Source organism: Cricetulus griseus, chromosome 2 (genome assembly GCF_003668045.3).
Source record: "Cricetulus griseus strain 17A/GY chromosome 2, alternate assembly CriGri-PICRH-1.0, whole genome shotgun sequence".
Taxonomy (NCBI): Eukaryota; Metazoa; Chordata; class Mammalia; order Rodentia; family Cricetidae; genus Cricetulus; species Cricetulus griseus.
This window is the reverse complement of record NC_048595.1, coordinates 245,154,358-245,215,305: the sequence shown is the minus strand read 5'-3', so window position 1 is coordinate 245,215,305 and position 60,948 is coordinate 245,154,358. Positions and strand designations below refer to the sequence as shown.

Genomic DNA, 60,948 nt, shown 5'->3' with positions numbered 1-60,948 from the left:
GAGGACAACTTGCATGAGTCAATTCTTCCTTGCACCATGTGAGGCCTGAGGACCAAACTCAGGTCATAAACAGTGTAGACAATTGACCTTCTTAAGATGGTAGTTGACCCTCATTCCTCGGGCTCATGGTTTATGTTATAGTTTGACAAAGAACTTAAAAGTGGGCCATCTGTCAGTTACAGAGCCATGCTGACTTCCAGGCAGTATCTTGGTGGTAGATTTGTAATATCATGCAGCATTTTTCATCAAGTCTTTGTTATAATCTCAGAAGGTTGTAGTTTATTTCCCTGCATCTGAGCATGTCAGCATTATTTCAAAGCAATTTGTTGATCAGTGATTTTATTAATACTCCAGTGATTTTACCACTTCAAGCTCTCACTGATTTTTTTCCTCTCAAAATTACTTGATCAACTGTGGGTTTTCCTTTGGGCACATAATTGCACATTTAATAAGTTCCCAACCATTAGCATAATTGCATGGGGGAGAATCTTTGGGTTCTTAGTGTCTACACATTAGATCTCTTTAGATAAGAATTAATTTGGCTTAAAAAATGAAAGTATGAATGAAAAAGAGGAATTCAAAATTATAAAGGTTAAGTGATCTATATCATTAAAGCTAATCTAATGCTTGCCTATTTTCAAGACAAAATTTGAACACGAGTTTGCTAAATCATGAATAAGAGGCCAGTGTCATTTGTATTAATACAGGTAAGATGATTGCTTACTGGGGAGGCTCACAGTGAGTAGACTCTGACTTGGGATGAGGGTCCCATTTCACATTTAGAAACTTAATTCTGTTGGCTATTCCTATGATTTAGTTTTGAAGCAGAACTTTTTTTTTATCAAACTCAGAAATGATTGAAGAACATCTTAGAATATCCACTCATTAATTTTCTCTGGAGTTTCTTTCTATTAAAAGATTAATCTAAGTTCCAACTTTTCTGCCACCAAGAAGCCTTGGAAGAATTGGGAGGTATTTAAAATGTTTTGAAGGCCCACAGTTTGGATAAAGGGAACAAAAGTAATGTATTAACTTTTCAGTCAGAGGTTCATATTTTTAAAGTAATTGCTTGCTTTGAACAATTCTTTTTCTTCTTTAATTTCAATTTGGATTACCCAAAGGATGGAATAAATTTGCATACTGGTCTGTAAAGGGCTTTAAGTATTCTTTGAAACTGAAAAATCTCTTCAGAGTCTTGATGAAGCCTTTTAAAGAGTATTTAGATGACTGTAAATCTATCTTTTAACAGTCACTTCATTTGTATTTTTAAATCTACTCTACTTCTAGTTAATAATGTTTATCTTTATAAAGCTGTTTAGACTCTTCAAAAAGGAGAATTAACATTTGAGTATCAAGGTAATACCTTGTTATCCCTTCTTTAATATTGCTTGGTATTCAACTGAAGATGATAGTAATCATTACCATCACAAAATTATTAACATTTCTAATTTTAAAGATTGATTTTGGTGTTTGCAATGAGTTATTTGACTTTTTGTGATAAGAGTGCTCAAAATTATCCTACACCCTGATTCTGGTTATGTAGAAAACTGTATAAAGTACCCTGAATGTCGCTAACTTCTCCCCTCTAGAGTAAATTTCCCTTCCAATAGCCAACAACCACAGTCCAACCACCCATCTGGAGCATCTGCAGGCAGGTAATCCTTTGTTATAGACTGTCCTACATTTATTGTTTTCATGCATGAAGAATGTTTAATTTTACACAAATTGTTCTGATGATTGCAAATCAAAACTGTGCCATCAAATTTTTTGGCATCAATTAACAAAACACCTTTTGCAAGCTGAACTATTAAAAAGCAGCCTGACTCACATCAAGAAGCTGCAGAAGTAAACCACACTCTGGTGACAAAATAGCATTGCTGGGTATCCTTAAAAAGAAAGAAAATTAGTTCTCAATGCTTTGAGAGCTAAGAAGTCCAAGATGGAGATGCCCCAGACCAAGTATCTGGATGCCTTCTCATTGGTTCTGGGGGTGGGGCTAGAAGGTTGGGGAGACTCTCTGGGATCTCAGATCTCTCTTACAAGGGCAATAATGCCATCACAAGACTCTGCCCTCTTTTCCTAATCATCTTCTCAAGGATCACTTTCCAGTGCAAGCACATATAGGCTGAGCTTTCAACTTACAAAATGGAGAATGTCACGCAGAGAAGGAACATGACCAATCCCGTGTATCAGGATGTGTGTTAACACCTACACTGTAAGCCAGAGAACATTCTTTTTTCCATTTTTTTATTTGTTCAAATTAGGAACAAGCTTGCTTCACAGGTCAATCCCTTCTCCCTCTCCCTCCTCTTCCACCAACCCTCCTCCCTCTCCCCCCTTTGCTCCCCAGGGAGGGTAGGGCTCTCCCTGGGGGCTCCCCAAAGTCCACCACATCATCTTCACCCATGTGTCCTGGCCGAGAGAACATCTCTTCATGTGGGATGGGCTCTTAAAGTCCCTTATTACACCAGGAAAAAATATTGACCCACTACCAGGGGCCCCATAGAGTGCTGAGGCCTCCTCATTGACATCCACATTCAGGGGTCTGGATCAGTTCCGAGATGGCCTCCCAGACAGCAGTCTGGGGTCCATGTGCTCCCCCTTGTTCAGGCCAGCTGTTCCTGTGGGATTCACCAGATGGTCCCGATCCCTTTGATCTTCATTCCTCCATCTCTGCAACTGGGTTCCAGAGATCAGTTCAGTGTACAGCTGTAGTTGTCTGCCTCTGCTTCCATCAGCCGCTGGATGAGGGCTCTAGGATGGCATAAAAAGTAGTCATCAGTCTCATTATAGGGGAAGGACATTTAGGGTAGCCTCTCTACCATTGCCTAGATTGTCAGTTGGTGTCATCATTGTAGATGTCTGGAAATCTCCCTAGTGCCAGATCTCTCCTCAGACCTATAATAGCTCCCTCTAATATGGTATCTCTCATCCTGCTCTCCTCTATTCTTCCCCAGACTCAACCTTTATGCTCCTCCATTTCCTCCTCTCCCCTCCTCTTCTCCTCCTCTCCTTCTGCCAGCTCCCTCTCCCCTACCCTCATGCTCCCAACTAGCTCAGGAGATCCTTCCCCTTCCCATTCTCCAGGGTCCATGCATTTTTCTCTTAGAGTCCTTCTTGTTTCCTAGTTTCTTTGGTGAAGAGGATTGTAGGCTGGTAATCCATTACTTTATGTCTAAAATTCATATATGAGTGAGTACATACCATGTTTGTCTTTTTGTGACTGGGTTACCTCACTCAGGATGGTTTCTTCTAGTTTCATCCATTTGCCTGAGAATTTCAAGACTCCATTGCTTTATTCTGCTTAGTAGTATAGTGGGAAATTACTAATATGAAGCCAAGTGGAAATATAAGGGTATTTAATAGGGAAAAGCCTTACTTACAGAGCGTCCTAGCCAGCTGGCATGGCAGCGGTCTGTACGCAAGCCCAAAGGTGAAACCGAAAGAGAGACCGCAGTCACTCTACATCACCCTGACCATGCCCTCGCAAGCGTGGTCAGGCACACCTGTAGCCAGCCCCTAAGTAGGCGTGGCTACAGCTTCCCCTACAATTCCCCTTTTAGTCTAAAAGAGGATTAAAACTTAACAGTATAAAGTATCCAAAATTAACAATCATAAAGGTAAAATATAAGAAGATACAACAATCTGCTTATGTCACATCCTAACTATCTATTTTAACTAAACCCTAAAGTCATCTGAAAGAGGTATCCAAGCCTGAACACCTCCTTCCAATCCCAACCATAAACAATAGGAAGCTATCCATAACTAGGTATATACACTATCCTAAGTGACAACAATGGGGGAAGGGGAGCGTAGCATCCTCCAAGTTACTTCCTGATGAAATGGGATGACGATAGACTTGTGGGGTCCTGTAGGAAGAAAATGTTAGTATAGAGAAAGTCTTGAATGGATTGTATCCAGTCCATACTAGATGGGATTCGCTTGATTGAAGATATCGCTTGAAATCCTCAACTTGATTGAAGTCAGTTACCCGAAGCTCTGGCCTGAGTGTCAGTTGAAATGGAGCAAGTTGTATCCAGTGCAGTCAAGGAGGTGTGGCCCATTTTCTTTCCAGGGTGTCCAGGGATTGCTGTCAGGCAGGTCTTCATTGGCTGTGTGGGACTCAAACATAAACAGCAGAGAAATGTTTGCTTGTGTAGGTACACATGCTGGGGAATGCAACCATGAGAGCATAACAATTATGAGAGGGTGTACACCTTGAGAGAAAGATGCAAGAAAAGACAAAGACAGTCCCTAAATTCTTCTTTTATTCTGTATTACATCAATTGGCTTCTTGATACAACACAGAAACACTAAAGTTTAGTTAAATAACATGCGTGGATTTTAGAGGAGGAAAGCCAAATCCACCTCTAAATCCAGCATTGGTTTAATTGAATAGGGACTAGGAAATGAAGAGAAATAGAGTTCTCTGAAAGACAGCTGTAAAGTTTACTGTATGGCACATTCCTTTTATTTAATGGTTATAGTTACATTCTCTTCTTAAGTATCTACCCATGCAGTATCCTTTGCCTTCTGGAGATGAGTTTTCCTGTGAAGATAAAAGCAAAACACTTCTCTTTCCTTTGGGGGGTTTCTATTTAGTTTATAAGATATACCTTAGTAGAATACCTGTCATTTGTCCTCGTCGAGAGGTTTTTCCTTTTCCACTCGAATCTTGATCAACTTTGATGGTATCCAAAGTTTTTCTTCTGTAGAAACCAATGCAAAACCCCTAGCCCAACATAACACATGTCCTGGTTTCCATACAGAGGTTAGTACATCTTTGAAGTATACCGGGTGATTGAGTTCAGCAGTTTTCTCCGTAGTCCAGTGTCTTTCTGCAGCTGTTTGTCCTTTTCCATTGGCATTAAGAAAGTTTAGTGTTAATAAAGCATTATGCAACCTATGCTTGGGTAGTTTAGTCTTCCAAGCTTGTTTGTTGAGCCGCTCCTTAAGTGTTCTATTAGATCTCTCAACCACTGCTTGTCCTGTAGGATTGTGTGGTATACCGGTAACATGCTTTATGTTATAATATTTGAAAAATTGTTCCAATTTTGTAGAGGCATATGCTGGAGCATTGTCAGTTTTTATTTGTGCAGGTATTCCCATAACTGCCATCACCTCTAGCAGGTGTGTAATAACAGAATCAGCTTTTTCAGAGTAAAGAGCAGTAGCCCATTGGAACCCTGAGAATGTGTCTATAGTATGATGCACATATTTCAAATTTCCAAACTCTGCAAAGTGAAAGACATCCATCTGCCAAACCTCATTTCCGAATGCCCTTAGGATTACAACCTGCTGGCAATGGAGTTTGATTATAAAAGGAACAAGTAGGACAGTTTCTCACTATCTCCTTGGCTTGTTGCCAGGTGATGGAGAAGTCCTTTTTCAAACCTTTGCTATTTACATGATGTTTCTTATAAAATTCTGAGGCTTCTAGCAAACTTCCAATTAATAAACGATCAATCTCATCATTGCCTTGTGCTAGTGGGCCTGGCAGACCCGTATGGGATCTGATATGTGTAATATACATAGGATTACTTCTGTTTCTGATTGTTTCCTATAATTGTAAAAACAGAGAAGTTAATTCTGTATTATCAGGAACAAATTCTGCAGTCTCAATGTGTAACACAACTCTCTCTGCATATTGAGAATCAGTAACTATATTAAGAGGTTCTGTAAAATCCATAAGCACCATGAGAATTGCATATAATTCTGCCTTCTGTACAGATCTATATGGACTTTGAACTACTTTCCTTACCTCATCTGCTTTATAACCTGCCTTACCTGATTTGTTGGCATCAATGTAGAAGGTAAGAACTCCAGAAATGGGAGTTTGTCTTACAATACGTGGAAGAATCCAGACTGTCTTTTTTATGAATTTAATTCTGTCAGTTTTGGGATAGTTGTTGCTAATTGTTCCCAAAAAGTCAGTAAGAGCTATTTGCCAATATTCATTATCCTTCCATAAGGAGGAAATTTCTTCATTAGTTAAAGGTACTATAATTTCTGCTGGATCTTTTCCAGTTGGCTGACAAAGTCTTAATTTACCTTTTAAAATCAAATCAGAAATCTTTTCTATATATGTCTTTAACTTTTTATTCTGTTTATGTGGCAGAAATATCCATTCCAATATAGTGTCTTCCCTCTGCATCAGAATTCCAGAAGGGTATTCTCTGGATGGCAAGATAACCAGAATACAGTCTAAATCAAGGTTTATCCAATCTACGTGTGCATCCAATATTCTGTTTTCTACCCATTGTAACTCTTTTTCTGCCTCAGCAGATAATATTCTCGGACTGTTTAGGTCCTTATCACCTTTAAGGGCCATTTTTAAATGCTTTAAGTCATGTCCTTCTACACCAATAATCGTCTGTAATTGAGAAATTTCCCCTAATAATTTCTGAAGAGAATTAAGAGTTTGATATCGATCTCTCCTAATTTGTACCTTTTGAGGTCTGATTCTTTGTAAGTCTATCTTGTAACCTAAATAGTTAATAGAATCTCCTCTTTGTATCTTTTCTGGGGCAATCTGTAACCCCCAACGAGGCAGAACTTCCTTCACCATTTCAAACATACGTTCCAAAGTTTCCTTATTAGAATCTGATAAAAGATTGTCATCCATGTAATGATAAACAAGAGATTGTGAAAATTTCTTACGGATTATTTCCAAAGGTTGCTGTACAAAGTGCTGACACAAAGTAGGACTATTTAGCATTCCTTGTGGCAAAACTCTCCACTGATATCTCCTAACTGGCTGTGAATTATTAAGAGTTGGTACAGTAAATGCAAATTTTTCTCTATCATTTTCCTGTAACGGTATTGTGAAAAAACATTCTTTTAGATCAATGACTATGATAGGCCATCCTTTAGGTATTAAGGAAGGTAATGGCATTCCAGGTTGCAGAGAGCTCATTGGTTGAATTACCTTATTTATGGTTCTCAGGTCTGTCAGTATTTTCCACTTAACTCACTTCTTTTTGATAACAAATACAGGAGAATTCCAAGGACTGGTAGATTCCTCTATATGTCCAGCATCTAGCTGTTCCTTTACTAATTTTTCTAAAGCCTCTAGCTTCTCAGAGGTATAGGCCATTGTCCTACCTAAACTGGTTCATCTGTAAGCCACTTCAATGGCAGGGCCTTTGGCTCCTCTGAAGGTCCATCATTTGTACCTAGTTTCTGTACAGCATGGATGGTTGGTAAACATTTTCCATAGCGTCTTACCAGATCTTTTCTACTATCTAAAGATTGTACATAATTTGTATCTGACATTGGAGGAATATTAATCTGAGTATTCCATTGCTGTAAGAGATCACGACCCCAGAGATTTATAGCTATATCTGCCACGTATGGTTTCAGTATCCCTTTCTGTCCTTCCGGTCCAATGCAGAACACCGAGTTACCACTCTGTCGAACTCTAGATAGAGTTCCAATTCCTAAAAATTGTACATTTGCCTCTCTAAGAGGCCATTTCTGAGGCCAAGATTTTTGGGTAATAATAGTTACATCTACCCCAGTGTCTACGAAGCCAGAAATAACTTTATTATTAATTTTCATTTTCAACTGAGGCCTTTTATCATTAATAGAAGCTTGCCAAAATATGCATTTTTTCATTTTGTCTATTCACATTTGATTCTTCATCACTATTCAAACTACCATCTGGAGCAGTATCATTTTTCACAATAGGCAAAGAACTATCTATTGGTCCTGTGAGAGACTGTCTCCCATTGCTACTGGGAATGACCCAACCTTTCTCGAAATGGGGGCCTTCTTGAGGTCCCCCTCAGGGTTTCCCCACCTTAACGGGTTTCCTTGTATATCCTTGGTCGATCTACATTCATTGTCCAGTGTCTGCCCTTACCACATCTTCTACACAATCCAGAAGGCAGTGGCCTTCCGTATGAGGCATTGTTAGAATTCGTTTGTCTACAATTTCTCTTAGTATGTCCCATTTTACCACAGTTGAAACATCTAGGTTCCTGGTGCCTTCGTGGTCTCCAGGGGAAGGCTCTTCCTACCCAAGGTTCTGGTTCATAGTAGTAGTAACCTCTAGCCTCTTGGTACCTATGTTGACCTCTGTAAGGTGCTTCTCATTGCAAAGCCCTTACATCCTCACCTCTAGAACTTTTAATTTCCTGTTGCCATTTTAAACCTTTGGATATGGCTTCTCCCACCCAAGCTCCAGTATCTTGCACATTATAGTCAATGTTGGCTGCATACAAAACCCATTCTTCTAGTGGAGCTGATCTTATCTTTAAAGGCAAAAGTATTCTTTTGCATATTGCGTTTGCATTTTCATAAGCTATTGTATATATAATTGATTGTCTTGTTTCTGGATCTGTTACCTGTAATTCTACTGCCCTAGTTAATCTTTGTAAGAAGTCCTGGAACTGTTCTGTAGGTCCCTGTTCTATTCTGGTATAAACTTTTAGGCGTTCTCCTGGCTCACGAACCTTATCCCAGGCATTTAATGCTGTTTTCCTGCATAGAGACAGTATATCGTCATCATATTCAGCCTGAACCTGTGGGTCAGCATAAATACCCTGACCAAGAAGCTTATCTGGAGGGCTTCAAAACCTTCCTTTATGCCCTGACGCTCAAGGAGCTATGCCTCTTCCCTTACTAATGCCTTCCACTGGATTTGGTATGAATTCTCAAGTACAGCTGCTACTAATCGTTCCCAATCTGTGGGTGTCACCCTGTTAAAGGTTGCCCGTGAATGTATTAGCCGTTTTATGTATGGACTATGGAGACCATATGAGACAACTGATTCTTTAATATTCTTAAGATCCTTCAGCTGTATAGGTTGCCAATCATAAGCCATCTGTCCATAAGGTTGTTTCTTAGAAGCTGGCTTTTCTACCATGGTAGCTGGGTACACTAATGGTGTACGAGTAACAACCTTAGAAGAATAGTCACGATACCTGGGTGGAGTAGGTGCCTGGGATTGGAGTGATTCTGCTTCTGAGGCATCCCAATGATCTTTAAGCCTAGTAATGATATCCTTTTGAAAAGTTTCAATCTCCTTAATCATAAAAGATTCCAAGCATGTTAGTGAATCTGTAAATTGCTCTAACTGCTCCTCTACATGTTTTTCTAGGTCTTTAATATGATCATCCTTAGGCAGCATCTGGATGGCATGGAAACTGCCTTCTAGGTATTGGAGTCTGGATTCGAGGTCATGACTTGCTGATTTTGAGTCCTCAGCAATCGACCGTATGGACCTATGTAATCTGTCAGCCCTGTACTGTAAATTATCTTCCAAACATTCAAATATAGACTCAAATTTCTGGTCTGCTACCTTGGATGCTTCAATAATTGATTGAATGGCATTGTCCAATTCTTCAACCCTATCCTGGGTATTTTGCACCATTGCATCTAGTGCTGGTTAACATTGCCTATCTGAATTTCTAGCTGGCTACAGATATTCTTTAGCTCGTCATGGTCTTCTGACAGCCTAGCCTCTAAGGCCTCAGACATGGAGGATCTCTCTGTGTTTATCTTATCATAAATACGCTGCATCTCATCAGATAGCTCTATCTTTAGCGTATTGGACACAGAGCCAAGCTTATCATCCAATTTCTGTTCCACTTGCTGCACAATTGTGGTCTGACCTAATCTGTTCTCCAAAACCTCACTGCGTAAACCTGTTATTTCCTGTAAGTAGGTGGTGAGGTTATCCATATCCCTATTCCTGAGTCCTCTGGCTAGTAATATTATTTGTACCAGCAGGCTAACTGGCATTACGGCATATAGGACAGTAATTGGCAAATTAGCATCCTCCTCAAACACTGAATTCACATAATAAGCAAAAATATTACCAATTTTAGCAAATGATAAATATTCTGTCATAATTTTACCTGATTTCTACTCCAGATGCAGTAAATATATTTGACCAGCAGGTAGCACAGGCGTTCAGTTAGTCCGCGGTGTTTGGCAGCAGTTGGTCAGTGGTGGAGAGAGGTCACAAAAGCAGCTGCGCTTATCTTAGAGAGTATACGGCCTTGTGTCTACAACCATTGAAACAGATGCTGCTTTACCGCAGCTGCGGCCAGGGGAAGCCTCTGCTGAAAGGCAAGGCCTACCTCGACTCTAGGAAGCTAGAAACTGTCACCAAGCTGGGTGGATGGTTCTGAGCAGCTCAGCTGCAGCGGGTTGGCTACTAGCCAGGAGCACCTGTGGAGAGAGGGTGCTTTTCAGGCCTAGGCCGCAGGCCCGGTGGAACCCACGGGTGTAGGTTTCCAATACCCCGATCCTGACACCAGATATAGTGGGAAATTACCAATACAGAGCCAAGTGGAAATATAAGGTTATTTAGTAGTGAAAAGCCTTACTTGCAGAGCGACCTAGCCAGCTGGTGTGGCAGCGGTCTGTACGCAAGCCCAAAAGTGAAACCAAAAGAGAGGCCGCAGTCACTCTACGTCACCCTGACCACGCCCTCGCAAGCATGGTCAGGCACACCTGTAGCCAGCCCCTAAGTAGGCATGGCTACAGCTTCCCCTACAGAGTAGTACTCCATTGTGTAACAGAGAACATTCTTTATCTTTGCATTCATAGGACAGATTGGTGAATATGGCACTAATGGTTCATAGACTTTTGGGTAGAAATACATATAAGCCATCTGGAAATGGTGCTTTCCTTTTCTAAGATCTCAGACCTGTGATTCAAGCTCTGGCACACTGCTATGGTTCCACTTCCTTGGTGTGACAACAGCTGTGGCTCTTGTAAGCTGCTGAGTCTGCTTCATTCTCTCCTCTAATGGCTATTGTAATTTTTTATTTTATTTTTTTCTGTAACTTCTGTGTTTTTGGACACACACTAATGTATCTGAAATAGCCCATGGTGGTTATGAATTCACAAAGATTAAATTTTGTAAACATGGTCAAAATAACAGAGAAGGAAGCATTTGGGAAGTTCAAGAAATCATTTATGAGGTGATGGGAGCTATACATAGGGCAAGCTTCAGTAGAGCCCAAGATCTGCATAGGGCCACACTGAGAAGTCCCCATTCTTGGTTTAAAACTCTGCTATACTGACATCCTGAAAATCCCCCCTCTCTCTATCTGTCTTTCTGTATTTCTCTGTGTCACCATCCCTCTGTCTGTCTGTCTGTCTGTCTGTCTGTCTGTCTGTCTCTCTCTCTCTCTCTCTCTCTCTCTCTCTCTCTCTATGTGTGTGTGTGTGTTCTCTCTCTGTGTGTGTATACACATCCACAACATGTTTGTGTCACTTCTACTGAATAGAGGAAGGTGTAGATGCTTGGATGCACTGCTTCCTCATGCTGACCCTCACTTTCTTGAAGGTCTTCATACTTTTAATTTGTTCTTACCTGTATAAATTAAGTAGTTGGTTTCATTTTGAGCATGGGGGTAGATTTGGAGTTTTCTTTTTTATTTCCCATATTTTCTTTCTTTGGTTTTAATTACTAGAAGGTATTCATTAACTGGAAAGTTAAATACCCTCCTAAGACTTTATTAAAATATCAGTCAAATATTCTTTTAAGAGAGGAATTAATATGTCAACCAAGGAGATCCAGGTTTGCAATTTAATAAAGGTGAAGAGGATTTAATATTTCTAGGTAGATTGCTCTGCATAATGTGAGAAATATAGAGAATTTACTTTTGAAAGTTGAGTAACTATGATCCTCAGTTCATTTTATAGGATTTTACTACAAAATTAATTTGTAGATAGTATCTTAATGATTATGTCAGAAAGTTAGGTTTTTTTAAAGCTTTGGTTACAATAGGTAGTGAGACAATGCTTATTTAATTTAATCATCTAAGTCAATGTTCTATATAAATATATTGATTTTGGCCTGAAAGCACTTAACATCTTTCATGTTGAAGACAGTTATTACAGAATGAAGACCTGAAAGAAGTCAGTTGTTGAGTTACCAGTTCAGACACATATTTTTCATCTTTCAACATAAATGTATGCAGCCAAAGGGTACTTGAAAATAAAGCTTCTAAAGGTGAAATTACCTATGATGTATTACCAATAGGTTTCTCCCATTCTCCATTCTACATTTGGTCTCTGATCAAACACAGTTTTGTTTGGATTTCCTTTGTTCAGTTGGGTTTCTTTACTTCAGGTCTGTGTTAATCCTGGTACTTGAGAAACTGGAGGGAATGCAACACAGTTCCCAGAGGATTAAAATATCTCTTCTAAGGAAAAGAAGATAACCTCAGGATTTTTGAGTCTACTGAATCCCTGGGAGGTTCAAGAGGCCCTAGTCAATATAACTTAATTTCCTTGATCTGGCAAGTTCACAAACCATTCCAAGTTTATTATTGTGTGTCATATGTGGGAAGTGTCCTGGGAAAAAACCTGATTTTTGAGCTAACCTATGGAGACTCATCCACTTTGGCAAAATTCTAAGACCCAATTTTGATAATGCCCCATTGGACCTCATAGAGGTTACAGGTGAAATAAACTGGGAGGCTCACAGGTAGCTTCTAGATAACTAGTTTAGACTCTGAAACAAGGGACTTCCAAAGTTTCCTTAACACAAAGATGTCCTTGATATAGAAGGAAATCAAAATTTTCAAATGACGTTTTCACATAACTACTGGTAAATAGGTCTCAACTACTTGGGCAAGCAGGTTAGGCACCTACCTACTTTTCATGTGAGAAATAACATTAGTATTAGAATAGCAGACATTTACTGAAACAATGAGCTTGCACTTTTTAACTTTTAAAAGTTAAAATTTATTTGCATGGATGTATTGCCTGTGTGTATGGCTGTGTACCATTTGTGTGGCTGGTGCCTGTAGAGAACAGAAGGCCTGAGATTCCATGTAACCAGAATTATAGACTGTTGTGAGTTAGCAAGTATGTGCTGGAAAAGAACCCAGGTCTTCTGGAAGAGTCTACAGTGTTCTTAATCTCTGAGCCATCCATCCAGCCCCAAGTTTTTATTATTATTCTTTGTGTGATAGTCCTTAATCCTCACAAAACACATTCAGTTATTATTCATGTTTTAATGATAAAACTCAGAGACTTAGAATAACTTTACAATGTTAATAACTAGCAAATGAGTACTCTTACTTGATCCTTTATGCTAAGACTTGGCTTCTACTTCAGTGCCTCTGCTATAATTTTCACCCTACTGCAGTGGTTCTCAACCTGTGGGTCACAAGCCCTTAAGGAAACCTCTGCATCCAAAAATATTTATGACTCAACAGCAGCAAAATAAAGTTATGAAGTAGTAGCAAAAAGTAGCACCACAACATGAAGAACTGTATTAAAGGGTCATAGCTTTAGGAAGGTTGAGAACCACAGCCTTCTCCAAGTTCCCTGAGTGGGGACTGGAGGATCTAGGAAATTAAATAAAAATGGAAGAATTCATATTTTACATGCTCTGGAAAGGCAGATTTCTTGTGGTGTGAGAATCTAGAATATAAGAGATATGAGCTTAAGTGTTAAACTTTAGATTCAGCATCTGAACCCGCCTTCACTCCATAGGCTTGTTAGGCTTTTACCAGGTCAGATAGTGCTGTAGTTAGTGCCATGCTTGTCAGGAAAGAAAGAAGAAAGGAAGAAAGAAGAAAGAAAGGAAGGAAGGAAGGAAGGAAGGAAGGAAGGAAGGAAGGAAAGAAGGAAAGGTGGAAAGAAGAGCAAGAGGGAGGGAGGGAGGAGGGAGGGAGGAGGGAGGGAGGGAGGGAGGGAGAAAAACTCAAAATTGTAACTATTGATGTTGAATCTATTTTTGTTGTTTTGTACATATTGGATAACTAATAACTCAAAATTAGTTATTAAGAAGCCACAGGCTAACCAAATCAGGCCAACAGGCATAGGGAAGTACCTTAGTCACAGCCTCCAAGGAGAGGAGTTGAAGAGTGGCAAGAAACCTGAACATCATCAAGAAGGAAAAGCCTCCTGGCACTCAGCCCATGGCAAGCAAGTGACAGGAGAGATTTGGTACCTATCTCCCCTGATGCTGTGTTTGTCCTTGACAATTCATTGCCAAGTCTGAGCCAGCAGGAGAAAAAGGACCCTATTGAACACTCTCTTAATTGGATATTTCAACTCTCCTATTTTTCTCCTTCTGGTTCAGGAAGCAATCATATAATAATATCTGAGGAAAGAAAGAAAATTTTGTCCAATTTACAAAGGAGCAGGTAATTCTCTTATTCAATTAGTGCAATGCCTGTTGTTCAGTATAGTCTCTTGTCCTAAATTCAGTCTTCAAATGGGCCTTAGATACATAGACAAATAAGAGTGGTGTCCTCAAGGTTTCTCTATTCTTGTATTAGGGATGATCTCAAAACTATCTGATAAGGCCTTCCATTTCATCAGTTTTAATTGTCTCAAAGAATGTTAAATCATCACCATGACAACTGCCTCCGTGTCTGATGGGTACCATAGCACCTGTAACATGAGTGTAATATCAACAATACCCACATCACCTTCTGAGAACATTTAATTTCTAGTGCATTTCAGGCTCCTTATGGGAAGAATTATTATTCACAGAAATATTTTATATGTTTTATTTCATCATTAACCAAAGGAATGATTTTCTTTCCAATGTTATTTTCTCTGTCTTCTAACAATGCCTTTTGGGTAATCACAATATTTCAATCCTTTTTACTAAAAAGGGCAAAGTACAGCACACCACATCATTACAAAAATTGCAATATTTTGTGCACATATAAGGTCCTAGTTAGGAGCTAGGAAGCACAATTTCCTGGCCTCTGTAGGTTTTATATTCTATTTTGGTGCTGTAATTTTTTTCCTGGCAATATGTAATGTACTTCTATTGAATCAAAAAAACCCATAAATGTGCTCTATGTAGATAATGTAGCACCTGAGAATTGCTATGCCCCACAATTGTGGATTGTATATATCAGATGCTTAAGGATCTGAGTTATTCCACAAGAATAACAAATGGAAGACTAGTTGAACATGCATGTTTATTCATGTTGATGTCATTTTCTCTACTTCCTTGGCTAGTTTGGTACTCCAACATAAGACATCCAGTAGCCAAAGATATATATTGGATTCATCAGGCTTAGATATACACAAAACAAGCTAAAATTCTCTGGAAATTAAGAAGCACTGTGTTGGTGTTAACGCCCCTCTGAGGCACTATCTAGGTGGGCCTTGGCTATGTAATTGCATGCAGAGTGGTGCTGTGAAGGTGTGAATAAAAAAGTTGACCCAGGAACATTCTGTGCACCCCTTTTCCGCTTCCTTTATGTGGCATCTTTAATATGGCCAGAACTGTAACATATTAGGACTAAGAAGTTATTTGACAACCATTTAAATTTTACAGAAAATACATTGTAGGAGAAGTGAGGGTCCGGGATCATGGCAAGGATATGTGCCCTTCTAAAAGGCCAGGAGATGGCACATGTCCAAAGTCCTTGATGCTGCTGTGCCCAGTCTATATTGTGTTTCCACAAAGCAATGTTCCAAAACTTCCCAAAGGAAAATGGGGAAGGCTCTTTTATAGGAGCTAGACAGTCTACAGATGCTTTTCCAGATGATGGAAATGTAGAGAAAAGAGAACATTTGAAGTGTTGAAAAGAAAACTTATGGGACTGCTTTTTGTTTTTACAGCCTCTGTCTTGCTCCATCTTTCATCACAGTAGGGTAAAACATGCATAAGAGGCAATGTTTTGATGAATACACCTTTCCTATTTGAGGTCTAGGTGGGGTCACAGATTGGCTCACCTGACCCAGTTCGCAATGCATCTAAGCCTAGGTTTTTTTCTTCCCTAGTGAAGATTCAATTTTAATAAGCAAATAATTCAATCTTTGGTCAAGGAAAATGATGAGTGGATATATCAGACATGGAAGAAGCCATGTCATTTACTTTTTCTTGGTTAGCTTATTATTCATTTCCTTATTTAAGATTCCCACTTTTCTGTCATCTGTATATTTGAATAAGGTATTTAGTATAGGGGCCTGGAGAAGCAGCTCAGTGCATATGGAAGTTTCTGTACTGCCCAGCCCCACGGCCATTTAGTCCCAAATAAACACACAGAGGCTTATATTAATTATAAGCTTCTTGGCTCAGGCTTCCTATTGGCTAGCTCTCTCTTAATTATTAACCCACTTCTATTAATCTGTGTATCTCTATATGGTCTTACTGGTGATGCCCAAGCCTCTTGCTGTCTTGGCAGCTACATGGCATCTCTCTCTTGCTATTCCCTGAGTTTTTCTTCCCAGCATTCTCCAGCTTATATTTCTTGCCAGGGTAGATTCTGCTTGTCTATAGGCTGAAACAGCTTTATTCATCAACCAATAAGAGAAACATATATTTACAGCATACAGAAGTACATCCCCCATCAGTTCAGAGGGTAAGAACACTGACTGCTCTTCCAGAGGACTCTGGTTCAAGTCACAACACCCACATGGCAGCTCACAACTGTCTGTAACTCCAGTTCCAGGTGATTTGACATCCTCACACAGACACACATGTAAGAAAAACACCAATGCACATAAAAAATAAAAAGGATTATCAAAAAATAAAGAATAGGAAACAACTTGCCTTAATTAAGTGAAGCCTCATAACAATAGGTATCAGATCCTGAAATGAAAATGGAATAAACTTCATACAGAAAACTTGCTGAGAAAATATTTGAGAATTGAGTGAACACTAAACAAAAAAGAAAAATATTGATTGCTTTTATTTTATGGATGTATGTGTGTGCGCTTGTATATATGTATGTGTATAAATGCATGTAGGTGCCCACAAAGCCCAAAGGGGGGGGTGTTGGATCCCTATGAGCTGGAGTCACAGGTGGTTGTGAACTACTTGATGTGGAAGCTGAGAACTAAATCCAGGTTTTCTGCAAGAGCAGCAAGTGCTCTTTACTTCTGATTCCATCTCTTCAGTCCCCCAAGTTCACAGTTTTGAACTTACTCCATCTTCCAACATAAGGGTCAAGGGCAACAAGTTCTTTCTTTAAGGAGGGAGAAGTGACAACTGGCTTCCAGCCCAGCTTAGTAAAAAAAGGGGGGCGGTCAGAGAGAGGAAGGCTGGGTGCTTGAGTCAAGGCTACAGACACTGGAGTGTCCTGTGCAGAACAGAGATGACTGCACCAAGATACTTCTGTGAGCTCAAAGTTTGTCAAGAAAAGGATACGTAAGATCTTTCCATGGCCAGAGGACAACCATGTTGACAAATGAGAAAGAAGAGCCAAAATGGAGTGTACTGGGCCAGTTTTGTTGTATCCTTTCAGAACATAGGATGGGTCACATATCCTCTTGGATGAACCACCAGAGCATTAGGTACCACAGGAATCATGGTAATTAGAACTGGTTTCATTTACCACTGCACAAGTAAATCCTCACTGAGAAGAGAAACTTGCCAGAAACATCCATCACACCCAGAGAGCATGCTGCCTCTCCCACACTCCAAACCTGGGGGGATGAAACATAGTTAACAAAGATGGGAGAAATAGTGTTTTCTTCATGGGGGTTGTAACAGAAGGGGAGAATATATCTTTCTACAAATAAACATAGCACTTTTGATTGATACGTTGTCAGACACATTCAGTATACAAGTTGAGACTTCATATTGTCTTAACATGAAGGCATGACACTGTCAAACATTTATCAAAGGCAGAAAACAGTATCCATTAAAGAAATTGTATAGCAACATTGGGGAAAGGATTGAGAGAAAGTAGTTCTTATCTTTTACAGCTTCTTCCAATCAGAGATGGAATCTTGCCTTGTTCTATCTACCTGTGTCCAGAAACAATACTGCCCTGAAAAGGAGATTGTGAGGGGATTCTATACCATTTACATGGAACTCAGCACCAAGCTATTCTTTTGCAATGTTGGCCAGATTTTGAGATTTCTACTCTGGATCTGTGTCCTATTTTTGAAACCCAACTTATTTTGTCAAACACTTTAATTTTAAGAATATAAAAGAAGGGAGGGGGGATACCATGAGACTGAGGTTTACTTTGGCAAAAAAAACCTTTTAGGTAGAAGGTAGCATTGCAGACTAAAGATTATTCAGAATGTCCACTCACCACATGCACAAAGAGAAGGGATTGACATACAGAAACTGCCTTGGCTGTAGACAGTGTTGGTTTTAATGAGAATGCAATTTAACCAGTCAACAGCTGTGTTTGGCTGGGGCATGAATGCTGTGATTGTTTGAGACTCACTTGTATTATTAGGCCAGGTCACAATGTGTTTACATGTCAAGACTGGATACAATTTAATATGCAGTGAGATTGGTTTTATCGAAGGAGGGACAGGTTTGGGAGCAAATTTTGGGGTGAGATATTTTGTTGAGGGAGACTGTTCCTTTTTAAAGAGTAAGGCATGAGCAGATGACAGGAAACTCAAGGAGAGGTTTTAGCGTATGAAGAGGGCATGAAGCAAGGTCAGCTTCACATGGCACCAACAACTCCCAGCAGCTGCAAATGTGTGATCCTCCTTCCTCTGCCTCCAAATCAGTGGGATTGGAGGTAAGCGCCACTCCAGCAGGTTAGCACAGGAACTCTTCACCTTGGTGCTGCCAGCATTATATGAAAGGCAGTTCTCGGTTGTGTGGGACTGGCCCAAGCATTTGTAGAATTCTTAGCCTCATCACTTTTTTTATCTGTTAGACACCAATAACAACTATTCCTTGGTGTGGACATATTTTCCTGGACTGAGAACCACTGACTGCCTTGGACTTCTGTCTCTTTCTAGAAAGTAAAAAAATACAGCTGTGAGTAATCTGGCAGGGGGAGGGGGTTGGCAGTCTTATCTTTCACTTGGTACACTCTATTTAATTGCTTCATTTTCTGTATTGCCTTTCACCAGTGCCATCTGGCTCTCCGCTTCCAGCTGTAAATCACTCTTCAGAGTTTCCTGGGGGAGATCTTCAGGTCTAACAGACCATCTCTCAGACTTCCAGTGTATACTCCAGTCTGCAGTCCTGCCATGGGTACTTTCAGGGGTACCCATCATCTTTAAGGGTTCTTTCTGAGCATTAGAAGGGCTGAAGCAGTTTCCTCTCGGCCTGCTCACAGTCCTCTCTCATTTGCTAAATCAATGACTATGCTCCCATCAGCTTTCCAAAGTCCAGAGGCTTGCTGACATCTCCCATCCACTGTTATCTACCCTCTCATTCTCTTTGTGTTTGAAGATTTAGGTCTCTTACACAGTCATTTTCATTTTGGAATGGCACAAAAGCACAACAGCAAACACATGTGTTTAGTCTGCTGTGGGTAGCCAGAATTCCCAGATGCTCCTTTGAAACTGGGTTCTGGTATGAGGAAAGACACAAAAGGCAAAAGTGGATGAGTTGGGGAGACGCTTATAATGGTCTTGATTAAAGATAAAGGCTTGAGAAACAAAGGGACAGAGCACATTCTTTTCATATTTCTTTCTTTCTAAAGCCCCAAACTGTTATCATCTGTTCAGTAAAGCAACACTTGGAGCTGAAAACAGAGCCCAGGAGAGATTTTGAAATAAAAGACTCACCCCCAAAACAGATATGCTTGAACGAGTGAGACAGGATGCGTTAAAAACCTTTGCAAATTTCAGTGGTTACCTATGCTGATTCTTCCCTTAAGAGCATGAAGATTATAGGTCTTAGCTTGACTTAGAAAACCAAAGGTATATATTCTTACAGTTGAACTTGCTCAAAAATAACACCAACATTAGTCCAAATAGCTTAAAAATGAGATAACCCCTCAGAATATTTGGGTATTTTTATTGTTATTAATATTCCCACCAACAGAACCTTCTGGCTGCTTCTCTCAAATATTACCCCTTTGCCCTAAGACCCACCCCCCCCACCCTGGACATATTCTTGAGGTACCAAACTCACTTAGGTCTGTTGTTGATAAAGCCCGGCTCCTGACTTGAGGAGATCAGGTAGGACTGAGACATAAGAAAGACTGAGAGAGGCTATTGGATTTGGATTCTATAATTAATGGAGTGACAGGTAGAAATTCTTCACAGATTTGGCTCCAGGAAAATTGCCATGTCTCTTGGGGGGGGTGCGGATTTAACCCTCTCCCAAAAAGGGGAACTTAGAATAAAAATATCCCAGCTGAAATGAATTAAATGTCATATGAATGAAATTTTGCCCAAATATTTGATTTTTTTTTCTTTTTCTTTCTTTTTGCTTTCTAGGAGTGTTGTCAGATGTAACTTAAAAATATACCCCAGGAAATTCTAAGAACAATCAGTGCTTTTAAAATACTATTGCATTCAATACCATTGCTTATCATACCCTCACTAAATAAACATTGGAGTCCCCAAGATCATTTGCTTTCAGGCTTATAGGCATTGAGAATAGTGTGGTGCTTGTCCTTGATTTTGCACCATGTAACTGTTGACTCATAATGTTATTTTGAACTAACGTAAGTGAACTAAAAGCAAAACAAATAGAACATGTGAGATAGAAATAGAAAGTCAGAGGCACCACCTCAGGATGTCAGAAATGTAGAATGTGAATTTACATACAATACACCAGATTCCTCTGTGGGGTGGAGTGTCCATGAAAATTTGGATGGAGGATGGATTTGTGGGAATAATTTTCCATCAAAGACCATTGGATATAGTGACCAACCCACTGGATCAGACCTTCAGAAACCAAATTATGTGACGCCAGAGAAAAGTAACTTGGCCTTTTTGAAATTATAATTTCAGATCTGTAAAATGATGTTAATATGTCCTTTTTGACTCTCAAGAGATACAGGAGAATTTGCAGAGATAATGTGTAAAAATGTAAATTTGGCTTGTTACAGGAATTTAAGTTGTTGGGAAGAATCGCATCAGTGAAAACCAGAGCTGGTAATGCCCTTAGAGGGTACTTAATTGTTAGAGTCATTTATGAAGAATTTGTGGTTATTCTGATTATATTTGTCTATACATTTTAAAATTTTGCAGTTTAAAAAATGCAAAATAATTGGGGTGATTTTAAATTATTGCTAAACAGCGATTTACCATGCAATGGGAGTTTTCTTAGATATAGGATACAATTTTATTCCTTAATGATTAACTCCCTAAGGCAGGATCCCATGCAGACCCTGGGGAGTTTGGGAATTGCCCATGGCATTTGTGAAAGTGTGTGTTATGCTATGGGGCTACTCTTGGGGAGAGGATTTGTATCTTTCATTGTGTTTTCAAGAGATTAAAACAGTGGGACTTGAGGAGGAGAGGAAGAAAGCACAAAACCTAAAGAAAAGGAAGAGAAGGGAAGGTACATGTAGAGGAAAGTGTCCTTTAGGTGACATGTTCTTCCAGAAGGGCTGAGAATGTGTCTTTATATGGGGTACAAAGGGATCATGACTGAAAGCTTTAATAACTTAAGTTCTCCAGAGCTGAACTGTGTCTGTGCACTGAGGTAACAGCTCCAGTCTCAATGTCACAACACCTCACACAAACAAAAAGGTGACAACAGCCATAAAAGAAAAAAAAAGGCATCGAAGAAGAGAAAGCTACAGCCCCACTCAAGATCTTTATTGAGTCTTTAAGTCTTTACCTGAGAAAAGTGCAGCACATATATGTCAGGAAACTACCCAAAGTAGGGGAAGCACTCAAAGGATTAGATGGGGAAATCCTTGGAACTCCTCAGATGAAGCCTGTTCCTACCAGCCAAGAGGAAGACCTCCTAGCTCATTGTGCTTTTTTATAAAGCACCTACAGGAATTTTGCCTCAATAGTAAGACCCAAATTAGGTCTAGACTAACCACTGCTCTGTAAGGGCCCAAGAACGCCTAACAGCAAAACCTGAAAGGATCATGGGTCGTCACTTAAGCATCCTGTGTCTTCACTTAACTGTGTCCTAGAGCAAAGTTCAAGACAGAGTTATAAGAAGGCATGTAGCACCAACAATAGTAAAATGTAAAATCCTTAAGATTTATTTTCTTCTATTTTTGAGATTATAATATAACCAAAAGTACAAATTTTGCAATGTCTTGTATCGAAAAATTAGTAGACTTGGTAAGACACAGCCCAATAGGACTCACAAATAAATGAGAAACAGAGAACTGAAATGAGCTCAGAAATGACACAGGAAATTCACAATCAAGGATGGTTAAAATTATTAATATTATTGACAATTCTGTGATTATAATAAAGTCTATATATTCTAGTTTAAGAAACTAGACTGAGCTGGGCGCTGGTGGCATACGCCTTTAATCTCAGCACTTGGGAGCCAGAGGCAGGTACATCTCTGTGAATTCAAGACCAGCCTGGTCTACAGAACGAGTTCCAGGACAAGCTCCAAAACAATACAGAGAAACCCTGTCTCAAAAACACCAAAAAACACCAAACAGAAACAAAACAAAACAACCCGAAAAACTAGACTGAGGGGGCTGGAGAGATAGCTCTGTGGTTCAGAGTCCTAGCTGCTCTTGCAGAGGATCCGTATTCAATTCCCAGCACTTATATGACAACTGGCAACTGTCTATAACTCTAGTTCCAAGGGATCTGACATCCTCACACAGACATACATGTAGGCAAAAACACCAATGACCATATAATAAAAATAAATTATATATTTAAAAAATAAAAAGGAAATTACACTGAAACATGTTGGTTGGCTATAGCTATGGAGATATAGCTTTTAAAAAGACTTAATTTAATCCCTAGAGACAAAAAATATAACATATAAGATTTTTATAAAAAGATGAAAACAGGTGAAATTAGAGTCCACAGATAAAATATCACTGAACCCAAAAAGATAGTAAACAAAACCACCCAAAGTGAAGCTATTCATAAGATAAAATTCTGAAAAATATTAATAAAGCATCACTCGGCAGTGGGAAATTTTGAGCAATCTAATAAATGAGGGTTGAATCCCATGATGAAATGAGAAATATACAAAAATATTTTTTAAAACTATTGAAAAATTAATATTTAATGAAATACTAGGTCTCAAGTCTAATAATTTAAAAAGACCCAAGAACAAGAAATAGTGAAAACCATACAAGAAACAGTGAAAACCATACAACATCATTCCACAACTAAGCTACTTTAAAACAACCAAAAACAAAACCATACTACATTCAGAGGAACAAAGGCTGAGGGCATGATTTTCTAATTGAATTAATGCAAAAGGGAAGATGGTAGAATAACACGTTGAAAGCACTAAAATAAAATAAAATAAAATTTCACCCTGAAATTCTTCCACATGGTAAACATCTTCATTGAAGTTGAAGTCAACAAATACCAACAGCCCTGCTGTCTAAAGTTAGAAACTGGAAACTCCCCTATACAAAGAAATGAAGATACCTAGTATCTAATTATATATGCAGATAAGTAGAAACTTTTTTTCTTGTAACTTAAATCTCTTTAAAACAGTCTTGTGTTTAAAGCCAAGTTGTGGAACATTGCAGAGCTTCCACCGCTGCACAAGTGAAGTGTGTTTAAAGAATACAAAAATGAACCAACACAAAGAATCAACAAAGCTAAGAGCTGGTTCTCTGAGAAAGTAAGAAAGACTGACAGATCCTTAGCTCAACTAACCAAGAGAGCAAGAGCAGTGGGGGTGGGATGGGGGTGCAAATCAACAAAATCAGAAATAAAATAAACAGAGAAACATTACAACAGGCAATAAGGAAATTCAGAATTTATTGTAAGAGATTACTTTAAAAACCTGTACTCCATTAAGTTGGAAAACCTAAAAGAAATGGAAGAATTTCTAGATTCAGCCAAACCATTAAATAGACCCATAGCAAAAGAGGAAATTGAAATGGTAACAAAGTCTTCCTATTAAAAAAGTCCAGGTCCAAAAAATACAAATGGAAAGGGCACTCCTGGACTCCTTCTGTGAAGCCAGTATCATTCTAACACTCAAACCAGGTAAAGACACAAGAAGAACACTGCAGGCCAGTATTCCTGGTGAACATAGATTCACAAATGCTCTATAAAATACTTGTAAACCAAATACAGATATACAACGGGTTATCTACTGTGACCAAGTTAACTTTATCCAGGAGATGCAAGGGTAGTTCAAAATACACAACTTAATAAATGTAATAAACCACATAAGTGGATTTAAAGAAAAAAAATCACATGATCATCTCACTGCAGCACAAAAGGCTTTAACAAGATCCAATCTGCTTCATGGTAAAAGTCCTAGAAAGAATGGATGTTCCCCTAGAGGGAACATACCTCAGCATAGTAAAAGCTATGTATGACAAGCCCACAGCAAACGTCACCCTCAATGGAGGAAAACCTGAAGCAATACCACTGAAATAAAAAACCAGATAGGGATCTTCACTATCCCACTCCTTTTCAATATTCAATTTCAATACTGATGCACTAGCTGGAGCAATAAGGCAAGAGAATGAAATTAAAGGGATATAAAGATGAACAAACAAACAAAAAACCTTAGTAAGGGAGCCAAAAGTATTTATAGAGTTGAAATGGCAATGAAAAGAAAATCAGCGAACTTCAAATAGATGAACAGAAATGTTCCCAACAGAAAGGGAAAAAATAAAAATTAAAAATAAAACATCTATACGCCCAGAAGCTACAGAACAGTATCAAAGAGAATAGGGTTAAATTTAACCAATCTATGGGAAGACATCAAAAAAGGAAAAAGATAATAAAGAACAAAGGATAAAGTATCAAGGTATGTCTCACAAAGAAATTAAATCATTTACTCAGATAACTAAAAAGACTGACTATAGCAAGAGGTGGAGGAGACTGTGGAGAGACTGAAACTCAGTGTTGAAAGGGAACGGTGAATGGTCTTGCTACTATGGAAAACAGTTTATCAATTTTTAAAAAGATAATATATCTGATGTATGATGAGGTGACTTCCGAGTAACTGGATTAAATGAGAACATATCGACACATACAATTTGTAAATGAATGCTTACAATAACCTGAGCCTCTTACTCAAGAATCGAAACAGCTGGAACATACATATGAATGGATGAATAGGCTGTGAGACAACGATATGAAGAGCAAGGAGTTCTCGACAAACTCAACAACAAAGATAAATCTTGAACTAATTATGTTAATTGTCATCTATATGCAAGTATGTTTCCATTTATAGAAAATTCACACTGGTCTAATTAATAGAAATCAGATCAGTATCTGACCTACGGTATCTCAGCTTCAGCCTCTGCACCCCGCTCCTTGCTCCCTGGACTCCAGGCAAGCTGGCCTCCTCACTTTTCGTCACACCCAGAAAGAATGCTCCTGTCTCACGGTATGCATGTTTGCACATCCTCCACACAGATAGCCTTCTTCAGGCCCCTGCTCCTTACTGCACCGTGGGCCGTCATCCAACATCATCTGTCTTACGTTAACCCCAGTGAGCTCTCCACCTTGTGTATTGTGTTTCTCGAGAGTCTGAACTGGGATGAGTGACTTATGATGAGTGACAGGATAGGACTTGGTGAGAGGGTGGCATGGCCATGATGGGTTTCCATCTTGCAAACTCTCTTAGCCGTCTGCAATCATCTTTCTTGAACCCCACAGGGCTGATCTTGGGTTGGTATACAAGGCAAGGAAATGATGTCTCCAATCATGAATGAGCTCAAGCAAAGCCTCTCCGCACTGGTCCTGAAGATGACTGCAAACCTAACAAGGCATCTTAATGGTCATCTGCAAAAGACCACTGGCGACAATAAAATAATAGATTGCTGTCTTAAACAGGGAAATTCAAAAGTAAAATCCCCCACCCCCTTCAACAATAGATACGAATACACGGAAGGTGTGGGTTCCATGGCTTGACTTCGTGAACCGACTAGAAACTTCATCGTCACCCACGATATCATCTCTGCGGTAAAATGAGCTGTGGATTGCAAGTAACCAAACCAGAACCAGTTAAGAGATGTGTAAGCTTGGAGTGTTTGAAAAGAATTTCTGTCCCTTGCAGAAGCCGCTGCTAAGGACCACTAGGTGGCAGTGTGGTCGCGATTTGCTGGCGAACCGAAGACGGAAGTGTTGAATCTCCAGCTACTGATTTTCCGTTTGACATTTAGAAGTTTACAATAGAAAATGTTCGTGAAATAATAGATGGGAAGTCAAACAGCGAGAGTCACGAGAACAGCTATTGACATAAAATAGACCTGTTTTACAAGCAGTTACAATGGAGCATTTTATGAAAAGTCAAAACATCAAATAATGTCTGCTGTTCATCATAAATGTAGTAATGTGTTCAAATGATTATCCCTACAAGCGTACGCTAGGCATTGTGAAACACGGGCCGGGGAGAGAATACGGCTTCCGCACCTCTTCCTCAAACCTTACCAGAGCCAGGCTTCCTGGGGCCTCCGTTGGCGTTTTTTAGACACCGAACCCCACTTCTTATTGACCGATATGCATTCTTTTTGGGTGCGTGGTGTTTTCCTGTTAAATGCTATTAATGTTTTATTTTTCTTTCTGAGAAACATCTCTTCGAACTATATTACTTATTTGCATTTGTCTGAACTTCTATACAAGGACAGACATACTGACATTTGCCTTGTGTGTTTTTCTTTCTTTCTTTCTTTCTTTCTTTCTTTTTTTTTTTTTTTTCTGGAATGATTACTCAGCAGCTGGGTAATACAAACCTGGCTAAGGTTACTGAACCTCTCTCGACTTCATTTTCGTTATCAGTAAAATAGGATAATAAAGTCAATCTTACAGAGTATTGCAGTTTTTAAAGGAGACCTTGACTGTTGTCGTAAGTGCCAGGTATCATACTAAGAGTTAGTTTTCCAACCAGATTGTAAGAGGAAGGGAAGAAAGTGTGTGTTCTGGTCCCCTTCATGTATGCCTGTAAGTGCTAGATAGGCAGCTTACATTCAATGAATATTTAAATCAATGCATGAATAAGTGAAGGGTTAAAACATGAGGATATACATGACACGCACAAGGGCTATGTTAATTAATGTACCCTGGCATTTAATGTCCTGGAACATTATTATGAACATATCAATTTGCATGATTTAAAATAGAAACATTATAATAGTAATAAATAAATTCTTATAAATAGATAAAAATTCAAAATATGTCAACATGTTGATACAACAAATATTGTTAAAAATTAGGATAATCGTTTAGAATAATTAGTTGAATCTTTAAATACCCATGGGGGGTAGACTTGTTTAACTACAAGTACATTTGAGACAAATAGGCAACCCTCTTATTTTCAGACTAGAACTCCAGACCTTTAAGTCAGAGCTCCTGGAACTCCCCCAAATAGAGTTCCGTCTCTATTTGGCAAAAATCTGTAAATACGAGGCTTTTGTTAATTCTGCTTTGGATTCCTGTTAAGAAATGTGTGCAGAAATTAAGCCTGGGTGACTTTGTAGAAGCAGAATGGAGGACAGTGGCCACTCTAGGCCAGGAAGCAAAAGGATCAGGATGAAGAAAAGGAAACCAGATAACCAGTGCAGAAATATAGCCAGGAGAAGTAAGTTCCAGTGTTCTGGGGCTTGCTGGAGTGGACATGGTTAACAACAATTTATCTTATATAAGAGAGATGCTCGGAGTTTTTCATTGAAGAAATGGTAGGTGTAAGTAGATAAAAACACTAAATGTCTGGATATAATCATAACACGTCTCTACCAAATTATCGCAGTGTACTACAAAAATGCACAATAAAAATAGTTGAAGATAGCTGGGCATTGGTGGTGCATGTCTTTAATCCCAGCACTCGGGAGGCAGAGGCAGGCAGATCTCTGTGAGTTCGAAGTCAAAATCTGGTCTACAGAATGAGTGCCAGGATAGGCTTCAAAGCTACAGAGACACCCTGTCTCAAACAACAACAACAACAACAACAAAACAACAAAACACTGAAGATTAATTAATTATTAACTAACTTTATATTTTGTGTGTGTGCATCGCATGCTTGCAGGTGCCTGAGTGGGCCCAAAGAGGGTCATCAGGTCCCTTGGAAATAGTGTTGTAGATGGTTATTAGCCACCTGACGTGGGTGCTTGGAATCAAAGATCTGTTCTCTGCAAGAGCAACAAGTGCTCTTAACCATTGATCTATCTCTTCCACTCCTAAAAGATTAAGAAAAAAATATTTACTTTTTTTTCCATTTGGGAGGAATTTTGAACATAAGGATCATATTTACAAAATTTCCTCTTCTCCCTCCAACTGCTCCTGTGTCCTCCCCCTCAAGTTCATGACATATTTTCTATAATTATTATTGTTACATTCATACTCATAAACATACATAACCTATTGAATCCATTTAGTGTTGCTCAAATGTGCATGTTAAGGTCTGACCACTTGGCACTGTTTAGCCTAGCAGGGAATAAGAGGTCATTCATGCCTGGTACCTAGCCAACTGCCTGTGGCCAGGCAGGTCACAGATCCTAGGGGAGAACCCTACTACCATTATTTTCCTGAGCCAGTGTAATTCCTGACTGTGTGCTCAATACTCAACCTATTGCCAACAATAAGGGAAGCTCTCACCGGCCCCCTGTCCCCTACCCCCACCAAAGAAGCTTCTTGTTGCAACAGATGGAGAGTATTCCAGAGGCCCATAACTGGTCAAAACCCAGAGAACAAGTGACTGTGGGGTGCCCAGCGCCAGGCTGATTTTCTACAACACAAGATAGGTGCTTGAGGTTCAGGGAACATCATGAAGAAAGAGTGGAAGATTGTAAGATCCAGCGGTCCAGGATGTCTGCGGCAAGATAGTGTCACCTGGACATGACAGGGAAGCTGCATCCGTGAAACTTCAATAATATGATTGCCTAAACAAGACCTGAATATTGTCATCACCAGTGGATACTCCAGTGCATATGGGAGGGATTTCACATGGTGCCACCTCTAGACGAATGGCCGAAGAGACAGAGAGAATGTTTTCCCTAGAGCAGGCCCCTAAAGATAACTCTGAGTTTAAAAATATATGTGATGAAAATTTGCAAGTCTAGATTGCTGCGTGGTTCTATCAATTTCTATAAAGTGTAATTATTTTTTGAACAACCTGTTTTATTGCTGATTGTAAGATTTTTGTCCTTAGCCTCCTCCCAAACTGTGTAGCATTTCCTGGACCATTAACATCAATACGCTGTGCACTTTCTTCTCTCTTTGAAATTGTTTCTGGCTTTTTTTAGGAAAGTTGGTTAATAGTCTGATTGCCCAGAAAATTAGGCTCAGAGAAAAATAAAAATAAAAAACTATTACATATGCCAAATAAATTCTTAAATTCGAAAGATCTAAATGCCATCCTTAAAGGGAGCGGGGGTTGAGACTGGAAGCATGACTCAGAGGTTAAAAGTGCACACTGCTTGTCTTAGGACTTCAATTGCTGTGAAGAGACACCGTGACCACAGCAGCTTTTATAAAGGAAAACATTTATTTTGGGTGGCTTACAGTTTCAGAGATTTAGTCCATTGTCATCATGATGGGAAACACTGTGGCACACAGGCAGACATTGTGCTGGGGAAGGAACTGAGCATTCTACATCTTGATCTGCAGGCAACAGGAAGTGAGCTGTGACACTGGGCATAGCTTGAGCATAGGAGATTGCAAAGCCCACCCCCATAGCAACGTGCTTACTCCAACAAGGCCGCATCTCCTAATAGTGCCTCTGTCTTTGGGATCCATTTCCTTCCAAACCACCACACTGCTCTTGCAGAGGATACAGGTTCAGTTACCACAACACACATGTCAGGCAGCTCACAACTGCCTATAATTCCAGTTCTAGGGAACACAACAACCTCCTCTGTTTCCACAGGTACTACACTCATGTTCAGACACCCTCCCACACATATACACATACTTTAAAATAATAGAAATAAATGTTAAATATGAAAAAGCTGGAGTTAAAAACAAGAAAATAGTTTTTGAAAAAAATCAGAGTGGGGAAATTTTAATACATGCAAAGAACTTGCCAGGGTGACGTCACCTAATGGTCTAGAACAAACCCCCACTCATAGAATGTGGGAGTCCAGGCTCCAGGAGATGGGGTGGGCTTATTCTTCTTTCTTTTGCTATATTAGGCCTCAGCTGTTTGGACATTGCTCATCCACACTGATGAGGCCATCTTTGCTCAGTCCACTGATTCAAATGTCGTGCTTTCCAGAAATACAGACACACCCAAAGTTGATGTGTGACCAACTTCCTCGCAGAGAGCCAAAATCCACCATCAGATGCATGGCTTATGCATTATATATATATATCCCATTGTCAAAATTCTTAAGTTCTGAGATTTAAGTACTTTCAAGTCCAATTTGTCCATAACTTAAGTTGTCACTGCTCCCTCCTGCCCCTGTAGTGACTGCAGAGAATGGACCATGCCTACCTAGAAGTCCATCCAGGTGCTTTCCACATCAGTGAGTATCTGACCTTCCACTTGGCCTTCTGGGTGTTCTCCCTACTTGATTTTCAAGTGCCAAGTGCCAAGAAGGTGAGCCCTCTGCCAACTTTGAAACCAGTTCTGTCCCTAGGGCATAGTAAACATCTGAGAAATGAATAGATTATGGGTACTCTCCTCATGGATCTCCTTTATGCTTTTGTTATGGTGATCTTAACTTAAACATTCTCTGTCTCTCACTGCATCAGCTCCAAAATTGGATTTTCTGACTGTGTTCATGATCTCACTCAGCATTTTTGTATTTGGTCTCACTTTTCGTTACTCCTTCCTTCTGTATTATGCTCAAGTGGTATTGAGCTGACCCTACCTCCTGACATTCACACTGATGCTTCTTGCCTTTATGGCTTTACCATGATATTTCCTTCCTCACTTTTCTTTATTTGCAAACCACTACTCATCCTCTTTCCTTGGCTCACATGACACAGTTTCTAGTAATTCTTTTTCAATGTCCCAGGTTGTAATTGATGGCTCGCTCTTTGGTACCTTTGTTCCTTATGTGCTTCTGCCTTTCCTGCTAAGTTCCTGAGTAGGAACTGTTTTTCAAACACTGTAGCAATCCCAGTGAACACAGCAAGCCTGGAAATGTTTGCACTTTCTTCATTTTTGGGAATGAACAGTTTGGATTGTATGGAAATTTAATATTTCTTCTGATATAGATGTTGTCTATTCTACCTAGAGCCATTGGCTATAAATATTGTGTACTCTTCCTCTTTAGGAGTGGTTGCTAATGAACCCCATAGACAATAACATGAATGTCTACTTACCCCACGAGTCACGTGACTGCAGGTACTGCCCTGATGAATCTAGAAGAAATACTTCAGTGGCTATAATAGTTAACGGTGACATCTAAATCTAGAAACTGTGGTTTTCTTGATTTTAAAAACTCGTGTCTATATGTATTAATTAGGTATTTCTGGTATAACTCATCTCACATCTCATCTTTGCAAAGGAAACAATTTGACTTTACATGGGGTTCTGATCCCCAGTCTGTGCTTCAGAAACTGTGAGCTGAGTGACCCTCAGTTCCTGGGATACACGATCATTCCCCCAGGGGGATCTGCAGCTCCTGCAATACTAAGTTTATTTGGATAGACAAACATAAGTCAAGGGCTTTCACTAGGAAAAGTAAGTACAGGCTTGAAATATCATTATCTCTGTCACACAGACCTGTCAACAGAAGAAAGTCATTTAAAATCAGAGAATGAAGTTGATCTTAAAGAAAATCACTAGAAAAGAGCCAGCTCCACTCTCCAGTTCCAGAACTACATTAATTATGTTTAATTTATCATTAAACATCAAATTCATAGCTTTTAAAAGACATTCATTTCCTCCAGGAAGTCATGACTTTGGAACTCGAACTTTGAATTGAAAGAGATGAAGTTCTATATTTAGGAACCAGAACATTACAAGTTAATGGAAATAAACTAGAGGAGTCCTTTAATAACATGGAACTAGTGAAATAGCATGAAAATGTATCAAAATAAAAATTGGTAAAGTCCAACCTGGTATGAGGCCTAGTGCAGACTTTTCAAGTTATAGCTGATATTTATAATGCATATGGAATTGATTTTATAATACTTGCCAGGCTGGAAGAACTTCGCTGCATATCAAGCCCTTTCAAGACTCTTCCTTGAATCAGCCAGAGTTTATTTAAGGAAGACATGGTTGCTTATCTTCATGTTATGACAGACACCATGAACATGTGGAAAGACAGAAGAAATTAAGGAAGATGTAAATGAAAAGTAATAGCTAACAGCTCAGTCAACAGTGAAAAGCAATGAGATCACCAAGAGTCCCTAGAAATTGATTAAAGATGAGCCGTCCCAGAGAGCTCTGGCCATCTAATGTGCTCTGTCTTGCCCTTGTCTCAGCACTTCCATTTTTATACTCACTCTCCGAGTCTGCTGTGGAAACACGGGCTTAGAATACACCTGTTAATAATACAGATCTGACACATGCCCTGGAAGGGAAACCACTGTGGGAGTTGACTAGTTCTCTTTCATACAGCTGTCTTCTGTGTAGGGGACCCATGCCCTGATTTTATTCATGTCACAGTATTCGCATGTCTTTCTGCTACGTTTGCTGCCATCAAACAGACAGACAGCTTTAGCCATACAATCACAAGGGCCTTGCCACCCTTTGCTTCCTAATAAGCTAAACTGTGTCTCCAACCTAAGCCAGGTCTGGAATCTGTCTCAAGCTGCCTTTCCCTCCATTTTCTTAGGATTAAAATGCTACTTTGACATTATTGGTGGTGGCAGGAAACAGTGATGTCTGGGCATCACACATAAGAGCAGACTTTCTAGATACTCTCATTAGTCTCAGATGAAGATGACATTCCCAAACCATCACGGACAACTCTCCATGGAATAAACTTAAAATCAGGTGCTCTCTCTCCTCTTAGCTACTGATCCTGTCAGCCTACCACGCTGAACTGGCATCACAGGTGCTGCAGGACCAAGCTCCCTTCAGTATTTGCCATACCCGAACTACCGGAATGTCTTTCATTTGTTCCAGTCATCCAAATAGAAACCTTGTTTGCTAGGATTCTATTCAGGGTATTGAACTGATTTGTCAACTTGAGGGGATTGTCAGAATAAAACATGGAAAAATCACTGGGGATCTGAAGTGAGAAGATAAGGAGAAATCCAGGCCAGAAAAGAAATAAACTTAAGGTTGGGAGTCTGAAGGAAATGTGGTAGGCACACAAGACAAGGCTGAGAGTGTCAGAGGGTATTATGGTTAATCTTGTTAGCTGAGGAAGATTTAGAATCGCCATGGAAACACACCTCTGAGTATGTGTGTGAGGACATTTCTAGAAAGGTTCAATAGAGAAGGGAAGACCCGCCCTGAATGGGGTCACGACCTAGGATTCTAAACTGAATACGAAGGGGAAGGCAAAATGAACACCAGCATCCATGTTGCTCTGCTTCCTGCTTTATAAAGATGTTGTGTCCTGCTCCCTCACTCTCCTGATGCCATGCCTTCCCCACCATGAATGACTGAACCCTAAAACTGTAAGCCAAAACAAACTCTTCCTTCCTTCCTTCCTTCCTTCCTTCCTCCCTTCCTTCCTTCCTTCAGTCACTTTGGCCCTATATTTTGTCACAGCAACGAGACAGTAACGAATACAGAAACTATAACTAATACAGTAACTAAAAAGACCTTGACTTTACGTAGACATAGGAGAGGAAGAGGGTCCGTGCTACAGCTCCCATTCATCTATGCATCTATCTATGGATGGATCAGTGATCTGATTATTTTGACTGCTGTTAACTCATTTCTGCCTTCTGTTTGATTCACTTATCTTCCTAGATGGCAGCTGCTATCATTATCATGGCATTGTTTCCAGTGGCTAAATATAGATACTAACAGCATTACATGGGACTGGTAGGAGTTGCCTCTGCTGTTTACACTTGCTTCTATTGTGAAACCACTTTCATTTGGGGATGTGGTGATTATCATCCCGACATCTTTGCTATCTACTTTCAAGAAAAGAACACCCAGCATGAAGTCCTGAAGGGAAGTAGGATGAAGTTTAAAGAAAACAAACCGAAGGAAAATGTTCTGGTGACTGTAATAAGTGTAGAAAAGCTGAATAATTGCAGGCAGCTACCTGAAAGTTAAGTTCTCCCAGGAGAAAACAGGATGTTATCTCCATTTGAGGTACATTCCAGAGAGCGAGCAGCTTGTAAGTGGGAAACAATATTGGGGCTGTAGAGGTGGCTCAGCACTTAAGCACACACACCCTGCTCTTCCAGAAGACTTGAATTTGATTCCCAGCACTGCTGTCAGTTAGTTCACAACTCTCTGTAATTCCAGCTCCTGGGGCTCCCTTGCCTCTCCGAAAATACCTGCGCTCATGCATACAGATACACACACACACACACACACACACACACACACACACACACACTTAAAGATAATGAAAGTAAATCTGAAAATGCACAACTGATTTTTTTTTAAAGATACAAAAGCACATTGGGATGCTGGGAAGAGAGTCTGCCAACATTTCACTCTTTTTTTTTTTTTTTTTTTTTTACTCGTTGCTCTTTATTCTTTGGGGGTTCATCACCCAGCTCCCAAATAAAGACATGGAGGCTTATTATTACTTCTAAATGCCAAGCCTTAGCTTGACTTGTTTCTAGCCAGCTTTTGTTAACTTAAATTATCTCATCTACCTTTTGCCTCTGGGCTTTAATCTTTTGTTATCCTATATACCTGTCTTTACTTCTTACTCTGTGGCTGCTGTGTAGCTGGGTGACTGGCCTCTGGTGACCTGTCTCCCTCTTCTTTTCTCTATTTAGATCTGTACCCCATTTTTTAATTGGATTGTTTGTTTTCCAGTTTCTTGAGGTCTTTGTATATTTTGGATATCAGTCCTCTGTCAGATGTAGGGTTGTTGAAGATCTGTTCCCATTCTGTAGGGAGCGGTTTTGTCTTGTTGACCATGTTCTTTACTTTACAGAAGCTTCTCAGTTTCAGGAGGTCCCATTTATTAATTGTTGCTCTCAGTGTCTGTGCTACTGGTGTTCTATTTAGGAAGTGGGCTCCTGTGTCTATGTGTTCAAACGTATTTCCCACTTTCAATTCTATGAGGTTCAGTGTGGATGGATTTATATTGAAGTATTTGATCCATTTAGACTTGAGTTTTTGCAAGGAGATAGATATGGACCTATTTGCATTCTTCTACATGTTGACAGTCACTTAGACCAGCACCATTTGTTGAATATATTTTATTTTTTTCTGATTTATATTTTTAGCTTCTTTGTCAAAAATTAGGTGTTCATAGGTGTGTGGGTTGACATCAGGGTCTTTCATTAGATTCTGTTGGTCCACCTGTCTGTTTTTATGACAATACCAAGCTGTTTTCATTACCATAGCTCTTTAGAAGAGCTTAAAGTCTGGGATGGCGATGCCCCCAGGTCTTTTATTAAGTACTGGATAGTTTTGGCTATCTTGGGTTTTTTGTTTTCCCATATGAAGTTGAGTATTGCTCTTCCAAGGTCTGTGAAGAAATTGTGCTGGGATTTTGATGGAAATTGCATTGAATCTGTAGATTACTTTTGGTAGGATTGTCATTTTTACTATGTTGATCCTACCTATCCAGGAGCATGGGAGATCTTTCCATTTTCTGAGATCTTCTTTAATTTCTTTCTTTAAAGACTTAAAATTCTTGTCATATAGGTGTTTCATTTTTTTGGTTAGAGTTACCCCACGATATATTAAGTTATCTGTGGCTATTGTGAAGGGTGATGTTTCTCTGATTTCCTTCTCAGCCTGTTTGTCATCTGTATATAGGAGGGCTACTGATTTTTTGAGTTAATCTTATATCCTGCTACATTACTGAAGGTTTTTATTTCTTTTTATTTTATGTGAGTTGGTATTTTGCCTGCCTGCATTTCCTCATGAGGGTGTTGGGTCCCCTAAAATTTGAGTTAGAGACCATTGTGAGCTGGGAATTGAACCTGGATCCTCTGGAAGAGAAGCCAGTGGTCTTAACTGCAGAGCCATTTCTCCAGCTCCCCTAACTGCATTTTAAATATTTATCCTTATATCCATAGACAAGTGTAGCTCTCACCTGTCAATCAAAAAAGTTTCCCTTCTGCAGCAAATATCATTACAGAAATAAATCCACAACTGGTCAAAATGCAGTGAACAACTGACAATGGGTGCCAAGACATGATAGACATATATACAACACACCTCCCACACCCAAGCCTCAGGGAACACATTGAAAGAAGGGACAGAAATATAAGAGACAGGGGACCAAGACACTTGCTCCTAGACAGCATCTTCTGTATATGACAGGAAAGATGCACCCTTGCAGTCTCAGCAATATGGCCACCTACACAAGATTTTCACAAAGACAATACCAGTTGATAGGGCAACATGGACGGAGGAAATCTCACAATGTTCCACACCTAGATGAAAAGCTACATGCAACCATTGCTGCTGACTGAGAGAGGCTCTGTCTTCTCCAGAGACAACCCTCCAATAGATTATCCAGTCCTAAGTCTTCAGCTGTAAACATACATACATATGAACAACACTGAATGGATTCAGCAGATTGTATTTGTATATATGCCAGTGTGTGTGTGTGTGTGTGTGTGTGTGTGTGTGCGTGTGTGTGCACATGTCTCTCTCTCTCTCTCTCTCTCTCTCTCTCTGTCTCTCTCAGTGTGTGTGTGCATGTGTCTATAAAGAGAGAAATATCTAGAGTCCTAAGGTTTAAATCAGTGTTCTCTTAGAGAAAGAAAGCAAATCCTCTAGGGTTTTGTATTGATGTGTATTAAGACTGTCACCCAAGTCTTTCAAGAAGTTTTACCATTCAAAGTATTTCACTATAGAAGCAACCATGACTCACTGAGATCACTGGGCCATTCTGGTCCCCATGCAGTGCAGAGGCAGATTCAATCGGCCCCTGAGGACCAAGGAACCTAGAGTCTTCTGACATCTATGCCCTAGTCCCACTCTCACCCACCTGGAGAGCAAGTGCCTCAGACCCACCTGCATCCACCTTGAGACCCATCAGAGCATTGAAGCCAATTGCACCCGCCTGAAGAGGACCCCCCAGACCTATACGCACCTGGAAAGGAAGAGACACCACCTGCAGCCACTGGAAGAAGAGATGGGAAGACGACAATATAAGAACAGATCCAACAACAGGAAAACCAATATGACACCACCAGAGTCTAGGGACTCTACACCAGCAAGACCTGAACATCCCAACACAGATGAAGCAGAAGAGAGCAACCTTAAAAAACAACACCATGCAGATGATAGAGACCGTAAGAGAGGAAATCAGAAAAGCCTCCAGAGAAATGGAAGAAAAGATGAACCAAAAGATGCAAGAAATCAAGGAAAGCCTAGAAAATACAATTAAACAGCTGAAGGAAACAGTTCAGGACCTGAAAACTGAAATAGAAACAATAAAGAAAACACAAACTGAGGGAATGCTGGAAGTGGAAAAGCTGAGTAAACAATCAGGAACCACAGATGCAAGCATAACCAACAGAATACAAGAGATGGAAGACAGAATCTCGGATGCTGAAGATAAAGTAGAGGAAATAAATTCATCAAGCAAAGAAAATCTTAAGTCCAACAAATCCTTAACACAAAATATCCAGGAAATATGGGACACCATGAAAAGACCAAACCTAAGAATAATAGGTATAGAAGAAGGTAAAGAAATCCAACTCAAAGGTGCAGAAAACATATTCAACAAAATCATAGAAGAAAACTTTCCCAACCTAAAGAAAGACATGCCAATGAAAACACAAGAAGCCTACAGAACACCAAATAGAGTGGACCACAAAAGAAAGTCCCCTTGTCACATAATAATTAAAACACCAAACGTACAGAATAAAGAAAGAATATTAAGAGCAGCAAAGGAAAAAGGCCAAGTAACACATAAAGACAAACCTATCAGAATTACACTGGACTTCTCCATGGAAACTGTGGAAGGCAGAAGGACCTGGATAGATATTTTACCAACTCTAATAGAACACAGATGCCAGCCCAGACTACCATACCCAGCAAAGCTTTCAATCACTATAAATGGAGAAAACAAGATATTCCACGACAAAACTAGATTTAAACAATATGTAACCACTAATCCAGCTCTACAGAAACTACTGGAAGGTAAACTCCAACCTAAGGAAATTAACTACACTCACAAAAACATAGGCAATAGATAATCTTACTTTACGAAAACCCAAAAGAAATAGCAGAGTAAATCCATATGCAATACCACTACCAACAACAAATAAAAAACAAACAAGAATAAACACTCAATAGTCCTTAATTTCCCACAATATTAATGGTCTTAACTCACCTATAAAGAGACACAGGATAGCACAATGGATATGAAGACAGAATCCATCCTTCTGATGCATACAAGAAACACACCTCAAATTCAATGACAGACATTACCTCAGAGTAAAGGGTTGGGATAAGATATTCCAATCAAATGGACCCAAGAAACAAGCTGAGTTAGCTATCCTAGTATCTAACAAGTTAGACTTCAAATTAATAAATTAAAAGAGATGAAGAAGATCGTTTCATATTAAAAGATTTAAACTTAGCTAGCTAAAAACACAAATGCGGCTCTGCTCCCCACCTCCCTAACAGGAAGAAATGCTCCTGACCCAGAGACTTGCTGACCAAAGCTCTCTGACTCAGTTCCTGGAATTTCCTTACCACCAGCAATTACTCCCCTACAAGGCCATAAGATAGCTAAAACGCCAGGAATTTCCAAATGTTTGCCCTCCCAGGAGGAGCCCATGAGGGGAACAGACTGACCATGAGTCAAGAAATGATAACTGAGTCCTTGAGAAACAAAGACCACTGTCTTAGGAAAGATTGACTAGTACACACTGAAGTCTGAACTGTTTACCCAACGGATGGGTCTGGAGACCATCTGGCTCCAAGATAAGGAACTAAAACCCATGACTCCAGTCATTAACTCAACGGTCCAAGGGTAGCACCCCCCTCCGAAGGCTTGTGGTTTTTTCCTTTAAAAATGCCTGTGCCAGAGAAAAGTGGCCTTTCTCTAGCCTGAGTGCTGAGAGGGCCCGTTTGTACAAATGCTTCCCATTCATTAATGCCTCTTCTTGCTCTTTGCATCAACTGGATTGGACTTTGAGTTCTTGGGGAGCCGGCCGGATCGGGGGGGGGGGGGACTCCTCACCTTGAGGGTCTTTCAATATTAATCACAGGAAAAGTCCATCACGAAGAAGTCTCAATTCTAAACATCTATGCCCCAAATACAAAGGCACCAACATTCATAAAAGAAACAGTATTAAAACTCAAATCACAAATAAGACCTCACACAGTTATAGTGGGAGACTTCAACACCCCACTCTCACCACTGGACAGGACCACCAGACAGAAACTTAACAATGAGACAAAGAAACTAACAGAAGTTATGACCCAATTGGGATTAACAGACATCTAAAGAACTTTCCATCCAAAGACAAAAGAATATACCTTCTTTTCAGCATCACATGGAACCCTCTCAAAAATTGACCACATACACGGCAACATAGAAACCTCAACAGGTACAAAAAATTGGAATAACCCCCTTGTCATACCAGACCACCATGCTTTAAAGTTAGAATTCAAAAACAACACAAATTGCCGAAAACCTACCAACTCATGGAAATTGAACAACACACAATTGCACCATTCCTGGATCAAGGAAGAAATAAAGAAAGAAATTAAAGACTTCCTAGAAATCAATGAAAATGAAGACACAACATACCCAAACGTATGGGACACTTTGAAAATGGTACTAAGAGAAAAGTTCATAGCTCTAAGTGCTTACATGAAGAAACTAGAGAATAGTCGCACCGGAGAGTTGACATCACAGCTGAAAGCTCTAGAAAAAATGGAAGCAAATCCCCTCTGAGGAGTAGACAGGAAATAGTCAAACTGAGGGCAGAAATCAATAAAGTCAAAACAAAGAAAACAATTCAAAGAATCAATGTAACAAAGTGTTGGTTCTTGGAGAAAATCAACAAGATAGACATACCTTTATCCAAACTAACCAAAAGGCAGAGAGAGAACATGCAAATTAACAAAATCAGAAATGAAAAGGGGGACATAACAATGGACACTAAGAAAATCCAGAGAATCTTCAGGTCATACTTTGTAAATCTTTACTTCACAAAATTTGAAAATTTAAAGGAAATGGACAATTTTCTGGACAGATATCGCTTACCAAAATTGAATCAAGAACAGATAAGCAACTTAAACAGACCTATAACCTCTAAGGAAATAGAAGCAATCACCAAAAGTCTCCCAACCAAAAAAAGCGCAGGGCCAGATGGCTTCAGTGCAGAATTCTACCAGAAATTCAAAGAAGAGATAATACCAATACTCCTCAAATTGTTCCACACAATAGAAGCAGAAGATTCATCGCCAAACTCTTTTTATGAGGCTACAATTACGTTGGTACCCAAGCCACACAAAGACACAACTAAGAAAGAGAACTACAGACCAATATCCCTCATGAACATTGATGTAAAAAATACTAAATAAAATACTGCCAAATAGAATCCAAGAACATATCAGAAAAATCATCCACCATGGTCAAATAGGCTTCATCCCTGGGATACAGGGTTGGTTCAACATTCAAAAATCTATCAATGTAATGCACCAACTGAAGAAGAAAAACCACATGATCATCTCACTAGATGCTGAAAAAGCCTTTGACAAAATCCAACATCCTTTCATGATTAAGGTTCAGGAGAGATCAGGAATAATAGGAACATACCTGAACATAATAAAAACAATATACAGTAAGCCAACAGCCAACATCAAACTAAATGGGGAGAAACTCAAAACTATTCCTCTATAAACAGGAACAAGGCAAGGTTGTCCACTCTCTCCATATCTCTTCAATATTGTCCTTGAAATTCTAGCTAGAGCAACAAGACAACAAAAGGAGACCAAGGGGATACAAATTGGGAAGGAAGAAGTCAAACTCTCACTGTTTGCAGATGATATGATAGTCTACATAAGTGAACCGAAAAACTCTACCAGGGAACTCCTACAGCTGATAGACACCTTCAGCAAAGTGGCAGGATACAAGATTAACTAAAAAAAAAAAAAAACCAGTAGCCCTACTGTATATGGATGATAAATGTGCTGAGAAAGAAATCAGAGAAATGTCACCCTTTACAATTGCCACAAACAACATAAAATACCTTGGGGTAATGCTAACCAAAAAAAGTGAAAAACCTGTATCATAAAAAATTTGATTCTTTAAAGAAAGAAATTAAAGAAGATACTAGGAAATGGAAGGATATCCCATGTTCTTGCATAGGTAGGATCAACATAGTAAATGGCAAAACTAAGTAAAAATGCCAAAAGCAATCTACAGATTCAATGCAGTCCCCATCCAAATCCCAGGACAATTCTTCACAGACCTTGAAAAAACAGTTCTCAACTTTATATGGAAAAACAAAAGACCCAGGATAGCCCAAACAACCCTGGACAATAAAAGAATTTCCAGAGGCATCACCATCCCTGATTTAGGACTATAGAGTTATATTCCTAAAAACAGCTTGGTATTGGCACAAAAATAGACAGGTAGACCAATGGAATTGAGTTGAAAACACTGGTATTAACCCACAAACTGATGAAAGCCTGATTTTTGACAAAGAAGCCAAAGCTATACAATGGAATAAAGAAAGCATCTTCAGCAAATGGTGCCGGCATAACTGGATGCTGGCATGTAGAAGACTGCAGATAGATCCATGTCTATCACCATGCACAAAACTTAAGAGCAAATGGATCAAAGACCTCAATATAAACCCAGCCACACTGAACTTATTAGAAGAGAAAGTAGGAAATACCCTTGAATGAATTGATACGAGAGACTGCTTCCTGAACATAACACCAGTAGCACAGACACTGAGATCCACAATTAATAAATGGAACCTCCTGAAACTGAGAAGCTTCTGTAAGGCAAAGGACACACAAGACAAAATGACAGCCCACAGATTGGGAAAAGATATTCACCAAGCCCACATCTGCCAGAGGGCTGATCGGCAAAATTTACAAAGAACTCAAGAAGCTATTCTCAAAAACACCAAATAATCCAATTAAAAAGTGAGGTACAGAACTAAAAAGACAATTCTCAATAGAGGAATCTAAAATGGCTGAAAGACATGTAAGTAAGTGTTCAACATCCTTAGCCATCAGGGAAATGCAAATCAAACAACTCTGAGATACCATCTTACACCTGTCAGAATGGATAAAATGAAAAACACCAATGACAGTTTATGCTGGAGAGGATGTGGGGAAAGAGGAATACTCCTACACTGCTGGTGGGAGTGCCAACTCTGTAGAACCACTTTAGAAATCTGTGTGGCGATTCCTCAGGAAAACTGGAATCAGTCTACCACAAGATCCAGCAATTCCACTCTTAGGCATATACCCAAAAGAAGCACATTCCTACAATAAGGACATCTGTTCAACTATATTCACAGGTGCATTATTTGTAATATCCAGAACTTGGAAGCAACCTAGATGCCCCTCAACTGGAGAATGGATAGAGAAAATGTATACATTTACACAACGGAGTACTACTCGGGGAAAAAAAAACACAATGGAATCTTGAAATTCGCAGGCAAGTGGATGGAACTAGAAGAAACCATTCTAAGCAATGTAACCCATTGGTTACATTGACAGGCATTGTATGTACTCACTCATATGTGGATTTTAGACATAGAGTAAAGGATTGCCAGCTTGCAGCCTAGGCTGCCAGAGAGTCTGGTAAACAGGAGGACCCTAAGAGAGACATACATGGTCCCCTGGAGAAGGGGAAAGTGAAAAGATCTCTTGAGCAAATTGGGACCATGGGGGGAGGGGCGAGGGAACTAGGAGAATGTGAAGGGGAGAAGAGGAGGGGTGCGGAAGACATGATGGGACAGGGAGGCTGAGCTGGGGGAAGAACAGAAGAGAGCAAGATAAGAGATAATATAATAAGTGGTAGACATATAAGTTCAAAGAGAAATGAGGCACTAGGGAAATGTCTGGAGAGCTACAAAGATGACACCAACTCACAATCTAAGCAACAGAGGAGAGGCTACATTAAATGCCCTCTCCTGATAATGAGATTGATGACTAATTCATATGCCACCTTATAGCCTTCATCAAGCAGCTGGTGGAAGTAGAAGCAGACACCCACAGCTAAACCTTGAAATGAAATCCAGATGCAGAGGACGACTGCTGACCTTAGCAAGGGAGAGCTCTTGGTCCCCAGACTGATAGCTGGGAAACCAGCATGGGACTGATCCAGACCCCCTGAATGTGGGTGTCAGTGAGGAGACCTTGGAAATCTATGGGGCCTCTTGTAGAGGATCAGTACTTATGGATATCATAGGAATGGACTTTAGGAGCCCAGCCCACATGGAGGGATACTTCCTGAGCCTAGACACAAGGAGGTTGGCCTAGGCCCTATCCCAAAGAATATGACAGACTTTGAAGACCCCCTATGAAGGTCTCACCCTCCCTGGGGAGCAGAAAGGGTATGGGATAGGTAGCGTGTTAGTGGGGGGGGGAGCAGGGAGGAAGGTAGGGAGAGGGACCTGGGATTGACATGTAAAATAATTTTCTTTCTAATAAAAAGGAAAAAAAAAACAAAAAAGTAAACCGAGTATTTCACTATAATATTTAATACACAAAGAGGAGACTTAAGCACATGTTAGAATGTCTATATAATAAAGAAAAAATTTGTGTTTTCACTATGGAAATCAAGATCTAGATTTCAGAACTATACCACAAGTACAGCCTCCCCAGTAAGATCATGAAATATGTTTTGTAAACTGGGTATGAATCAATGGTACTGTATATTATAACCTTTTTCTGTTTGCTTGCCTCTCGAATGACTACTAGCAATTAGATTGTTAAAAAAAGACTTGGGGCTATTAGCAATTCTACTGGAAGCTGAGTCTAATGTCACATAGAATTTTGAGTAGCTCATTTTTAATCCTTTTAAAATTGCAGCTTGAAGGGGGGTGGGCTGGGAGAGATTATAAGCAGAAGAAAGAGGTTTCAATAAAGCTTCCATATGCCCTACACACAGGCTTGAGTCATAGCCAGTATTATGCAGCAGGTGTGACTCAGTCTGCAAACTGGTGGCAGGAAATAGCACATTTATTTATTGTTTGAAATTGGTATCGGGCCTACTCTAAGTTCCTGCTCTGTGAGGACAAGCTTGGCCATGCTGCATAGCATCAGGGAAGTGTTCCTGATACTAGCCCACAGAGGTGAGAACACTGTCTTCAGTTCATCATATTCTCCTTTCCCAGGATTTTTAAAGCCCTTCTACTGGCAACTCTCTTTCACCAGAGCAATCTTTAAGCCATCCTCCATCTACATAGGTAGGGAAGAGTTGTATAAGTCATTTACGATAATAAATTCTGAGACATTTATTTTATAACAATTCTTTCACCCACCAGAGAGCCTTACCATTTATTAAAGATGAGAACAAATTTAATATATCAGTGAGTTGGGTGTGCTTGTTTATTTGTATTTAAAGAATTAAATCTGAGGCTGGAGAGATGGCTCAGTGGTTAGGAGCACTTGCTGTTCTTCCAGAGGTCCTGGGTTCAATTCCCAGCACCTACATGGCAGCTCACAACTGTCTGTAACTCTAGTTCCAGGGTTTCTGAGACTGTCATACCTATTCACATAAAATAAAGTTAAATAAATTATTTACAAAAAGAAAGAATTAAATTCTGGCTGAGAATTTGATGTTACAGGACATGGAGCACCTTCAATGCTTTTATTGTTTGACAGATAATCTGGATTTTGTAATCTTTTAGTGTTATCCCAAATTTTTGCCAACCCCAATTTTGTGCAATTTCATATGAGATCATAGTGCACATTTTTTTTTTTTTTTTTTTTTTTTCAAGACAGGGTTTCTCTGTGTAGCTTTGGGGCCTATCCTGGCACTTGCTCTGGAGACCAGGCTGGCCTTGAATTTACGGAGATCCGCCAGCCTCTGCCTCCCGAGTGCCGGGATTAAAAGAGTGTGCCACCAACGCCTGGCCACAGTGCCCATTTTAAGAAGCTGTGTTCTTTAGTCTTATTTTAAGCTTGTGTCAGTATTTCCTTGTTATGTCAAGGCCCAGGATCTTCCCTAAGGCTATGATGTCTGTGTTTGGTATCCAGTCTCTGCAATCTCAGGGGAACAGCTAGACTCCTTCACATGGGGCCATGTCTCTGAGGGTCTGCCTGGCGAGCTCCACTCAGGGTACCACATGTAGAACACCATCCTTTTGTTTCTCTGGGGAAAGTTCTCTCTGCCCCCATTAACTCCACTGACACTAATTTCTGATCACCACATAGAATGCCAAAGAGTTTAGAGCTTCACAAACACCTTCTGCTCTCTATTCCACCTTAATGTCTGAAGAAGTAGAACTTTACTAGGCATTTGGGAAGGGGAGGGGATAACACAATTAAACAGACGTCTCTCTCAGGGAATGGCAAATACTTCAGCATAAGGCAGGAGTATGCTACTTAAGAAAATTCTTCAGAATTTAAAGAAAGAGAGGAATGAAAGAAGAAGAAGGGGAGGGAAGGAAGGGAGAGAGAGAGGGAGGGAGGATTGGAATTTGTAGGACCTTGGATTTTGATCTTGCTTTGTCAATTCCTTATTGAAAAAACATGATACCACATTTAGTTCATCTACTTTATTTCACAGGCCAAGTTCCAGAGATATCACAGGGCTGTAGAAACAACAAAGGCTTTGGAATCAGCAGAACTAAGTTAGTTTTCTAATTCCTTGACACAGCGGTTCTACAGTCCTGGGCAACATAGCTTCTGAGTGACTGAATATTCAGAGTCCTTGAGGAGGTTTAGCAGTGCCAGGCACACATGGAATCTCACTCAGAGACAGGAGCACAGAAGACATTCAACCACATGGTTTCTTCTTCCTTGCTCAAAAGCACACATGCAGGGTGCAGTAGACTCTGAATAAAGCATAGGCTCTGCTCCTACTGCAGCCGTTTGCATATTGTTCATCAGTGTGATCCTCTAAGCAAGGCAATGAAATGGGAGCAGGCACAGCATGTTTGCAGTAGACAAATTTGCTGCTCATAGCATAGGAAGCACACGTACCTCATACTAAAAGAATTGTGTGTCATTTATCAATCACTCTTTTCATTTAAAACATTTATAACATTTACAAAAACACTTGGCATCAACAAAGACCATTGTGTCCGAGCTGCAGGGGATGGGGCTATGCCGGATGGCAACACAGGGTTGGATTCTCAGCTGCTGATTTTCTCAAGTTGGCTTGCATAGTCCCAAAGATGGGCCAAGTGGTCAGCAGGAAGTCAATTAGTCAATTTGTCATGCTTCAGAGAGAGGGAAAAGGATGCCAAGTTTGTGGATTCCCTCTCTTACACACACATATATCTACAAAACAGAAAACTGTGTGAAGAAAGCTAAAACCAGCTCTCATGCCAAATAACCAACTCTTCCATGTGTGTAAGCTGACACAAGGACAAATCCATTAAGAAATGTGATGGTAAAACCCAAGCCAACTACTACCAAAGACACAACTCCATGTGGAATCTTCCTGTGTCCTGGAGCAGTGTACTCATCTGTGTCACAGGCTCTGACAGACCAGATTCAGAGTTATTCATTCGTTTACACACTTGGCCAGCATTAACAGGGTGAGACTTTGCATATACAAACATTATCAAGCATATATTTGTGTCAGCAGATTATTGTGCATTGGCTATTAAAATAAAAGATAGCATGTATTAATTCAATGCACTGAGTACTTTGCATGGATTATGTCTTTAATTATCAAAAAAACACTTTGGAGATATTTTTTAATATCCCTGCTTTCAGATGATGAAAACAAGAATCTAATTCCTAGGGTGATGCAATGGCAGAGCAGGGATTTGAATCTATTTTTAACATTGTGTGTGTGTGTGTGTGTGTGTGTGTGTGTGTGTGTGTGTGTGTGTGTGTGTAAGGGGGGATGCATATGCCACAATGCATATATGGAGGTCAGAAGAAAACTTGGGGAAGTAGATTCTCCTGCCTCCTTCATTTGGCTCCCAATAATCAAACCCAGGTTAAGCCTTGGTAGCAGGCAGAATAACTACTGGACCATCTCACCACACCCTGGATATTTGAGTCTTTCTTTGAACATGGCATAACATTATCTTCAAGGACTTCCAACTAGTGTGTGGAAATGTCTATAAGATACTTTCATTCTGAAAAAATAGAAAGAATATGAATTTCAGTAATTGAGAATTTGTTGGAAAATAAGATTTTTTGACAATGGTTTGGGTTTGAGATATTTGCCGTAAGTCAAATGGGCCCCTTGTAGTGATTTCTATTCAGAAGCATTCAGACATGCAAACATTGCTCTTATATGCTGCCAAAGCCTTATGAGAACACCTATTAGAACTTACTTAATTCCCACCTGGAAATGTGCACATCAATCCTGCTGCAGTAAGTGCTACTCCAGAGGGGCTCCACAGTGCAGAAGGACTGACTGTCAAAGTAGCAATCTCGTTATCAAAAACGCTGGTCACTGTGAAATGAGAGCATCACCTGGAGAATCACCTATTGATGTTGGTGGTACCCGCTGTCATTGTTCTTCACATCTGTGTGGCAGATGGGAAGCTATTCTCACATGTTTCAGAAAACCGAAGGGAAAGAGATACACTATCGGTCCTGAGTTTCTAGGAGATGACAACAGACTTCTTCATACAATGTAGAAAATATGGATATTAAATACTCCTTCTCAAACCCTTTGGTGTGAGCTGTGAATTTTGCACCTCAATAGACAATGCTATGAGGATCATGCACAGGTTTCTAGCCACCTCACATGTGCGATGAAACCTGGATTCATAGCATTCCACCTGTGTTGTCATGACTCAGTTATAATGCTTCACTGTGGGGGACAGCTATTCTCACCATCAAAGACAGCAAGAGCAGCCTGAGACAACATGAGTTTGGAGATATTGATTTCCAATGTCAGAAGTATTCCCTGCTTTCCCAGAGCTCAAACATCTGTGGGTGTGGGTACAGTTTCTCCCTCTTTTGTTCTGTATTCTATTTCTCCTTTATAATTCATTAATTTAAAATCTAATATTTATAAGAAATAAGTCTACAGCAGGTGGCTGGGAGTGTAGGAAATAATCCAATAATCTGGATAGCTCAGTAGCGATCCTCATGAGAAGCCAGCTTTTAGACGTCTCAACCCACAGACTTTGCATACATTTCTGGATTTAGCTCTCTCAGTTTGTGTGTCCAAGTAGAGTCTTCTAATATAGTATCTCAGGAGAACCAGTGTTATGAAAGATTCCCACAGGGTTCACTCAATAAAATGCCAAGCCATTAATGCTATGTTTCATTGGACCTGTGGAAGGTAGGAACCATGGCTTACATTTCGTCTGTAATGTACAAGATGTGTGTTTAAAATAAGGTGACTGCAGAGCTTCTAGAGGCTCTGAGAGAGAATTTTTTCCTTGTCTTTTGTCATATAAGTCAAAAGCAGAGTATCTTTAGGTTTCTGATGGAGTCTTCTGCCTCCCTATTTTGCCTGCTCATCCTGGTGGGCCCACTGGGATACTCCAAAGATCGCCTCCCCTCAGAATGAGAAAAGCAGCAACCTTAACTTCATCTAAAATATTAATTTTCGCTGCCATACAATAATATATTTAGTTCCTGAGAGCTCAGGGGGTATGGACATCTCTGGGGAAGCATTATTCTGATTATCATAAATGCTGATTGATTAATCAAAAATAAGCATGGCTAGGATAAAATTAGCATATCTCCTTATATTTTCATATTGTAATTCTACCAAAAAAACTCTTCGAAACTCTAAAACGAAGCAAACTAGATCTTATCTAATTGGACATTCTAATTATAGTTTTGTTTATGTGAGTTTAAGGCTCTTTTCCCTCCACAAACTCCTTAGGGTGAAGTTTTCTGCTGTCGGGTGCCGTAAGAGGTAATGTGATGACAACTGAAGGTTGCCTTGAGTGCTTCGGTCTCTCAGACATCATTTGTGCTTGTTGTTCCAGGGATGTGTGATTTCTCCAGTGCAGTCACAACATGTCACCTTGGCAGGAAATCTACATGGGGATAAAAAGTGAGGCTAAAGACATTAAATGGATTCCAGTATTCATGTGGTACATAAAGTTTTAGGTACCTTGACATGACTGAGCCTTTTCACAGAGGAGTCTAAAGCATTCAGCTGTTGAGATTGATATATTGTTGGAGTTTGTTGTCAAGAAAGAAGAAAGAGTAATGAAGAAAGGAATGGAGAGATAGAGGGTTCTTATATTTTAATGATAATGAATATGATCCATTGCTATTTTGTTTTAACAGACTATCACATACATTGTTTTTTTTTTTCTTAGCTAGTTGATAGTTACACAATGCAAAATGGTCACACTTTAATGAGTTACAGTAAAGATGCACAGGAATATTTAGTTATTATTGTTGTGTTTTTTAAAATTCATCTTTAGTTTATATGCCAGTTTCTTTCATGCAAACATCTGAACAGGTTTATTGAACAAAATACACAATAAAATCAGGCTTTATTTGCCTCAAAAATAAAGGAAGTATGTTAGGGTTAGTTGAAGTTTGCTTTCATTGAAACACGTATAATTTCAAGTCATATAAAAGCATACAAGCATGTTCTGGGTTTGTGACAGCCATGGAATGGACAGTAGGGATGCAGTTGTAGTGAGACCTCCATCAGTGGGAAGTATCTCCCAGTTGCAGGTGCATGAGGAGCACATGGTGTCCTAAAGCCAGTGCCTGATGTACACATTCTTGAGTGGACATTTGCTCTGATGGTGTAGCGGGTTGTTAAACACACAATGGCACTGACTTTGGAACTCTTTCTAGAAATGAGTGTCTGAAGGACAATCTTAGGCTATTCCTTCTCTGTTTACTTTAACCAGTTTCCTCAAGTCTAAAATACAGAATCATGTGTTTTTCACATCCAAACATCTTTATAAATTTAGCTCTATAAAGTTCAAATATTTATAATTATTCTTATAATCCCATCAATGAACCGACCTTGATAAGACATGTACTGAATTCCTTCCAAACAAAAATGTGGACATGTCTCTTGACCTTAGCATCAGTTATTGCCTTGGCCTTTGGATAATGTGACTGTAGGCATACAAATAAATGTATGGTCCAAAGACAGGCATCTATCTGTCTGTCAGTGAACCATCCATAAACATGGAGAAAATGTGAAGATGGCTGCATCTGTCTTTTTAAGATAATGCAGTGTCGCTGTCAGTGGATTCTCAAAAGACCTTGTATCTAATAAATAACAGAATGGTTCAGGCTGAAGGAGTTAGAACTTTTTCCTTCCATTTTAATAAGACATTGCTTTCAAACTTCAGGAGCAAATTGTTTTGGAATCATAATGAGCTGTTTTATCTATCATGCATAAACTGAGAAGCAGCTTTTTTAGAAAATTAATATAAAAACCTAAAATGTAATTGCTAAGCAACCTGTGCATGAGGCATCATATTTTTGACTTGTTTTCATGAATTTAGTTATTATAATTAAAGTTAATCTTTTAATCCCAATTTTGTGGCTATGCAAATAATGGCAAAAATATTTTTCAAGGAATTTGCTGTCTTTAATAATCTAAAACACAATCATCTAGTCAGGCTTTTATAATATGGAGAATAAATACCTGTACTCTGATGAAAAAGCAATAGTCTATTATCAAAAGAAAAATAATTCTCAAATTCAATATTAGTTACCTAGTAAACTTCAAATGTAACTCAACATTTTAATCAACATTAAGTGTTCTTGACATACAATAAGACGCTAAATAGCTTTTTTGAATTGCAACAAGTCTTAAGAAATTGTAAGACACTTCAAAAAATGTGAAAGAATGGGAAACTGTGGTTGTTTGCGTGAGAATGGCTGCCACAAGTTCACACATCTGAATGCTTGGTCCCCAGTTGGTGGGACTATTTGGGAAGGATTAGGAAGCGTGAGCTTGTTGGAGGAGGTGTGCCACTGGGGATGGGCTTTGATGTTTCAAAAGTCCATTGCCATTCCGAGTTAGTTGTCTCTTTGTCTCAGAATTGTGGATCATATGTAAGCTCTCATCAATGCTCCAGCGCTATGCCTGCCGGTCAGCCTGCCTACCTTTGTGCTCCTTGCAATATTGGTCATGGACTCTAACTGTCTAAAACCACAAGCCTCCAGATTAAATTGCCTTGGTCACGGTGTTTTGTTATGGTAATAGAAAAGTAACTGAGACAGAAATTATTAACCAATAGTGAACAATGTAGATTTCAATCCTTGAACATCTAGTCTACGTTAGAGATATTGGTATTGGGGGCTTGATTCATTTCTATTAGTAGAAAACTTTTCTAAAATAAGTACATGGAAAATGGTGAAAGAAGATAAAATTTCAGAAATGAAAATGGAGTTTAATCATTTCTAGAATTACTGTAATTGATTTTTGTGTACTGCTGGTGAGAGAGTCCCTCGTCTGGGAGCTGGGGAGGAGAAGAGCTGCTGAAGACGGAATAGAGTGGGGTCTGTGTTGTGGAATGAGAGCTCTCCAGCCTAAGACAGCCCTCAGACAAAATTATGAATAAGATTGATTTGGAGGAGATAGAGACATGGAGACTGGGCACCCCAGAGAGACAGCAGGGGTTGGCATTCCTTTGAATCCTTCAGTAACTGGCACGTGGCACCAGGCAGGCCCTTGGCTTCTGTTCATTGAATGAGTAAATGAACAAATACCTTAAACTCCCCTTCCTTGGGGGCAGGGTGAGAAATTGTCAGCGTTCCCCAAATGATATGAAATAGATTAGGTTTCCTAACTTTCCATATGAGCACAGGGTGCTCAGGAGGAAAATAAACAAATGTCAAAATAAAGACCTAGAAACTCCCAGAATCTTCCCAGCACTAAGAATTTCCAGAACATGCTGGAAAGACAGTCTTGTTAGGAGTGCGAGGGGGATTAAAGGCTAGAAAGGAAAAGCATAGTAGATTTTTGTAAAGCTGAGTGTTTAGTTTTTTTTTTTTTAACCATATCTTAGGCAGCCATTGTAAATTTCAAGCAAGACAATGATTTGATTAAAAATTAGTGGAGCTGATTTAAATAGGAAAGAGGATCAACTTGAGTCAAAGAACTATATTAATGAGTAAGGATCTTAAGGCTTTATGAGTGAAAGTCCACTAAAGTGATTTCAGCAGCTAGCTTTCTTTCTTTCTTTCTTTCTTTCTTTCTTTCTTTCTTTCTTTCTTTCTTTTGTTTAAAATCAAAATCCAAGTGTGAGTCATACATTAAATGTTTTTCTCTCTTTCAAAGTCATGTTGACGATTAATCTCCCATGCCTTGGGCTTGGAGGCTGAGCCTAGTGGTTGGTGTTTAGGTCAATAAGGTCTGTCCTCAGAAATAGATCAATGCTATTATAAAGGGGGAATTTGCTTTGTATTCTAGCTCCCCACGTTTTTTTTTTTTTTTCTTTTTTTTTTTCTTTTTGGTTTTTCGAGACAGGGTTTCTCTGTGTAGCTTTGGAGCCTATCCTGGCACTTGCTCTAGAGACCAGGCTGGCCTCCAACTCACAGAGATCCACCTGCCTCTGCCTCCCAAGTGCTGGGATTAAAGGTGTGCGCCACCAACGCCCGGCTGCTACCCACTTTCATAGTGATTTAGTAGCATGTTCCTTGGCAGGTTACCTCAAACTTGCCGGCCTTTGTAATTGTGAATTAGTTTCTGCCCATGAAAAAACTGGTTTCATTGTATAGATCATACCCAGGTTGGAGCCATGATAAGGAAGTTGCTAATATCATTTTAATGGCCTCTTGTTCACAAGGCCTTGGCAGAACAAAATGGATGGAAATAACTTTGAACTTTAGGGTTTGGAATCATCTGCACCTTATGAGGTTCTGAAATATAAATTAAATCAGAGCCCTGCCCTTAGTGACCATCAATCCTCATATTCATTACAACTTTCTACCAATAAAGACGCCAGAGACCCACTGCAGAGGTTTGTATGCTAAACTCTCCCCATGTGCTCAGGCATTTGAACACTTGGTCCCCAGGTTGTAATGCTGGGGAGGTACAGCCATGCTAGAGGGAGCTCAAAGTCTTGCCCTATCCCTAGTTTTCTCTCTGCTTTTTGAGTGTAATATATTTTCGATTTTCTAAACTTTTATTATTTCCTATCATAACGATTGAACTTAGGGCATCATAGTGCTTACTAAAGAGCTATATCTCAAGTCCTTTTTAAAACAAAAGGTCTCATTAAGATAGCCAGGCTGGCCTTCAACTCATTCTACAGCCAAGAAGGCCCTGGACTTAAAATCTTTCTGTTTAGCGCCCCTCATAGAGGAGATCGTAGACTCAGGCCACCAGGCTCTGCTTAACAGTTTTGAACATAACATTGAAACAAGTTGACACATTCCCCCATGCTTTATGGCCTATGAGTAAATCATGAACATTCAGGAGTAAATCCTTGGTTGCTGTTCACATCCTTTCATCTTTGAAAGGCTCTGCTCACTGTCTGTGGGAAAGGCCAGTGACCTACTCCGAAGCCATCTTTCCCTTCTGCTTTAGCTTAACTGCCTCTGATGGAGGATCTAGTGGTAGAGAAAGAAGAATCAGATTGATAAGGGCCAGAGGAGTGCAGCTTTTGCAAACATTTAATGTACTTACACAGCCATCAATAAAGCTGAAGATCCCGCCCATACTTGGCTCTGTTTTTTTAGTTTGTCCAGGAGGATTGCCAAGCCTGGAGAGGAAACACAATGCTGAACACATATGATTTGGCTATTAATTTTTCTATTTCCGTAGTTGGAAATGGATTTCCAGAAATAAAAATCCCAATTTCCATCTTTATAATTAGGAAATAAAGGCTCACCTCTAAATGACCCGGCTTGGACTCACTCATTTGCCATTACACAGCGAATCTTCAGCTGAGATGTCCTGAGATCTTTTTAATTTAAATGCTTGTCTTTTGACACAGAATTTTCAACAGCTTCCAAGGCTATCGTCATACTCACGGGCTCAGCAACTTCACTGCCTCAGCCTCTAGAGCATCTGGGACAGCAGGCTTCTGCCCTTTCTTCAGTTCGTATTTTCCTAATGCTTATTTTATTTGTTAGAAAATTTATATTGACTGTCATAAGTGTCTTTTAGTTATTTGTATGCAGCTAGCTCAGATTTGCCTTTTGGGGGAGAAAGGGATTAAAGGAAGAATAGAAGCTGAGGTCCAGAGAGGTCAGAATAATTAGCCTGGAATCCTGCGTCACCAAAGCATAAAACCAGCACATTCCCACCATAGGCTGTCAGCTACCTCTCAGATACCAGTTCTGAGTGACAAAGTCACTCTTCCCTAATAATTGATGGAGATCTACCTTCAAAGACTCTGGCCTCCTCAGCAATCATTCAGATTCATGTGATTTCCAAGACGAACTGCACTTTGCACCCCATGGTCTGTGAAGGTGACGGTACTGAAGGCTGTGCATTGTCAAGCATGGTGCAACCTATACTATTGACACCTGTAGATAAGCATGAAGGACATCTACAATTCTTCCTCATCACAGTTCTTCTTGTTGTCCAGGTGTCTCCACAGCACTGAAACAGCCTATGCTCTTCTCTAAAGGAGAGAGTTGTGGTTGCTAGACACAGTTAATATAAGGAAATACCGTATTTTTAAAAATACTAAACCCAAGAGAGAGTGAAGGGGATTCTGCATGCGGCTCAAGGACGCACCCAATGAGACAAAGGGCATGTGGCAGGCACAGGGACAGGAGAAAGAGCAGTGTGAGCCAGAGGAGCAAGAAAAGAAGAGCAGGGTCAAAATGTATGAAAAGAAACAGAAGAATCTCACCCTGGTGACATTTACAGAAACATCTCAAAGGAGGCACAGGGCAGCATGAAATGGTGACTATTAGGAGAAAAAAGAATGATTAATGCCAATTAAAACTCAATTGCATTTGTCTTTTAAGTCCCGGGGGATGGTTTGTCTATTTTGTTTTGTCTTCTAGGCTTTCTGGAAGTACTCTAGTTCCTCTATTTTGCTTTTTTCTTCTTCCCTTCATGTTTTCCATTCTCTCCTCATAGATGAGATTGTCATTTACCTATTTTAAGTTCTCCATTGGTTGTTCATTTTAATTACGATGGACAACAACATTTTAGTTAGCCAGGCACCAGATTCTTCCTTTTGTCCCATCTCTTTCCAGGGACTATCCCTGCCATTGGCTTAGCCCATCGGGCCCTCTAGTTGATCCCAACCATGCCCAGATAACCTCTACTGCACCAGCCTCCACAGTTCCAACAGATAAGGACTGAAACCTCAGAAACTGTGAGTAAACATATTTCTCCTCTTGAGGAAATTCGTCACTAAAATGGAGAGCAAACAATACTATTTTGGGGAACTGGTTATGACAGGAATACAATGGTTTACTACAAGTCAAGGATAGATGTTTGAAAGCCTTCATGATTCTGAGAAGACCTGTCCCACTTAATGGCCATTCTGAAACTATCCTGCTACAGATATTTTTTTTTCTGGACTCTGCCTTATTCCACTCACAGGCTGGCTTTTGTATTACCTCCCACCCCAAGGTCATTCATTGTCTAGCCCAACAACCAACTGTCCCTTTCTTCACGTCATTTATCATTTGCAGATGTTGTATTATATATGTGCTCACCTCTGAGGGTTGAGCTGTGAAAGGCAGAGGTGACTGGCCTGGGACCTAGCAGCAGAAACACATACAATGCTGAATAGGGGAACAGAGAGCTACTGTCACAAGGCTATTGTTTCTGATCTTCCCACAGATGGGGGCAGAGGCTCAGTAATATTCTTGGTTTTCTTCTTTTGTCCATGAAGGGTAGACATCATATTATTAATGCTTTGCCCTTTTCTGGATTTAGTAGCTACCCCCCTTTTTTTTATGAAGATGTAGATCATCTGTTGCCACTATAGGGAAGAAATAAGAGAACAATCCAGAATTCACCGACTTATGATAAATTGTTCTCATTTCATATGCTTTCAAACCCAAGTGATTCATCTTGAGGCTGACTAGCTTTCCATCTTTCAAATGATTAACAGACAATTTTGATCAAGTGTTCCTGTACTGAAAAAGTGGACTTTCATCTTTGTAGGTACAATTGTTTTGGAGGCATACATCAAACCTTTGGATGCACTTGCAGAGTTCCTTGGACATTTTCTGTTTTAGCTTTAGATAATCTTGTGATTTTTAAAATTGTATGATAAGCTATGTCTTTAGTTAAGAAAACCATCCTTTAATCATAAAATGAGATCCCTGAGGCTGGAGTTCATCTGACATCCATTTTTAGCTTGCATAAACTATGGCAAAATATTTTTTCCCATTAAGACCATTTCTTCAAAGACAACACATGTTAACTTTACATTACTGGGACAACATATCCAGAAGAACTCAACTAAAAGGACATGTTTATTTTGATTTGATTTCCAAAGTTGCAGCCAAGGTCCATTGGTCTCAGTGCTTTTGGACCATGTACATCATGGCAGGAGCTTGGTACAGAAAAGCCCTGTTTAGCTCATGGTGACCAGGAAATGAAAGAAAGAAACAGAAAAGCCCAGGATCCCAACATTTTCTTCAAGGTAATATCTTCAAAGATTTAGCTGCCTTCCATGAAACTTGTCCTTAGTGTCTCACCAAGCCTTTAGAACTGTATTATTGTACTAGTCTGCATATATATTATGGGATTCCAGGCAAACTCCAATTTAAAAAAAACTGTCATTTCCATGTAAAAAGGTAATTTCAAAAAAAAATTTCTTTCTCTATGTGTGTGAGCGAGTATTTATATGCACATTCCAACTCTCTTGTGCATTGGCGTGTGCTTAGACATATGTGTGCACATGTAGGTGGAGGCCAGAAGAGGGCATTGGTTTCCTTCTCTATAACTTCCTATTCATGTGAAACAAGTCCTCTCACTGAACCAGAGACTCGTGTTTTTGTGCTTTGTTGTCTAGACTGAAATGAAGCAAAGCCCAGCAATCTGGGAGCTGGGGTCACTCCTTGCTTATTATATGAGTGCTCAAATCTGACCTCTGGTCCCCACAATTGCACAGCAGGCACTCTTAGCCCTTGTGCTCTCTCTCCAGCCCCTACAATGAGAATTCCAGATACTTTCCTGAGAATTGATCCCTCAGTAAGGGAAATGTATGCTGATGTATGTACGTCACAGTGTCTAAACATTGTGAAATAATCTGGTCACAAGCATGTTTGGATAAAGTTTGCAAAAAGTATAGGCCTCATTTTTCCCCTTGCAAGTTAGTTCTGTACAATAATGAAGGAGGAGATAGACAGACAATTGAGAACTAGGCTTATCTTGTCAATAGAGAGGGGGGATTTTAATTTATTTCTAATATTGCTTAACTAGGGTTAATTTTTCTAATGTCAATAACTTGTCCTTTACATCTGCTCGTTTAAAAACTGGAGGTTGCTAATCAAATTTACTTTCCTCTTGCTACAGAGGCATGGCAGTCCAAAGTACATAACTATTCCCAGAAGACTATTTTTGAAAATTAAACAACCATCACTTTGCCTTTTCACACATCCTGATCTCAATTATTCTTTCTTGTCACCAAAAGAAAGAAATGCTTTCCCTTAGAGCCCTCAGGGCATGCCCAGGAAAGCAGGTGGGCTAACTGCAGATGTTCACCTCTCCTTCTTCTCCTCTAGTTGCCATCCCTCTGTCTCACCCTCAGCTCAGTAGCAGACTGCCTGCTGCAGACTCCATCCCTTCCCTCCATCTCCAACGTATCACACAGATCTTTGCCTCCAACCTTCCTTCCCCCCATTCATCGCTATATGCCAGCACCCAAAAATAGCAGGTATTCCCCAGGAGTCCTCTGGCCACTCCAGCCAGGGAAGCAGGTAGCCTAATTGGGGAACTTTCTCTCCTTCCTCTCCTCTAAATCGAATCCCTCTGTCTCACCTCCAACTCTGTAGCAGACCTGGTTTCCCCCTCTTCCCTGACCCCATCTCCAGGAAAGTGTAAGACCTTCTCCTCCAACCTTCCTTGCCACTCACCCTATTATCCCACCCCCAAACTCCAACAGGCATTGCCTGGGAACCTCCCAAAGCAGGACTACCACAGAAGCAAGTAGACCAGCAAAGCAGATAGGGGAGTTTCAAATCTTCATTCTTCTTTCTCTCCTTCAAATCCTAACCCTAGTCTCACCCTGTCATTATAGGGAGACGACTTGTTCTGGCTTCTCCTCACTGCCCCAATTGCTGGGAACTAAGACGGTCCTTGTGGAACACCCTGCCTTCCACCTTCCTGTGGACTTACTTACCCCCTCTCTCCACCCCCAGCCTATCCCCATTCCTAAGTGTCATGTTCCAAATACCTAAAAATGTATTGTACCCAAAACCCTCAGTGGCCACACTTGGCAGAATTCCAGAAGAATTCCCTATTAGGCAATATACAACCACCATGCCCACGTCCTCCAGGGAGGACAACAGAAACCATAGAACAAAACACCCACCCAAGAAAGGCAAGATCAAGAATCAGCACCTAGAATTACAATCATCTCAAATCCAGAAGCCTAGATACCAGAAGTAAAAGCATAATCACTAACAGCCAAGACGATAGGTCTGCACTAGTGCCCAGAAACCCTAGTAAAATGGGCCCTGAAAAATGTGACATAGATGAAACACAGGACATAGTCTTTAAAATAGCCTTTATGAATATGATTGATGTCCTTAAAGAGGAAATGAATAAATCCCATAAGAAATCTATGGAAATACCAACAGTGAAAGGGAATGGGTAAAACAATTCAAGAGCTAAAAGTAAAAATAGAATCAGTAAAGAAAATCAAACTGAAGGAATTCTGGAAATGAAAAAGTCAGAAACTAGAACACAATCCTCCGAGGCAAGAATCACCAACAGACATTGAAGACATTGTAAAAGAAATTAATACATTTAGAAAATGTAAATCTAAACACAAAACAAACAAAAAACTTCTGTCACAAAAAGACACTTTGAAAGGATGCAAATCTAAGAATATTAGGAATAGATGAAGGAGAGGAAACCCAAGTCAAGGACACAGAAACTATTTTCACAAATTGTAGAAGGAAGTTTTCCTAACCTAAGAAAGGATATGCCTATCAAGACACAAGACAATAGATAGCTATCATGCACTAGAAGAGAGATTCCCTCAATGCTGAATAATCAAAATGTACATGAACAGAACAAAGAAAGAATATTAAAAGCTGCAAGGGAAAAGGACCAAGTACCACATAAAGACAGACCTGTTAGAATAATACCCAACTTCTCAGTGGAGATGCTTGTAGTCTAAAGTTTGTAGACTGATGTTCTACAAACTCTAAGGGACCACAGATGCAGCCCAGACTCCTAAACTCAGAAAAACTGTTGATCAAAATAAATGAAGAAAATAAGGCATTCCATGATCAAAAAACAAATCTTAGCAGTTTCTATCTACAAACCGAGCCCTAACAAAGGCCATAGAAGGAAAACTCCAATCTAATGAGGTTAATCACACCCAAGAAAACATAAGGAATAAATAACTCCAGACCAGCAAATCAAAAGAGAGGATACATGGGGCGATGGTGGTGCACACCTTTAATCCTCGCACTCAGGAGGCAGAGGCAGGAGGATCTCTGTGACTTTGAGACCAGCCTGGTCTACAAGAACTAGTTCCAGGACAGCCACCAAAGCTATAGAGAAACCCTGTTTCAAACTCCCCCCACAAAAGAGAGGAAATACACACACACACACACACACACACACACACACACCACCACAACCACAGCCACCACCTGTGGTGATATAGTGTTTATGATCTAATAAATCTTGCCTGGAGATCAGAATGCAAAGCAAACCACACCCATTGAAGCTGGGCAGTGTTGGGACACACCTTTAATCCCAGAACTCAGGAGACAGAGGCAGGGCTACATGAGAGTGCATCACTCTAATAGAGAAACAGAGCTCATGCCTTTAATCCCAGTACTAGAGAGGTAGATAAGACAGGAGCAGGTCATTTCGTATTCATTATGCAGGCAATTAGTCTCCAGCCACACTGAGGATTCGTGGAGCTAAGATCACCCTTTCATTCTGAGGTAGAGGTAAGAGCTAGTGGCTGGCTGCTTTGCTTTTATGATCTTTGGCTTGAGCCCCAATATCTGTCTCTGGGTTTTTATTATTTGTGCTACAACCACCACCACCACAGCAGCAACAACACAACAAAAACAAAAATCAATAAACACTGCTTGTTGATTTTCCTCAACACCAATGGTCTCAATTTCCCAATAAAAACACAAATACTAACAGAATGAATGTGAAGACAGGATTTATCCTTGCTTCATTCAAGAAATACATATTAGCATTGAAGATAGACATCACCACTGAGCAAAAATGATGGAAAAGATATTCCATTCAAATAGACCTAAGAAGCAAGCCAGTGTAGTCATTTTAATATCCAACAAATGAGATTGCAAACCAACTGAATCAGAGGAGACAGGGAAGGACATTATCACAGGAAAAACCCACCAGGAGAACATTGTAAGTCTTAACATATATACACCCAAGCTTGTAAAAGAAACATTTTTACAGCTTTAATCACACATTGATATTCACACACTATAGTGGGAGATTTCAGTACACTACACACATCAATAGACAGGTCATTTAGACAAAATCTAAACAGAAATGCTGGTACTAACTGCAGTTGTAAACCAGATGAAGCTAACAGGTATTAATAGAACATTTCACAAAACACAAAGTAATATATCTTATTTTCAACAGGCCATGGAACTTTCTCCAAAAGTGACCATATGCTCAGATACAAAGCAAGTCTCAAGAGATAAAATAAATTTAACACAAACCCTATACCCTATCTGACCACCACAGATTAAAACCAGATATCAACCACAGAAAGATTTCAGACTCAAGAAAAGTGGACAGCTATATTCTGAAAGAAAACTGGGTCAAGACAGAAATTGAGAAAGAAATTAAAAAAGACATTCTAGAATTGAATGAAAATGAATACACAACATACCCAAACTTATGGAACACAATAAAGGCAGTTCTAAGAGGCAAGTTTATAGAACTAAGTGACTACATAAAAAAAAAAAATTGGAGAGATCCCTTATTAGTAACTTAACAGTACACCTGAAAGATCTAGAACAAAAAGAAGTAA

The 60,948-nt window shown here is 39.8% G+C and overlaps 2 long non-coding RNA genes across 6 annotated transcripts; both read right to left on the bottom strand.

The window, feature by feature from the left end:
• Positions 1-9,892: 9,892 nt before the first annotated feature.
• LOC118237913 lies at positions 9,893-38,145 on the bottom strand. 4 transcript variants are annotated; one of them, XR_004768422.1, is made up of 4 exons: positions 38,085-38,142; positions 36,615-36,866; positions 31,012-31,920; positions 9,893-10,179 (listed from the first exon to the last, which is right to left on the bottom strand). It is a non-coding gene; the product is annotated as an uncharacterized LOC118237913 (long non-coding RNA). The 4 variants fall into 4 exon arrangements; XR_004768423.1 differs by having other exon boundaries at positions 36,837-36,866; positions 38,085-38,116; XR_004768420.1 differs by lacking the exon at positions 36,615-36,866 and having other exon boundaries at positions 38,085-38,145.
• On the bottom strand, positions 16,623-29,293 carry LOC118237914. 2 transcript variants are annotated; one of them, XR_004768425.1, is made up of 2 exons: positions 25,023-29,293; positions 16,623-19,219 (listed from the first exon to the last, which is right to left on the bottom strand). It is a non-coding gene; the product is annotated as an uncharacterized LOC118237914 (long non-coding RNA). The 2 variants fall into 2 exon arrangements; XR_004768424.1 differs by lacking the exon at positions 25,023-29,293 and adding an exon at positions 21,449-22,201.
• Positions 38,146-60,948: the final 22,803 nt, after the last annotated feature.